This window comes from Chiloscyllium plagiosum, unplaced genomic scaffold (assembly GCF_037043375.1).
Source record: "Chiloscyllium plagiosum isolate Xiang-an unplaced genomic scaffold, Cpla_swu_hap1 HiC_scaffold_14, whole genome shotgun sequence".
NCBI lineage: Eukaryota > Metazoa > Chordata > Chondrichthyes > Orectolobiformes > Hemiscylliidae > Chiloscyllium > Chiloscyllium plagiosum.
The window spans coordinates 27,444,552-27,516,640 of record NW_028270152.1 but is presented as its reverse complement, the minus strand read 5'-3'; the positions used below and the strand labels follow the sequence as shown (position 1 = coordinate 27,516,640).

Sequence of the window (72,089 nt, the reverse complement as noted above, 5' to 3'; positions counted from 1 at the left end):
TTCATGGGTTGGCCAAAGGTGATAACTGCTTTATTTATCTCCATTTTCAGTCTGGATTGATCACAGAATCAGCCATCTTACTCAGTAGCAGGCACATTCCTTCCAAACCTTTATGGAAGGCAAAGGCCAGAAACATGGATAATGAAGTATCAAACACAACACTTGAAAGTAAAGCAAAAGTGACTACATATTGATATCATTACTAAGATGCAGAGTAGAGTTTTAGCAGTTGCTCAAAGTTTGATAGCATCTTGAATTCATCTCTGCTCCACTCAGATCAAGATTAGATTTCTGTTTTGAACTTAAGACTAGTCACTGCATGGTACAACAGGCTAGAATGCAATATCACTTCAATTAAATTTTGTTTCCTTTTATTTTGACATTACGTTACATTCATTATTTCCCCAGCTTAATATATGGATCAACATTAAATAGTGGATATACTAAGCCATTGATTAACAAATGGTTTCAGACACCATAATTGTCACATGAAGATCAACATCTATAGTGCTTGAATTTACCAAGTATCGATTGGTGCAGTTTAACTCAATTTTGGATCTACTTAGATTACCAACATAGAGTCATAGGGTCATAGAGATGTACAGCTTGGGAACAGACCCTTCAGTCGAACCTGTCCATACTGACCAGATATCCCAACCAATCTAGTCCCACCTGCCAGCACCCGGCCCATATCCCTCCAAACGCTTCCTATTCATATATCCATCCACCACTTCCTTTGGCAGCTCATTCCATACACATATCACCCTCTGTGTGAAAAAGTTGCCCCTTAGGTCTCTTTTATATCTTTCCCCTCTCACCCTAAATCTATGCCCTCTAGTTCTGGACTCGCCCACCCCAGGGAAAAGACTTTGTCTATTTATCCTATCCATGCCCCTCATAATTTTGTAAACCTCTATAAGGTCACCTCTCAGCCTTCGATGCTCCAGGGAAAACAGCCCCAGCCTGTTCAGCCTCTCCCCATATCTTAAAACCTCCAACCCTGGCAACATCCTTGTAAATCGTTTCTGAACCCTTTCAAGTTTCACAACATCTTTCCAATAGGAAGACCAGAATTGCACACAATATTCTAACAGTGGCCTAACCAATGTCCTGTACAGCCGCAACATGACCTCCCAACTCCTGTACTCAACACTCTGACCAATAAAGGAAAGCATACCAAATGCATTCTTCACTATCTTATCTACCTGCAACTCCACTTTCAAGGAGCTATGAACCTGCATTCCAAGGTCTCTTTGTTCAGCAACACTCCCTAGGACCTTATCATTAAGTGTATAAGTCCTGCTAAGATTTACTTTCCCAAAATGCAGCACCTCGCATTTATCTGAATTAAACTCCATCTGCCACTTCTCGGTTCACTGGCCCATCTGATCAAGATCCTATTGTAATCTGAGGTAACCTTCTTCGTTGTCCACTACACCTCCAAGTTTGGTGTCATCTGCAAACTTACTAGCTGTACCTCTTATGCTCGCATCCAAATCATTTATGTAAATGACAAAAAGTAGAGGACCCAGCACTGATCCTTGTGGCACTCCACTGGTCACAGGCCCCCAAGTCTGAAAAACCACCCTCCACCACCACCCTCTGTCTTCTACCTTTGAGCCAGTTCTGTATCGAAATGGCTAGTTCTCCCTTTATTTCATGACATCTAACCTTGCAAACCAGTCTCCCATGGGGAATCTTGTTGAACGCCTTATTGAAGTCCATATAGATCACATCTACCACTCTGCCCTCATCAATCCTCTTTGTTATTTTTCAAAAAACTCAATCAAGTTTGTAAGACATGATTTTCCACGCCCAAAGCCTTGTTGACTATCCCTAATCAGTCCTTGCCTTTCCAAATACATGTACATCCTGTCCCTCAGGATTCCCTCCAATAACTTGCTCACCACCGAGGTCAGGCACACTATAGTTCTCTGACTTGTCCTTACTACTCTTCTTCAAGAGTGGCCAACCTCCAGTCTTCCAGCACCTCACCTTTGACTACAGATGATACAAATATCTTAGCAAGAGGCCCAGCAATCGCTTCCCACAGAATTCTAGGGTAACACAATTTTGGATCTACTTAGATTACCAACATAGAGTCATAGGGTCATAGAGAGGTACAGCTTGGGAACAGACCCTTCTAGGGTACATCTGATCAGGTCCTGGGGATTTATCCACCTTTATGCATTTCAAGACATCCAGCACTTCCTCCTCTGTAATATGGACATTTTGCAAGATGTCACCATCTATTTTGCTACTTTCTATATCTTCCATATCCTTTTCCACAGTAAATACTGATGTAAAGTACTCATTTAGTAACCCCCCATTTTCTGCGGCTCCACACAAAGGCCGCCTTGCTGATCTTTAAGGGGCCCTATTCTCTCCCTAGTTTTCCTTTTGTCCTTAATGTATTTGTAAAAACACTTTGGATTCTCCTTAATTCTATTTGCCAAAGCTATCTCATATCTTCTTTTTACCCTCCTGATTTCCCTCTTAAGTATACTCCTACTGCCTTTATACTCTTCTAAGGATTCACTCGATCTCTTCTGTCCATACCTGACATATACTTCCTTCTTTTTCTTAACCAAACCCTCAATTTCTTTAGTCATCCAGCATTCCCTATACCTCCCAGCCTTTCCTTTCACCCTAACAGGAATATACTTTCTCTGGATTCTCGTTATCTCATTTCTGAAGGCTTCCCATTTTCCAGCCGCCCTTTACCTGCGAACATCTGCCCCCAATCAGCTTTTGAAAGTTTTTGCCTAATACTGTCAAAATTGGCCTTTCTCCAATTTAGAACTTCAACTTTTAGATCTGGTCTATCCTTTTTCATCACTATTTTAAATCTAATAGAATTATGGTCGCAGCACATATATTTTTGCAATGGCACCAAAGTAGGCTGAATGATGTGACACCAATACAACATGTTTATCTCGAATACCTAGCAAGTCAGTATTGTACAACCCCTGTATCATTTTGTATTTTATATTGTATTCATTGGAGCATTTTAACTATTGTCTATGAAGCTGCATCGGTTATAGTTGCTGTACACGAAGACAGAAGTGCTTCAGGGAAAGAACTTTTCTAGTCATGCATAAATCAGAGCACCACATTTCTTAACCTTTTTCTGAGAGGAGATTATGTCTTATCTGACTTGGAAATGAGAAGGATTAAAACCTTGGGAATATTTAACTACTTCCGGACTGTAATCCTTCTCGCTGCCACAGCTATTTGAAAACAAAGGGCAGGATCTTTCCAGACCCTAGGCAACATGAGCAATAACAATTGAGTTGGGAAAATGTGGTGAGATTGGAATATAAGATTCTCAACACTGAGTCCAATTTTCTACCCATGTTTTTAACAGTCAGTATGCTAGTTTTCATGTATTTACATCACTTTGTTATCTCTTCCTGCCTGATTTATATGCAGTTTGTTATTCTCCAACACAGCGAAGAGAAACAATATGGAGGCCATTCCTGAATGAGCCTCGAGTGGCTCCCTGGTGTGTCTCTGGCAGCTCCAGATCCAGATGGTGTGTGATGCCCATGCTGACTGTTCACATTACTGAGGACCTGTTCTATTTCGGATCTCCCCCTTCACACTGGAACCGTGACCAATGGACCCAGCCACAACTGGACAATGAAAATGCAGGGAAATTGTGGAGGAAGAAATACTTCAGCAAAGAAGGAGCAACAGCAAGTTCCAGCAGCTGCTGAACAGCTTCCACATTAAGTTGTCGCAACTTCAGTATGTACCGGTTGTACAAGAGGTCCTGAATCTGCTCTCTTCTCTGCATTTCCCCCAGATGAGTGAGACACAGACTGCGGATGTATCACAAAACTATGCCAACTGCTAGCACCTATAACCTGAAGATGTGGATATCAAGAAGATGGCTGCACTAAATTGGCATGTGACTGGCTGTTTCCCAGGATACACTGGGAATCTGTGTGGGATCTCCCAATCCTCAACTCACAAATGCATCAAGTAACCTGTGCTGGATCATACCACTTCATCTCGTTTCCACCTGACAAGACCAGTGCTGCCAACCAGGCAGGAGGCAATGCCAACAATCGCTGGCTTCCCCCAGCTGCTAGTTGCTGTGGACTATCCACACATCATGTGAGAGGACCATATCACATCATGACTAAGTTCATCAACAGAAAAAAATTCATTCCATCAATGCACAAGTCATCAATGATCATCAGTACCACAGTTTAGCAATCCATGCCAGCTTCCCTTGAAGCTGCCCATGATGCTTATATCCTTGAGAACTGCCATATTCCTACTTCAATACAAGATGGTCTCTGGGAGATAAGGATGATCTGCTTCGACCACAGCTCATGATTCTTACGTAACCCCCTGACTGAGGCTGAATGTAGATATAATGCTGCGTAATCCTTGCACTCTATACAACCAGAGCAGGCATGGAAGTGATCAGATGCACACTGCAGTGGTACAGTATCGGCTGCTACAAGCCAGATAGGACTTAACTGACTCTGAGTTCCAATGGATGTGAGTTGGATGAGATGATCATTCATTAACTGCAAATTTGTTGTTGCTTGAAAAGTAGCAGGTCCCTGTTTGTTCCCAGAAGCAAATGCAGCTTTCTTTTATTTGTGCAATCTTCACTTTTGCTGTTGTTCAAGAAAAGTGAACATTTACAACAGTATGAAGGGTTTCCAATAGGTGATATGTGCATACTGAACAATGACAAGATGTTACACACTGCTGGGTGTTAGGGACAGAGCAACTCTCCTTCAGACAGGGTTCTGGCATGGTGTGACATGAAGAATGGTAACTGGAGTAGCTTGATTCTTGACTCTGCAGTTACAGTGACAGTCAATAAGACAGGCAATAATTTAAAAAGGCAAAGCACTTATGAATGCGAGATTCTATTTGCAATGAAGAGTCAATGAATCATCCTCAGAGGGGTGTGTTTTCTCCTTTCTCTCCCATGACATGCCCTGTGAAGGCAATGACTGACTTGCTGCACAGCTGGATTTTAAACTGGCACCAGCAGCAGAAATCACAGATGGCCCTGACAGCAGGGAGTACCGCAGCCACTGGTGAATGCACAATGGCGGAAGGACTAGAGAGGAATGGTGCACACCTCATGTGGTGAGTAGCGGAGAAGTTCATGAGGCAACCTACTGGGGCTTATGGTGATAAATCCTCCATGAAACCCCCCCCCCCAACCAGCCCCGAATGATACTTAGCCGGTTTTTGGAGATTCAGCCCAAGTATCCTGTGCTTCCTATTCCAATGGTATAATCCATTGCTCCTATTTAATCTGACAATTTGCCATTTGGTTCATTTTAAACTTCTCCTCACGTTTTGTTTGATAATGCGCTTATGAAGTTCCCTGGATGTTAGGGACATTTAGGGATGTTAGAGTCATTAGGGACATTTAAGTGACTGGTGGACATGCACGTGGACAGCAGTGAATTGAGAAGTGCGTAGGTTAGGTTATTTAATTTTAGATTAGGAATTATCCTCAGCACAACATCGTGTCCGAAGGGCCTGTTCTTTGCTATACTTTTCTATGTTCTCTATTCTATGTTTTCTCACACTAAGAGCACTATATGAATACAAGTCACTTATTGGTGCTGACATTACTATTCTCTCCATACACAAACTGAAGAGCATTTTAACACAGGCAAGTCTCCTATTTCCTTTTTTATAATTAACAAACAACAGACACTGAAAGCATTCCCAAGTCACAAACCAAAACAGACTGAATCAAGAAATGAACATTGCTAGTTTCACTATCTCTTATGAGTTGCTAAGCTGTTAATATTGTAACATCATGATGACTTCTGCAACAACCAAAACATAAGACACTGACACAAATATATTAATGCTTTATTAAAAAGAAATAAAACAGAGCAGTGCTTTCTTATTAATATTTTAGCCAAACAGGGTATGGTGATAGAATTGGAATACATTACATTACTTATCAGCAGACCTTGGCCAGTACTTCAGTCAACATCACCAAAATTGTGTAACAACCTATTACTGTGTAACTTATCACCGGATGTGCCAAGTCTTATCTGCTGTGGAGCTTGTCCTTTTACACAATTTTCCATTTCAAAGCATATTGAGACAGGCTAAAGGTTTATCGGGGGATAACTCTATCTTGCTGTCTGCTGTGGAAATATTCTGACCTTGGAGAACTTTTCAGGCTGCAATTTTCCTTTTTTAAAAAAATTGTTTGCAGAGGATGTTAATAATTCACATCGATGGTGCACTTCTTTAATTTTACTTTTAAAAAAATCTATTTTGTTGTAATTACTCGTGCACCTATTATATTGTCAAAAACTATACCAACAAGGGAGGCTCAGTTTCTATGTAAAGTTGAAGATAGCAGTGCCTCAATAAAATAAGACATTGAATTAGATTTCACCAAACTCTGGGGAGTAGAAGGGAGGGCTAGGAGACAAATAATCCAAGATTACAAACACGCTACTATCATGAAAAGACTGGGAAATATACTGTCAAAAGTGTATAACTTTGTAGAAAAGAATGCTCAGTGTTGAATCAGGTTTTATAATTACAGATGTTAAAATGAAACAACACATTGAAATAAATGGCTTGCTTTTAAATAAAAAAGGAAGGCCAGCTTTAAAGAAATTAAGTTCAGTTATAACTTGGCTTGCCTTCCGGAAGATATGAAAAACTTTGACAGGCAACTGCTGCCAATTCTGAGAGGAAACAACTTTAGAAGGTCTCTATGTTCAACACGGAACAGACTGGATGCAAATAAATGGCTGGCTGTTGGTTTTGTACCCAGCCTGCTCCTCAGATCCCGCTAGATTTCCCTTGAAACCTTCTTGAATAAATACTCTTTTATAACTTAGTCGGCTGGAGTGTTTGAATAAGGCTTAAGAAATTCTGAAGATATTATGTTCCTAAACAAAGGATGTTATTAAAAAAAAGATAAATGATTAAAAAGATAAGATAGTTTGAATTGCTATCCTGGCTGTAGAATTATAAACGTTAGCAATGCAGGGTCAGTGTGAGAGCAAATGGGAGGCAAAGATCACGACATTACAGTCTTTGAAGCAGTCAATATTTATTCTTAATTTGCTTGATATACAAAATGTATTATAGGTTTGAACATCTTGCTAAAGGCAGTAAAGAATAAGCTGGGAGTGGACTGGGCTGGATTGCTATACTGGGAGGCAGGATGGACTTAATGTGACAAATGGTGTCATATATTAGAAAGTATTCAATCTAAGACCAGCTACAGACCAACCCTAAAAATCATAAGTTGCAATGAAGTTAGTGAGCATTAGATGAATATTGATTTTTCAAGCTCAGGCTGTATGGATTTGTTAAAAGCAGATCCTGTTTAATAAATTTAGTCTGAGTGAAGAAGTGACAGATTGTATATGCCAAAGGAAGACTGGGGTAGTAGATGGATTTTCAGGAGGCACTGGATAGCACATCTTACAACTTCAGGGACAAGAGAAACTACAGTGGCATGGATAGAATGCTGGGTGAGCCACAGGAGATGAAGAGCAAATGAATAATGTTCAGATTGGAGAAGTCAAGGATGTGGTGAACTCAAGGGTCAATTTTGGGTATGCTTTGGTTCATGATATATATAGGTGGTTTGAAATTGTGAATAGGGAATAATCCCTTGAAACCTATAGCTAGCACAAAAGTGGGACGTTTGGCAGAGACAGCAAGAACTATTAAGATTACTCAGTGGTAACATTCTCACCTCAGGCTAGAAAGATGGAAGAATATGGGTTCAAGATCCCTCCAACAAGGCACACAACCTAACCTGAAGCTTTAACACTGTAGTAAGGAACTGTGTACCATTAATATGATAAAGCCCATCGCTGTTGAACATAAAAGATCTACTGTCAATATTGAAAGAAGAAAGTCCTCCTGCTGTGCTGGTGAACATCACCAAGAAGGGATTGGTAGGCCATTTAGCTCATATTGTTTGTGTGACCTTGTTGTTTGCAAATTGATTGCAAACTATGTCTGAATAATAACAAGTACTTTTCAAAATTAATTCATTGACTGTGAAACATTTTGGGACATTATGAGGATGCTAAGATGCTTTATAACAGCAAATTCCTTTTATTCTTAAAATATGTCAGAAAGACTATTGGCTAGATGAGCAGGCAGACAAAAGCAATTTAATAGATACCGACAGGGGATCCATCTGTGATAGTGTCACTCATTTCTTATGCATTATACCAGGGAAAAAAAGCCTACATTCTAACAGGTCTTCAATGGCCTTTTACACTAGATTGAAGATCCCAAAGGACATGGCATTTCCAACTGCAAAATCCCCAGGTGAAGCCAGATAATGGAAAACAAATCAAGATTGTTTTCAAATATAGTGCAATTGGGTAGCTCTTTCAACAAACAAACCATTTTCAAAACTTGAAAGGTTTATTTGGATATTAGTATGTATCAGAATGCGAACAATTGTGAAACACTATTGATTGTACAATATACAAAGTCATGCAGTATTGCTACATTTTAATATTTGAATTCCTAACTCCTTATCTTGTGAATATTGCCAAACATTTCAGCATTGAGGCAACGCTTACCTTTCAGTATGTATTGCATAATCCATGCTTGTAAGCAGTTCTACATTGGCTACAGTCTTTCAAGCAATCAGGTAGCTCAGTTTAGTAGTGCTCTCAACAGCTGAAGCTGTATCTGTCCAGGTGTCAAGTCTACTTTCAGTCAATGCCATTCTTTTCTCTTGTCAAAACAGAATACCATTTCTTAAACATTTTAACAAAAACTCCTTAGCGTATAGAATAGAAGAAGCTTGACCTGATGATATTGCAAGAAACAGATGTTGCACCGCCTGGAAGCGCAGGCAATATATTCTCGATCTCCAATGGCACTACTCATGAATGAATCATAAAATCATAGAATCTCTAGCATGTGGAAGTGGACAATTTATCCAATCATGTCCACACCAACCCTCCAAAGAGCAGCCCACCCTGGCCCACCCCCCTACCCTATTACCCTGCAGTTCCCATGGCTAATCTACTTAGCCTTCGCATCCCTGGACAGTCTGGGCAATTTAGCATGGCCAATCCACCCACATCTTTGGACTGTGGGAGGAAACCCACGCAGACACAGAGAGAATGTGCAAACTCCACACAGACAGTCGCCCAGAATGGAATCAAATCCAGGTCCCTTGTGTTGTGAGGCAGCAATGCTGAACACTGGGCCACCATGCTGTCCTATGTAACAATAGTAGTGTGTCATGTGGGCAGAATGTCAATGTTGCTGTCTTACATTGGTTGATTAAGTGAAATTCCTTTCGAATGCTATTACTGGATTTTTTGCCAAGATTCCTGGGATCAAATTCTGCAACTCTGTCCAAATTTCTACAAAAACATTATTTTGTTTCGTGCAATCATTTCAAAATCTTCCAGTTGACATTTAATCATTTGCCTCCTTGACATTTGTCACTGTCTGTGCCTGTGCTCTAATTCTAAAGAGTTAGTTTTCATGGACTTACTTTACTCAGGAAGTGTCTGAGGTAGATAACAGAATAAAGCTTGGGAAATTTTGATTCTTATCTGCACAGCCCTCATCAGTGTTCTTCCCGAACCAAGAGCTGAGGGCTTGCTGTTAGACACTGGGAACTGGCTGGCAGGAGTGGGATATTGTGCAATACAGGGAGTCAGAATCAGGTCAAGACTGCAAGGCGCAAGAAGACCGCAAGATCAATGTGGATAAGGCCCATTCTCTTTTCTTCATTTCTGGCGTGCAGGTATTGCTGGCAATAGCAGCATTTATCGTGTATACTCGTGTAAAAATCGATCTCATGTCAAAGTTGACACCTTATTTTTGACCAGAATATCTTGTATTTTCCATCTATCTTACGTAAAAGTCAATCCTACTATATCGTATTATGAAACTCTTACAAAGGAAACTGCATGTTCCCATTCACCCACTTAAACAAAATCGCATTCATTCATATCGGTAACTCTACCCATTGCTCTTTGTTTACTATATTGCGTCTCTATTCACTTATTCATTCAATCATAACTCTATTGAGCACACTTGGTTTACTCAGCCCATTTTCATTCATTCAGTCCGGTTTTAAGGTTATCGGTACTTATCGCTCTTTATTCACTATACATACAAAAGGTAATATTGTTAAAACGTTAAGCATTTTAATTGTGCCATTATATCTGAATAAAAATGAGATATATTAGCTACATATATCTTTAATTCTTTAACATATTTGTTAATGTTGCTAAGATTCATAACATACAGGAGTAAATGGGAGGGAAACAGTGGATATTGGCGGGAAATTTCAAGATACTTACACATTCAGAATTTAATAAATATTTCATTTTAAGTGTACCATTATACCAGGCCATGACAATGTTGAACAGTGCGATTTTGCAGGATTTCAATGAATCTTTGCCATATTAAATTTTTGTACTGTTATGTAGAAATAAAATTTCCTACCAGTAATTCATTCTTGTTTCTCTTGCTTTCATCCAGTAATTACCTTTATCGTAATTCATTGTGTTTTACCTTGGGATTAGTTGTGTGATCGAATCAATTTCTGCCAATAATAGGGCATTTTGAACTGCAGCATGAATTTCAGTCCCTCAAAACTAGTACCTGCGCATTAGTTGACCCTATAAATTGAACCTTTAAAAGTAATCTAAAAAACTCGACTTTTACACAAGTATTTACAGTAACTTCCAGCATTGACTTCATTTGAGAGTTATTCTTGAAACAGTGTAGTCTGTATTGTATAGGTACACTCACAGAACCATTAAGACTGAAGTGTCAGGGTTTTCAATAAATATTAGTGAAACACGTCAAGACACTGAAAGAAATTTGCAATGCATCTGCTGCCCTTCTGTTGCCCTTCTAGAAGGTAGAGGTTACTGGTTTGGAAGATGCTGTAATAGGTGGTATGACCTGATGAGGAGAGGAACTCAGGTTGACTTAACTCCCTCTCGGTTGATTGCAACAATATTCTTTAGCATGCAGCCATCATATTTCAGTTAAACCATTGTTCTCTAGAAAGTGAAGGGGTCAATTACTAAATGTTATCTTGAGTCAGGAAAAGAGGAATCTTTCAGCTAGCAACCCAAAGAAAAAATTATTAAGTTACAACATCAAAAACATATATACAAATGCAGGTATTACATTTTAAAAGAAGGCAACTGGTGCAGATAGAGAGAATAAAAGCCATGCTGTTTTAATGTCCTTAGAGTCATTAAGATGTAAAAACCTGAGACTATAGTTGTTTAATTGCCTACCTCAACAGTGGTGAAACCTATAGGTATCTTTGAGTTCTAAGTGTATAGTTGTCTCACAGCATTTCTCCAGCGCAGAAGCAGATCATTCAACCCATCGAATCCACACCAACTCTCCAAAGAGCATCCCACCCAGACCCATCCCCTACTTTGTCCCTGTAACCCTGCATTTCCCATGGCTAATCCACCTAATCTGCATATCCCTAGACACTATGGGCAATTTAGCATGATCAATCCACATAACCTGTAAATCTTTATTCTGTGGGACAAAACCAGAGCACCTGCAGGAAACACACACAGATGTGGGAAGAATATGCAAACTCCACAGTCGCACAAGGGTGGAATCGAACTTGGGTCCCAATATGAGGCAGCAGTGCTAACCACTGAGCCGCCTTGCCTCCTGGGCTAGCTCAGTTTGCTTTTTCACTGGGCACCATATACCAAGTTGAAGGGAGAAACAGGCAGGAACAGGGAGTCTTCCAGTTTGCTTTAAAAACATTTTTCCTTCTTTTTGTTCTCCTGCTCAAAAGTAGCTGTTGAAATACAGTTCAATGTATGTTTCTAAATCTAGCTCCATTGTCTCTCCAAGCTGGTTAACTGACAGGTGAGTCTTCCATCTCTTAATATGTGACATTATCATATAAATATGAATTAAAACTGAAGGGATGAATTCCTTAAAGCTGACTTGGTTGCCTGGTTTCAATAATTCTAGATAAAATAAGAAATTCAGTGTAGACTGATTTCTTTATTTCAGATAGGTTGACCACTGTAGCCATTTTAAGTCCATGTTCTGACTTTCTAAAGACAACTTAGTCCACAAAAGGTCTCAGTTATAACAATCAAATGATAGAAGTCAAAATTTGCAGACATGGGACCTTGACAGGCTGCTACAATGCATCCTTGAAATATGGTGCAGAGAGATGGAGGAGTTACTATTTAATGTGTTGGATGACATTTCTATCAATGGGCTGTTTTCCCTAGATGGTGACCAAGCTTTGCCTGATGTGAGCACAAACTAATTCCCAACCCTGACTTCATGATGAAAGGAAGGTTGTTGATGAAGCAGTGAAGATGGTCGGACTCTGATGAGTGGCCGAAGTGAGGACTGCAGATGCTGGAAATCAGATTCTGGATCAGTAGTGCTGGAAGAGCACAGCAATTCAGGCAGCATCCGAGGACAGGCAAAATCGACGTTTCGGGCAAAAGCCCTTCATCAGGAATAAAGGCAGAGAGCCTGAAGTGTGGAGAGATAAGCTAGAGGAGGGTGGGGGTGGGGATAGGTAGCATAGAGTACAATAGGTCAGTGGGGGAGGAGATGAAGGTGATAGGTCAGGGAGGAGAGGGTGGAGTGGATAGGTGGAAAAGGAGCTGGGCAGGTCGGACAAGTCTGGTCAAGTCAAGGGGATCGTGTTGCTGGAGGTTAGAAACTAGGATGAGGTGGGGGAAGGGGAAATGAGGAAGCTGTTGAAATCCACATTGATGCCCTGGGGTTGAAGTGTTCCGAGGCGGAAGATGAGGCGTTCTTCTTCCATGCGTCTGGTGGTGAGGGAGCGGTGGTGGAGGAGGCCCAGCACCTCCATATCCTCGGCAGAGTGGGAGGGGGAGTTGAAATGTTGAGCCACGGGGCGGTTTGGTTGATTGGTGCGGGTGTCTCGGAGATGTTCCCTAAAGCGCTCTGCTAGGAGGTGCCCAGTCTCCCCAATGTAGAGGAGACTGCATCGGGAGCAACGGATACAATAAATAATATTAGTGGATGTGCAGGTAAAACTTTGATGGATGTGGAAGGCTCCTTTAGGGCCTTGGATGGAGGTGAGGGAGGAGGTGTGGGCACAGGTTTTACAGTTTCCCCTGCCACCGCAGGAACTGTAAAACCTGTGCCCACACCTCCTCCCTCACCTCCATCCAAGGCCCTAAAGGAGCCTTCCACATCCATCAAAGATGTGCAGGTCAGGTGAATTGGCTATGCTAAATTGCCTGTAGTGTTAGGTAAAGGGGTAAATGTACGGGAATGGGTGGGTTACGCTTTGGCGGGTCGGTGTGGACTTGTTGGGCCGAAGGGCCTGTTTCCACACTGTAAGTAATCTAATCTAATCTAATCTAATCTCCTCCCACACTGACCAATTGTACTCTATGCTACTCTATCCCCACCCCCACCCTCTTCTAGCTTATCTCTCCACGCTTCAGGCTCTCTGCCTTTATTCCTGATGAAGGGCTTTTGCCCGAAACGTCGATTTTGCCTGTCCTCGGATGCTGCCTGAATTGCTGTGCTCTTCCAGCACCACTGATCCAGAATCTGGTTTCCAGCATCTGCAGTCATTGTTTTTACCTGCTGGAAATCAGAGTCTAGATTAGACTGGTGCTGGAAAAGCACAATAGGTCAGGCAGCATAGTCCTCAAAAATGGCAGCCATCTTCCTGTGCGGTAAGCCTCATAGTGGGACCCAAGTTCAATTGCACCATCGGGCAACTGTGGAGTTTGCATATACTTTCCATGTCTGTGTGTGTTTGCCCCAGGTGCTCTGGTTTCATCCCACAAAATAAAGATTAACAGGTTATGTGGATTGACCATGCTAAATTGCCCATAGTGTCTAGGGATATGCAAATTAGGTGGATTCGCCATGGGAAATGGAGGGTCACAGGGACAAAGTAGGGGATGGGTCTGGGTGAGATGCTCTTTGAGAGTTGGTGTGAACTCGATGGGCTGAATGACCTGCTTCTGCGCTGGAGAAATGCTGTGAGACAACTATACACATTGAAGAGTTATTGCTAGTTGGGCTGTGTGGTACCACACTTGTTCAAATGCTGCCTTGCTGTCCAAACAATTTACTCTCACCTCACCTCTACAATTCAGCTCCTTTGACAAGGAATCTGGAGGCAAATGGTCCTGATGGTATCAAAACTGAGAATTAGAAGCACAAGAGTCATAGAGCAACAGAGTCAAATAGCATAGAAACAGACCCTTTGATCCAACTTGTCCACACCAACCATGTTCTCAAAGCAAACTAGTCCCACCTGCCCATGTTTGGCCTGTATCCCTCCAAACCTTTCCTATTTGTTGTACTTATCCAAATGTCTTTTAAATGTTATAACTGTATCTACATCCACCACTTCCTGTGGCAGTTCATTCCACACACAAACTACTGTCTGTGTAAAAAGGTTATTCCTTATATCGCTTTTAAAACTTTCTCCTCTCACCTTAAAAATATGCCCCCTAGTCTTGGTCTCCCCCACCCAAGGGAAAAGACCCTTATCTATGCCCATCATTATTTCATGAATCTATGGTGCAGACAGGAGGAAATGCTCCTGGGACTTTTTCAAATTGACTCCAGACATGGCAAAAATAGAGTTAAAATGTGTGGCTCTGGAAAAGCACAGCCGGTCAGGCAGCATCTGAGGAGCAGGAGAGTCAACATTTCAGGCATAAGCTCTTTTCATCAGAAATAAGAAACTGATGCTTGAATCGTCGACTCTCCTGCTCCTCAGATGCTGCCTGACCGGCTGTGCTTTTCCAGTGCCACACTCTTTGCCTCTGATATCCAGCATCTGCACTCCTCACTTTCCTCCATAGCCAAATATACAAACAATGAATGGGTTTACAAGGAAAAAGTAGGAGATTGACACCAAGTTAAAATACTCAGAGACCCAATGCAGATATAATGGGCTAAATGACCCCATCTGCCCTGCAACAATTATGTGGTTCTGTGATTTCTGTTGAACATGATTGACATGATTTAGGTGAGCACTTTGGGGACAGTGACCACAATTTGGTGACTTTTACTCTAGTGATGGAGAGGGATAAGTGTGCACTGCAGGGCAAGAGTTATAGCTGGGGGCAGGGAAATTATGATGCGGTGAGGCACAACTTAGGATGCGTGGCTTGGAAAAGTAGGCTTCAAGGCAAGGGCGTAATTGATATGTGGAGCTTGTTCAAGGAGCAACTATTGAGTGTCCTTGATAAGTATGTACCTGTCAGGCAGGGAGGAAAGGGTCGTGTGAGGGAGCCGTGGTTTAATAAGGAATTGGAATCCCTTGTTAAAGGGAAGAGGGTGGCCTATGTAAAGATGAGGCGTGAAGGTTCAATTGGGGCGATTGAGAGTTATAAGGTAGTCAGGAAGGATCTGAAGAGAGAGCTAAGAGCAGCAAGGAGGGGACATGAAAAGTCCTTAGTTGGTAGGATTAGGGAAAACCCAAAGGCTTTCTATAGGTATGTCAGGAATAAAAGAATGACTAGGGTAGGAATAGGTCCAGTCAAGGATAGTAGTGGGAAGTTGCATTTGGAGGCTGAAGAGATTGAGGAGACACTGAATGAATACTTTTCATCAGTATTCACTCAGGAACAGGACATTGTTGCCGATGTGAATACTGAGTCACAATTAATTAGATTGGATGGCTTTGAGGTATGTAGGGAAGAGGTGTTGGAAATTCTGGAAAGGGTGAAAATAGATAAGTCCCCTGGGCCTGATGGCATTTATCCTAGGATTCTCTGGGAAGCAAGGGAGGAGATTGCAGAGCCATTTTTATGTCCTCGTTGTCTACAGGAATAGTGCCAGAAGACTGGAGGGTGTTCAAGAAGGGGAGTAGGGATAACCCTAGTAACTATAGGCCGGTGAGTCTCACTTCTGTTGTGGGCAAAGTCTTAGAGAGAATTGTAAGGGATAGGATTTATGAACATCTGGATAGGAATAATGTGATCAAAGATAGTCAGCATGGTTTTGTGAAGGGCAGGTCGTGCCTCACAAACCTTATTGAATTCTTTGAGAAGGTGACTAAGGAGGTGGACGAGGGTAAAGCGGTAGATGTGGTGTATATGGATTTTAGTAAGGCATTTGATAAGGTTCCCCATGGTAGGCTACTGCAAAAAATACGGAGGTATGGCATTGAGGGTGAGTTGGAGGTGTGGATTAGGAATTGGCTGGCTGAAAGAAGACAGAGTGTAGTAGTTGATGGTAAAGGTTCATCTTGGAGTGCAGTTACTAGCGGTGTTCCGCAAGGATCTGTTTTGGGTCCATTGCTGTTTGTCATTTTTATAAATGACCTGGAGGAGGGGCTAGAAGGTTGGGTGAGCAAGTTTGCGGATGATACGAAAGTCGGTGGAGTTGTTGACAGTGAGGAAGGATGTGTCAGGTTACAGCGGGATATAGATAAGCTGCAGAGCTGGGCAGAAAGGTGGCAAATGGAGTTCAATGTAGGTAAGTGTGAGGTGATTCATTTTGGTAACAAAAAGATGGGGTACTGGGCTAATGGTTGGATACTTGGTAGTGTGGATGAGCAGAGGGATCTTGGTGTCCATGTACACAGATCTCTGAAAGTTGCCACCCAGGTAAATAGTGTGGTGAAGAAGGCATATGGCGTACTGGCTTTTATTGGTAGAGGAATTGAGTTCCGGAGTCCTGAGGTCATGTTGCAGTTGTATAAGACTCTGGTGCAGCCGCAGCTGTAGTTTTGGTCGCCATACTATAGGAAGGATGTGGAGGCACTGGAACGGGTGCAGAGGAGGTTTACCAGGATGTTGCCTGGTATGGTAGGAAGATCGTATGAGGAAAGGCTGAGGCACTTGGGGCTGTTTTCATTGGAGAAAAGAAGGTTTAGGGGTGACTTGATAGAGGTGTACAAGAAGATTAGGGGTTTAGATAGGATTGACCATGAGAACCTTTTTCCACATATGGAGTCAGCTATTACGAGGGGGCATAGCTTTAAATTAAGGGGTGGTAGGTATAGGACAGATGTTAGGAGTAGATTCTTTACTCAGCGAGTCGTGAGTTCATGTAATGCCCTGCCAGTAGCAGTGGTGGACTCACCCTCTTTATGGGCATTTAAACGGTCATTGGATAGGCATATGGAGGATAGTGGGCTAGTGTAGGTTAGGTGGGCTTGGATTGGCGCAACATCGAAAGCCAAAGGGCCTGTACTGCGCTGTATTTTTCTATGTTCTATGTTCTATGACTGGCCTCACTCATTTAATGAATCAATACTCCCCCATATCGAACACCAGCTGAATGAGAGATAGAGGGTACTAAAGGCACATAACGTGCTGTCGCTGGAGGAAGACCAATGTTCATCATCAGGTATGGCTTGGTAGCACCATTATTGACTGAGCTGGCCAAGTACTAACTATACCATAGTACTTACTGATTCTTAGTTTTGATTCCATCAGGACCAGACCTCATTGCATCCTGAAGGACTTGGCCACCAAACTAGGCTTGCATCGCATGTTGAGAGAACCAATGTGAAAAATTATCTACATGACTGAAGTATTTTGACAGGCTGCCCACTGCTCTCCTCCATTCACGATCTTCTACAATCCACCATTTTGTCTGAAGTTTTAGATATCCCTCCTAAACTGACTTGAGCATTATTCTGTTCTTCAACACACTTTGAGACATTTTGCTAGTTAAGGTATGAGTTGTTATTGGTGTTGTTTTATTTATAGTAAAGTACTGATATTCAGATGTCTTTAACCTCTATAAGCAGACATGCCCTAATGACCTTATATAAGGTTTGGTACACTGAAAGTCAAGATGGGTTTCACTTGGCTGAGCTTTCAAATTATTTCACTAATTTCCCAATACCTTTGGTATTAAAATACCAACAAGAACCAAATTCTAGAATCAACATATCTTACAATGAACAACTTCAGAATCCCATAATATTAGTTCAACATAACTTGTTTGTGCCCAGTTTTCAGCACTCTCGCCTTGCCAAAACTCTGCACAGTAATCATTTGATGATGTTTGGCTATCATCCAGCCTTTGAGCTTCAAACTAGAAAACAAAATCATCTTAAAATTTAGAAACTAGCATGTGCCAGATTTTTGTGGTCTGGACAGGCATCCTGGCATTTTTTTAAGTTATAGATTTCCTCACCCTTTTTGTACTGGTAACTGCCTATGTCAACTTATTGTGGTGTGTGCACAAGTTCTCCCCAAACCAGGTACTGCAGTGCCAACACTGGTGTTACCACTTACAACATGATTAGCTGACACAGGCATTTTCCATTATTAATGTGACTATGAGGATTTATAATGGAAATATTTAAAAAATGGACACAATGCTTAATTACTTTAAAATTGAAAGTATATTATATCTATACATCAGCCCCAATTATTTCCTGTCCTCTAATTCCTTCTCACCTGTTCTCCGCATTTGGGTGGAAATTTGAGACTTTGAAAAGTAATGTAAAATGCACAATATCAATTCACAATCCATTAAACATTGTTCCCCATTTGGAATATCAAAGTCAGGAGTAGTATTTACCAAGTGATGAATTATTACTTCATATTTGACACTAACTTCCAGAAATTAAATTGAGCAAATTATCTTCACTCACTGTATGCAAGACCAAAAGAGGTTGATAACACTTTATTTTATATGCATGCAATGTGCAAATTAGAACTACTTGCAGCATCTTATTTTTAATGATATTTCCCCAAACATTGCCATGATGTCATTCAAAAAGCATAAAATTGCAGCAATTAAAATACAATTCATGATCTTCATTATTATGATTTCAAATGCTATATTAAAGTTTTACGTAACCAAACAACACTTATTCCATCAAATCACATGATGAAGCATTTGCAAAGATTGCTGCATGCTATGTGCTTTAATTTTGTGGGCGGCACGGTGGCACAGTGATTAGCACTGCTGCCTCACAGCGCCAGAGACCTGGGTTCAATTCCCGCCTCAGGCGACTCTCTGGGTGGAGTTTGCACGTTCTCCCTGTGTCTGCGTGGGTTTCCTCCGGGTGCTCCAGTTTCCTCCCACAGTCCAAAAATGTGCAGGTTAGGTGAATTGGCCAAGTTAAATTGCCCGTAGTGTTAGGTGAAGGGGGGAATGGGTCTGGGTGGGTTGCGCTTCGGCGGGTCGGTGTGGACTTGTTGGGCCGAAGGGCCTGTTTCCACACTGTAAGTAATCTAATCTAAACTGGCTATATTTTCTATGTTTTGTTCTCTCAGCACCCTGGATTCAGCTCATCAAGGGATATGGTGATATTGGAGAAATGTAGTGTAGAGATAGATGATCTGCCATGATGTGATCGAATGGCAGAGCAGGCTCCTATTTCCAATGTCCCACATTCCTAACTTCACCTGACCCATTAACCATGTGTTTGTGACCTCAAGATTTCATACTTTGAATGCCATCATGACTATCTCAAACATCAGTCCACTCAAATTTTAAGTTGTGCAAAACTCAACCTGCTACTTGCCCTTTGCTGTTGATTTATTTTTGTCCAACATTTCTTTTATTTACCTCCTGAGGGTCTAAGATTTAATATCTAGGCAGCTGATTTTTAACATTATAAACCTCTCAAAATAGAGGTGGACCACATTTCAGGATGATGGCAATAAGCAACTTTTAAAAAAAATCTGTACACAGTATTAAACCTTACAGGCTCCAAACAGTGTTCATTATGCAATCAGCAATTTTTCTAAACTTACTAAATGAGAGTGCCAGTTGTTCCAGGACTTCTTCCCCGAGCACCTTTGTTGAGCGAGATCTTTGCAAGTTAATTGGCTCCTGCTCTTGTGAGGCTAATAGGCAAATATTTGTGGTGCCTCCTTCTGTATCTTGCTATTCCTATAAATTCTCTACCCTTTACATTCTGCATGAGAACAGAATGTTAATAACGTTCGGACACAGACCACTTTACTTCATGATTACTGGATGCCATTTCGTTTACAAAGCTTTCAGAGTGAAAATGGTCCTTCAAAGGAAATGCAATTTCCCATGAAGGAAGAATAGACTGCATTTGATTCACAGTTTACTATTGAAATTGCATGGTTAATATTGTTTGGAGGCTGTTTGTATTGTTATGGACCAGACCAGACCTCCTCAAACCATTTCAAAAAGGCAGACAAGACCCTAACATTTCTAGTCGTTTTCAGCAGGTGTACAGTGGATATGCCAGGAGGGATGCAGCTGGCCCAACCACTCAGTTTTAAACAAAACAGAATTTACTTGTACAAAAGAGAACTGAATTGAAAACCCAATTGACTCTATCGCAACTTAATGATGCTATTCCAAATATTTGAAATATACCATTATACACCCCTTGGCAAAACGGTAAAATCAAACATGAGTTCTTACAGGACAGTGTCAGAGAGAGAGAGAGAGAGAGAATCAGCATGGAGCTGTTTCTTGGGGTCCAGCAGCTCCTCTGGATTCCTAACTAAAACTTGACAAGTAGCTGCAAAATATCCAGATTGCTATAACCAAAACAAACCAGAGAAAAGCTGAGCTGGGAGAACTGGTTACTTCCCTTTCATTGTACAAGTGTTTTTTTAACTCAAAAAGCTGCTTCTAGTAAATAAACCCAGACATATCAGAACCTCCGCTTTTACAACCCTTCTGACAAAAAAGCCAAGGACACCATAACCTTGTTAAAGAAGCAACATTGTCACAACATAAAAATATGATGTGGAAGTGCTGGTGTTGGAGTGGGGTGGACAAAGTCAGAAATCATGCAACACCAGGTTATAGTACAATAGGTTTATTTGAAATCGCAAGCTTTCAGAGCATAGTCCCTTCGTCAGGTAAACCCAGAACATTACATGGGTCCATTTCACCTGACAAAGGGGCCACACTCCAAAAGCTTGCGATTTCAAATAATCATGTTGGACTATAACTTGGTGTCATGTGACTTCTGACTACATAAAAATAGTAGTTTATTTGCATCAGACTTTGTTAACTTAGTCAATCAGTGAGGAGAAAGATTTGTGCCCTTGTAATGACTTTCACAATATCCGGATGCCAAAGCATTTTAAGCCAATAGAGTATTTCTGAAATGTAGCATAATGGCAGAAGCAGTCAAGCTGAGAACGACATAATTCTACAAGTAACAATTACCAACAATCTTTCATCATTGATAGAAAGGAAGTACCATTCATTTCTGTTACAGGTGGGTCTGAAAGGGTTAATACTGAAGCATGCCATAAGGACCACCAAGAATAATGATGTCCTATGGACTTGTGGGGACAACAGTTTAGGATCTGAAAGGAATGTGAGTGTCCCATGGGCTTGGGAGAAAAACGTGGCAGAATCATGCAACAAGTCAGGCAAGGCTGTGACATCAGACCGATGCTAACAGCCACATCTAGCCCAGACAAAGTGAGGATGACAGTTCCTTTCCCTAAAAGGCATTAGCAAACCAGATGGGTTTTTTCTAACAATCAATAAAAGATGTTTGGATAAGTGCATGAACAAGAAATGTGTGGAAGGATATGGGCCAAGCAAGGCAGGTGGGCATAGTTTAGTTTGCGTTTATAGTTGACATGGACTGGTTGGACCAAAGGGTCTGTTTCCATGCTGTATGACTCATTGACAATGTATTCATGATCATCATTAGACTCTTAATTCCAGATTTTTAAAATTGAATTCAAATTCCATCATCTGCTATGGCACGAATCAAACCCAGAACATTACCTGGGTCCATCATTAATATGACTAAGCCATGTATTAGCATCTAATAACTCACATGACTCATCTTTGATCCACTTGAAGGATGGTTCTATACTTGAATGTTGCATCTCAGGATACCTATCATACGATGCTTCAGCAAGAACACCACACACCCAGCTCATGGCCAGGCTGATTGTTCATTTGCTGTGAAAGCAACCTCTCACTGTGCGCTTACCTGGATCATCACAAGATCATTGCTTTGCCCTGGCTTTTTTGCAGTTTTCCTCCTCAACCAGAGGTACAATGTTCATAGAGCTTCGATATTGTTGTGTCATTTAGTGCAAACACAAAACTCGAAGCTTGTCATGGCTATCAGCAGTCCTCAGTTAAGTCAAGTGAAATAACCATTGCTTGGGAAAGGGTCGAGATACTGTAAGTCAGCCTCCAATACCTGCCCAGAGACTTGAACATGGGGAATTGACCATTTTGAGGAGGCCAGAATCTAGATCCTCTCCTCATAAGGGATGAGGAGCCAAATGGTGGCAAGCCATCACTTGTCTTAATTCTTTTTGCCTTATTGTGGGTTGATTTTCTCCTTGAATGAGAGAGAGGCAGGTATTAGGAGATGTGCAAGTGGGTGAGACAGTTGGGGGCAAAGAGTCCTGAGTGAGTGAGTGCAGAGGGTATGCAGGATTAGTCGTGTTAGAGGTTGTGGGTGATGACAAGTGATGTTGCAGACAACAGTGAGAGTGGTAGGGCAGGATTCTTGGTGGGAGATGGGTGCAGTAGCACAGATAGAGTCTGTGGGAGGTAATAGAGAGAAGATGGTGGCACTTACGCTGGCCACATGTTTAATCACTGCAATGCCCTGCATTCCTCTGGAAGGCTGAAAGTGCACTGAGTTAGTTGGCAAAGTTGGTGCAAGCTGGCACGAACTGGTGTTGTGGCCTCCATTGCCGGCCCTGAGGGAAGAATACAAGAGCAGCAACTCACGTAGTGGAGAACTGGGAACCTTACAGCAACCATCTGGACCACTTCCATCCTCATGCTCCTGCCTCTTATGTCCGCAGGTTTCTGTGACCTGCTTCTATTATTCCATCGCATGTGTCAAATATCAGCCAGAACAACATTCTCAGCACTATTTGAGAAATTTACTGTCTTTTCTTATTTGTTCCTATTAGAACCTTACCTTCACTTTGATTTAGCTTGACCAGCAGTCCAGCATTAATATTTCAGTTATGCGTTCAGGAGTATTTGTTTCACCCACTCCACCTCCTCCCAAATACGTTTTTCAAGCCTCTCATGCACCAATTATTGGACCAAGTTTCTCAAGTGCTGGCCCGAGATGTTCTGGTCCAGAAGAGAAGGGAGTTCAGGTTTTGGGGAGGCATGGGCAGCAGTCAGACTCTCCCGACAGCTTTCACAACTCAGAACTTTAGGGGTTTTATCTTTACTTTCAATCAATTCTATATTTGATTCCATCATACTGGATGCGTGCATTACCCTGAATTTCAATCAGCCTTGCCTCAGTTCCGATTTGAGTGCAATGCATCATACTTTAATCAGCTCTGCTCCCTCCTCCAGCATGGAGCTTGCCTGTTGAGGCCTAATTGATGAAGTAGCAAAGATAATCGGTTTAAAATTATATTTGCTGATAATGAAATGTATGCTTTCCTCCTCCAAAATAAGCACAGTGCAGTTTTTTTATTGTATTCAAAGTCTTTTTCAATTAATCAAAAACAAACTGATTAAGCACAATTAGGCTTGTGCTGACCAGTAAATAGTGGAATTTGTATTTATATTTACATTTGTCTCACTGTCTTCCTGCTGCCGAATTTAATTTTACTGTTGCATCAATGTTGAATGGTGCAAGTTTAAACATCATGCAAAACTCTAGCTGCAAGAAAAACCCTCAAACAACGCAACTTGCTGCTGTTTTAAAAATATAAATAGAGGCATCGTGGACTGCGTTGCATGCTGAATGGAAAGTCTAAGCAAATAGCTGACAAAAACACACTAGCTGCATGTGATACTTTCCTAGATGACCACTCCTGATCCCTTGTGGTATTTAATACCTCTATCAGTGTGGACGAGGATTGTCTGAGGCACTTTGCTGCCACTATTCCTTCTTTGTCGTGAGCCTATCTAGTGGTTCATGGTAGAGGATACACCATCACAAAGAGCTGATAGCAATAAATACAAATTGTTTGGTCAGGTAATAGTTACTAGGACCTGAGGGTGCTGGTGTGGGTATGTCTCCTCCTTCTAAAAGCTACAGTAGAATTTCTTGTCTTCATCCACAGACTGTGTGTGACATCAGTAGAATGAGCTGAGCTAATGTAACATGAACATTAATTCCTTCAGAAACATTACCTCATCAATGTATGTTACGTAAATAGAAAGACATTAAAGTCCGAAAACATAGTCAGAGGAGCCACACTTGTGTAAACTGAGGATGCTGCCTAATACCACGTTATTTTATTTTGAAACAGCATCTAGGATGTGATGAAAAGGTGTTGAAATGGTAGTTTGTTGCAACGTTTGTTACGATACTGTAGCAAAAGTAATGGCTTTGCATTAGGAAAACATTGACTGTCAGAACGTACACATATAAATGGTGGTCACTTTAATAAAGCACAGTGCTTATTGATGGTACCAGACTAAGAATTCAATGATTCTCATGAAAAGTTTCAATGAGCCTCACTTCATACAACAAACACACTTGTACCGGCTACAATAAACTTTCTTATGGCATAACGGGAGTGAATATCATTTCAATCATTCCCAACAAAATCATATCCTTGTTTTATATTATTATATTGTTTGGCCTTGTGATTCAGACATGAAGCTGTATAGAAATATTACTGAATGTCAAAGATATCAATCTATTAGAGTTAATGAATTTATAAATGCAATTATTAATCTTATCAGTGGCATACTCAACTCCAAGGACACCCATAGTCAATAACACCATTCAGGATAAAGTGAACAAAACCCTACTGGTACAGATGTCAAAGAGAACACAGTAACTTTGAATTACCTGCAAGATCACCTTGTTTCAATTTTCAATAATCTTTCAGTATATATTTTATTTTAATTTATTAATTAATTTAACTTAATTATTTAATTCAAAGTGGACTACTTTTGGCCTGATATAAACCAATAAATGCCTATTCAAGATTACATGAATTATAAAAAAAGCAACTGAAAATCCACAAAATGAGTGTTATGCCAACAATTGTAGAAAATGAGATCTGAACTGACAACTTTGAGTTGCTAATGCTCTGGGTATTCCCTGACATTTCCTAGTACTTCACAGTGCCGCAAAAATGTGTGGCTGAATAATGTGAAAAATCAGTGCACTTATAACGAATGCAACACCAGATTGTCCTTAGTCATATTAGACGGTGCAGCGACCACCTAACCTACTTGTACATTTAAATTCTTTTCCTATAGCGTAAACAACATATGCAGAACAATGCAGTTAGTAAATAGACCACAAATTAGATGTTGCACTCCTACACAGCAGAGTTTCTGTGCTTTCCCCATATTCTCAATAGCTATTAATGCTGCAAGCTCTGAAAATTCTTTGCACTTTGATAATCATGGAATAATCCCTATGTTGTAATGTATTACTATATTCATACAACAAATGCATATATCATTCAAGCAGCTACTTGCAATATATACACGCTTACTTTTTCTGCACTTAAAATGCGCGGAAGCTTTGCAAACATTAAATAGTGTCTTAGTTGTGGATACGACATTGCTTAAGTGTTATTTCAGATCCTCTGTGTGTTCACAAAGGATTCATCACACCATGTTATCCATTATTTTTACAGCACTAAGTAACTTCAGCTGTAAGCAAAACAGCTCTCTGCGGATCGTCTTTTTAAAAATTCCACCCACTTATCATTCATTGCTTCTCTGGAAAGCACTGACTCTTACTCAGTTATAATTCCAGAGATGTTGGAAATCTGGAAACCTCATTCAAGTGACCATTCTTTTCTTGTAAGCTGGCCCAGTAATAGAGAGCTGCATAGCAGGGTGAGATTGTATTCACAGCCAAAGTCCATATCTATCCAGGACACAGCAATGGAGAATGGGAATCATCAGTTTTTTCCCTTATTCAACAGTGGCTGCTTGTAGCACTCTCCAATTCTACTCCAACAGAAAGGGAAACACAACTGATGTGAGCTTGTCCTCGAGAACCTCTACTCTAGAAAGAAAAGCATTATCTCAGGCATTAATATGGGCTCTTTCAAAGGCCAGTATTTAAAATGGGACGGGACTGTTATGAAGGCAAAACAACAACTTTCAAACAATACAAATTATTCTGTAATATAAATGCATAGTTTGCATTTTACATTTTTTAAATCAGGACTGCTGCACTCCCATATATATGTAAATTGTGATGTGATGATGATGGGTTGCTGAGTCAACATCATTGAGGTCTCTGATAATGCAGGCATGGAGTGGTCACTGAAATGAGGAGCCCACCTTCATTTTTTTAAACTACTGAATAAGCTGTTAAAACTTATATTTTCCGTCGTCCTTGACATTTTTCAGTGGGAGCACATGAAAAAAAACTATGAGGAGCTCACATCGGACGCAGATGGTTTGCAAAGGTACACATTCAGCTTCAAAACAAGGATCTAGCTACAATCAGCAATGGATCATCATGTTGAAAGTGAGAGACTTTCGCCATAGCTTAACTTTGGTATTTCATGATTGAAAATGTTAGAAGATATTATTAAAGATGTTATAGATAAGTTAGATAAGTTCAAGATAATCAGGTAGAATCAACATGGTTTTATCAAAAGGAAGTCATGTTTAACTGATTAATTGGTGTTCTTCTAAGTAGTAACGTGTGCTGTGGATAAAAAGGGACCAGTGGATGCATTGTGCGCAGATTTCCAGAAGACTTTCAGGAAGGAGCTGTATCAACAACTATTGTGGAAAGTTAAAGCTCACGGTGTTGGGGTAACATATTGGCATGAATAGAAGATTGGTTGGCTGACAGGAAGCAGACGGTATAAATTCATGGATCTTTTGCAAGCTGTAAGGATGTCACAGGGTCTCAATTCTTTATAATTTACATAATGGCTTGGGTGGACAGATTAGAAGCATGGCAGCTAAATTTGTTGATGACACAAAGGTAGGTAGAAAGGTGAGTGGGGCAGAGGATATAAGGAATTCACGACAAGCTATACATAGGCTACATGAGAGGGCTAAGATTTGGGAAATAAAGTATATGGTGGGAAAGTGTGAAGTTGTCTATTTTGGCAGATAGATCAAAAATTAAGCATTTTATTGAAATGGTGAGAGGTCACAGAGCTCTGAGATATAGACATATCTAAGGATTCTAGTGCGTGGATCACAGAAGGTTAGTATACAGCACAGCAAGTAATCATGAAAGCAAATAGAATGCTATGTTTGAGGTTAGGAGGGGAGGAGAGAGGAGAGAGGAGAGAGGAGAGAGGAGAGAGGAGAGAGGAGAGAGGAGAGAGGAGAGAGGAGAGAGGAGAGAGGAGAGAGGAGAGAGGAGAGAGGAGAGAGGAGAGAGGAGATCACACTGCTGGGAGTGTTTTTATTAAATTGGCTTCCGCAAAGTTCCAGGGATGTAGAGGAGAGGATTAGCAAAACAATTCTGGGTAGGAGTAAAAGGAACAGGGTAATCATTATGGGGGACTTTAACTTGCCCAACATTGACTGGAAATGCTTTCATTCTAGTACGTTGGATGGATCAGCTTTTTTCCAATGTGTGCAGGAGAGTTTCCTGGCACAGTTTGTTGAAGGGCCGACAAGAGGGGAGGCCACACTGGATCTGGTACTTGGTAATGAACCAGGCCAGGTGTTTTATTTAGTGGTAGGTGAGTACTTTGGAGAGAGTGACCATAATTCAGTTACACTTAGTTTAGAATTGGAAAGGGATAGTTAGATGTCACAGGGCAAGAGTTATAGATAGGAGAAGGGCAATTATAATGCGATTAGGCAAGACTTAGGAGGCGTAGAATGGGGCAGCAAAATGCAGGGGATGGGGACAATCAAAATGTGGAGCTGGTTTGAGAAACAGATATTGCGTGTCCTTGATAGCTATGTCCCTGTCAGGCAGGGAAGAAGTGATAAGGTAAGGGAACTGTGGTTTACTAAAAGAAATTGTATCTCTTGTTAAGCGGAAGAGGGAGGCATATGTGTCGCTGAGAGAGATGGTTCAGATGAGACAATGGAGACTTACAGATTAGCTAGGAAGGATTTAAAGAGAGAGTTAAGAAGAGCAAAGAGAGGACATGAGCAGTCTTTAGCAGATAGAATAAAGGAGAACCCTAAAGCTTTCTATAGGTATGTGAGGAATAAAAGGATGACTGAGATAGGAGTAGGCTCAGTCAAAGACAGAAGTGTGAAGTTGTGTGTGGACCCTGTGGAGATCGGAGAGGTGATAAACAAATATTTCTCATCGGTTTTCACTCAGGAAAAGGAGAATATTATAGAGAAGACTGAGATACACGTTATTACACCTGAAAGGATAGAGGTTTGTAAGGAGGAGGTGTTATCAATTCTAGAAGAAGTGAAAGTAGATAAGTCCACTGGGCCAGATGGGATTTATCCAAGGATTCTCTGGGAAGCTAGAGAAGAGATGGCGGAGCCCTTGACCTTGATTGTTGAGTCATCATTGCCTACAGGTTTAGTACCAGAGGACTGGAGGATTGCAAATGTTGTGCCCTTGTTCAAAAAGGGCAGTGGAGATGACCAGTGAGCCTTGTGTCTATTGTAGGAAAAGTGTTGGGAAGGCTTATAAGAGATAGGATTTATAATCATCTAGCAAGCAACAATTTAATTGGAGATAGTCAACATGGCTTCGTCAAGGGTAGGTCGTATCTCACAAACCTCATTGAGCTTTTTGAGAAGGTGACCAAGCATTTGGATGAGGGTAGGGCAGTTGTTGTGATGTACATGGACTTTAGTAAAGCCTTTGATAAGGTTCCACATGGTAGGCTTTTGGAGAAAATGTGGAGGCATGAGATTGAGGATGATTTAGCAGTTTGGATTAGACACTAGCTTTCTGTAAGAAGGCAGCGAGTGGTGGTTGATGAAAAATATTCAGCCTAGATCTGTTTTGGGATCACTGCTGTTTGTCATTTATAAAAATGACTTGGATGCAGGCATAGGTGGATGGGCTAGTAAGTTTGCAGATGACACTAAATTCGGTGGAGTGGTGGACAGTATGGAAGAATGTTGCAGGTTGCAGAAGGGACTTGGATCAACTGCAGAATTGTGCTGGGAGGTGGCAAATGGAGTTCAATGCAGATAAATGTGAGGTAATTCACTTTGGGAAGAATAACAGGAAGGCAGAATACTGGGTCAATGGAAAGATTCTTGGTAGTGTGGATGTTCAGAGGGATTTGGTGTCCATGTACATAGATCCCTGAAAGTTGCCACACATATTGATAGTGCTGTTAAGTAGACATACGGTGTGTTAGGTTTTATTGGTAGAGGGATTGAGTTCCAGAGCAGTGATGTCATGCTGCAACTACACTAAATGCTAGTGCGGCCTCACTTGGAATATTGTATACAGTTCTGGTCGCCCCATTACAGGAAGGATGTGGAAGTATTGGAAAAGGTTCAGAGATTTACCAAGATCTTTCCTGGTCTGGAGGGAAAGTCTTATGAGGAAAGGCCGAGGGACTTGGGTCTGTTCTCATTGGAGAGAAGGCTAAGAGGGGATTTAATAGAGACATACAAGATGATCAGAGGATTAGATAGGGTAGACAGTGATAGCCTTTTTCCTCGGATGATGATGTCAGCTTGAGCAGGCATAGCTGAAAATTGAGGGGTGATAGATTTAAGACAGATGTCAGAGGCAGGTTCTTTACTCAAAGTGGTAACGGCATGGAATGCCCTGCCTGCCAATGTAGTTAACTCAGTCACATTAGGGGCATTTAAACAGTCTTGGATAAGCATATGGATGATGATGGGATAGTGTGGGAGGATGGGCTTAGATTAATTCATGGGTTGGCACAACATCAAGGGCCGAAGGGCCTGTTCTGCACTGTATTGTTCTATGTTTTATTGAGAGGGGAATTGAATGCAAGAGTAGATAGTTTATGCTTCCATTATACAGGACCACATCCGGAGTACTGTGTACAGTACAGGTCACAGCAAATACAGAAGGGTGTTAATGCATTGGAAGCAGCTCAGAAAAGGTTTCTTAGACTGATACCTAGAATGAGCAGATTGCTTTATGAAAATTAGCTAGACAGACAAGGCCTGTATCCTCTGACATTTAGAAGAGTCAGAGGTGACTTTATTGTAATATAAGATCCTGAGGGTACATAGCTGGGTGGATGTCAAAAGTATGTTGCTTCTTGCGAGAGAATCTAGAACTAGGTATCATTGTTTAAAAATAAGGGATTGCCCATTTAATTCAGAAATGAGGAAGCTTTTTTTTCCCCACAGGTTGAGAGAAGAGTTGAGAGTTTTGAAATTTCCCTCCACAAAAGGTGCAAGATCTTTAAATATTTTTAAGGCAGAGTAGATATTCTTGATGACCAAGTGGATGAAAGGTGATCCAGGAATGGAGAGTTGAGGTTAAATGTCCAATTAGCCACGATCTTAGTGAATAGCAAAGCAGACTCAAAGAGCTGAGTGGCCTATTTTTATTCCTTGTTCATATCTCTAAAAGAGGAAGGGGAATAGCAGTAGACAATGCAATTCTGGTTTGGACTCCCTCCTACTCCAAAACCCTAGCTGAGAACCAGAAAATTCTGCCAATATACTGCAATCTTGCCCATGTAACCATATAATTAGTTGAAATTTATAATATTCGCAGAATCAGTTCCAAACTTCAAACCTGATATTTTCTATTTGAATTTTAAAATGCTGTTGATATCCTTCTCTGTAAACATATGGTTTCTATTAATATACAGCAGCATTTATAAATTGACAATCTGACTCAAGGAAGTATGCACAATCAAACTGCTAACTCCAGCACAGCAGTACACTGTTGATTCAGGGCTGTGCAGGGACTCTGCTTAAAGCAATTATGTAAGCACAAAGTGAAATCACGTCGCAACAAAGCGAGCAGGAGAATACCGAAGATTGAGCTGGCCAACTTTAAAAATAGCAAAACTTATTTTAACAGAAACTGTGAATAGGGGGCTTTTTCCCACTTCTAATTAAATTTTAAAAGCTGCCTATTTCTGAGTGTAATTAACAGCTAATATTATTGCAGAAATGCATCGCTCTAAAATATTTGATGCCTGAAAATGTGATTTTAGAAGCAACCAAAATAAAAGTTTATATTATATTCTGCACAATGAGCTCAATAAACTAACAAGCTGATAATTGTAAGAATGCCAATATTTGTACAGCCAGCAATGGAAGGCTTTGTTTTATTGACACTTTCCTTCAGACGTGGGTAACTTCTGTTATTTAGAAAAATGAGCAGGTTGTTTTTGGATAAGAGAGATAACCAAAGATACATAATTGGCTTAACAGCAGGAGACAGAGTGTAATGGTGGAGGGCTGCTTTTCGGACTGGAGGCCTGTAACCAGCAACATTCCACAGGAATTGGTTCTGGGTTCTCTCTTGTTTGTCATTTACATAAATGATTTGGATGAAAAAATGGAAGGTATGATTAGTAACCTTGCAGACCACACCAAAATTGGTGATACTGTAGACAGTGAAAAAGGTTTTCTAAGATTACAAAGTGATCTTGATCAAGTGGGTCAATGCGCTGACAAATGGCAAATGGAGTTCAATCTGGATAAATGCAAGGTATTGCATTTTGGTGTAATAACCAAGGGTAGTACTAATGAAATTAATGTTAGGTCCTTGGGTAGAACAGAGGGACCTCAGGGTGCAGGTTGACAAATCTTTAAAGTTAAAGTTAAAAAGGCATTTGGCACAGTTGCCTTCATTGCTCAGTCCTTTGAGTATAGGAGTTAAGACATTATGTTGATGTGATGTAGGACATCGGTGAGACCTCTTCTGGAATACTGTGTCCAGTTTTGGTTACTCAGTTACACAAAGGATATTATCAAGCTGGAGAGGGTTCAGAAGAGGTTTACAGGATGTTGCCAGATATGGAAACATTGAGTTATAAAGGAAGGCTGGATAGGCTGGGACTTTGTTCACTGGAATGTAGGACATTGAGAGGTGGCCTGATAGAAGTTTATAAAATAATGAGAGGTATACATAGAGTTGTGTTTTTTTTTCTGAAGATGAGGGATTTCAACTCAAGGGGACACATTTTTAAGGTGAGAGGAGAGAGATTTTAAAAAGACAAGAGGCAAATATTTTACAGAGAGGATTGTTCGTATATGAATGAACATCCTGAGGAAGTGGTCGGTGCAGATACAATGACAACGGTTCAAAGACATTTGGATGGAGACATGAATAGGAAAGGTTTGGAGGGATATGGGCCAGGAGCAGGCAGATGGGTCTAGATTAGTTTGAGATTATGTTAGGCATGAACCGGTTGGACCGAAGAGTCATACAGCATGGAAACAGACCCTATGAGTCTGAAAGCATCAGGTTTAGCAGTAGGCCATTCCAAACATGAGCATAGTGTTAACTATTTGGATGATGTGACCAGTCTAGAAGCAACTGTATAATTCTAAAGAGTTGAAAGATACATGCAGTACATGACATTTACAAAGTGCAGCGAAAGGGAATTGCTGGCAATGAAAAATATTGACAAGGATGTAAAAAAATAAATGCATGGCTGGAGAAATATTCTAAGGGGAATGATTTCAGACTCATGCAGCTTTGGGACCAGTTCTGAGGCAGCTGTACAAGCTGGATACATTGCACCTGAAAAGGGCTAGGCCCTGTAGCCTCACAGGGAGGTTAACCAGTGCTGTGACATGGGGCTTAAGTCATTTGGCAGTGGAAGGGGAACCAAGCTGCAAAATTAGAGCTGTATAGAAAACAGAGCTGTATGAAAAAAAAAGACAAATTTTAATTGAATAAAGAATAAGAAAGAGCAAGAATTAGATGGAACAACAAAAGAAATGTATCTGTCTAAAACTCTTCAATTATTTCCTGCTTTAGGTGCCACATTTTAGGAAATACGTGCAGGTACTAGACAGAATGCAAAAAGATTCATAAAAATGGTTCTAGGGATGAGGAACTTCTTTCAGGAAGAAATATTGGAAATCTGGGGCTTTTTCTCTGGGAGAAGAAAAGGTTCCAAAGAGATTTAGTAAACCTACTCAAAATCATGAGCGTTCAGGACAGAATAGAACAGTAAAAACTGTTCCCATTGATAGAGGGATCAAGCATCAGAGGGCACAGAATTCCGGTAATCAGTTAAAAAAAAAATGCCATGATGACATGTAGTAAAACTTCTTCAAGCAAGGAATGGTTAGGATCTAGAATGCACTATATAAGGATGTTAGAGGTAGAGTCAACAAAGTTTTCAAGACAGATTTGTCTATCAGAAAAGAATGAATCTACATGACTAAGAGGGCAAAGTTAGGGAATAGTGACAGATGAATTGCTTCTTTAGAGATCTACAATAGATCAAATATGCTGCAACTATTGCGTGACTAACTTCACATTGGAATGCATGTGTGTAGTAGGAGAAGTGAAACAAGTCAAGTTAATGAGCTTCAAGTGCAAGTTGTCACATGGGGTTATGATATAGTGGCTCTATTGGGAGATTTGGATGAAACAAGAGGATAGTGAGAACTAAATATTTTTAGTTAAAATTATTCAGGAGGGTTGAGGAAGGAGAGAAGAAATGAGGAATTTGACCATATTGATTAAGAATAATATTGCAGATCTACAGAAGATAGTGTGCTAGGAAGTTCTAAGACTGAAACTTTTTAATTAAGAGTTGTAGAAAAGGATGGAACTATACTTTGTTGAACTTTTTCTACAGAATCCCAAATAGTGAGACAAAGTTCAAACGATTAGGAAAACTTTGGTAGAAATTAAAAGAACAGTAAATTTAGGACATTTCAATTATCCTTATACAGATTGAGGATAAGGAATTCCTAAATAGTGTGAAAGAGAGCTTTCTCAGGAAGAAAAGAGTGTTGGATCTAAGCCTGGTGAATGCAGTAGAGCAACTGTGTATCTTCCAGTTGAAGAGCAGCTGATAAAAGTGATCATAAGATAACTAGATAACTATATTGCACATGGACTACAGCAGTTCAAGGCGGCAGATTATCAATACCCTCTCAAGGGCAACTAGAGATGGGCAATAAAGGTTGGCCCAGCCAATGATGTCCATGTCCCAAGAATGACTAGAAAATATATAATTTTACAATTACTACAATTAAAGTAGTTAGAGAAATGATTTTTTTTTAAATCAAAAGGTGAAAATAACAAACTGGAAGAGAACTACTTTCAGTTATTTGAGAAGGGATTTTGTATGGATGAACTGGAAACAATGATTTGCAAAGAAAACACAGTCAATAGGAAATGATGGGTCTTCAATGCAGAGGTGGTTCAGGTACAAACCAAAAATATCCTCATTAGGGGAACAGATCATAGCATTAATAAAAGGCACTGTTAAGGAATGATTAATTATGATCAAAAAATAATATTTTGTCAAGGCAAAAGGAACACGTGAGGTGTTGAATGCTTACTTTTTCTCTATCTTTACAAAAGAAGATAACATTGATGTCAAAGACAAGACAATACAGAAATGAGATAAGGTTACATAGATAGGACAAGGGCAGGTTAGCATTGACCAAAGTTAATGAGAAACAATTACTTAGGATAGAATTAGCAATCACATGGAAAAAAGGTAAGATGTTTAAGAAGAGTCAGCATGGATTTCTAAGTGGAAAATCGTATTTAATTAACTTGCTGGAGTTTTTTTTGAACAAGTAACAGAAAGGTCAATAAGGGTAATGATGTTGATGTGATTTATATGAACTTGCAGAAGGAGCCAAATACAGAGCCACACAATAGGCCTGTGAGGAAAGTTATGGATTATGGTATAAATGAGATAGTAGCAATGTGGATGCAGAATTGATGAGTGATAGGAAGCAGAGATAATGGTCAATGGATAAAGTTTTGGGCTAAAATGAGATTTGCAGTGGAGTACCCCAGGGGTTGGTAGTGGGACCCTGGCCTTTGCTCATATATATTAATGATTTGGACCTTCATGTGCAGGGTTACTAAACTTGGAAAAATTATAATCCAGGAGGAGGATAGTGTGGAATTCCAAAAGACATTAACAAGTTGGTATGGTGGCTAGATAAATGACAGATGAAGTTCAATGTAGAGAAGTGTGAGGTGATACACTTTGGTCCTAATAAAATGGGTTCAGCAGCAATTGTTTCAAAGTAAGTGTTATTATTTACTATCTCTTACCACGGATGCTGAAAATTTAAAATCTCGCTTACTCATCTCATACACATTATCATACAAAATGCCAGTAAACAATTTGATTATAAGTTATAGTTTTTTTTCAGTCTCTTATGTGGCAGATCTAAACTTTTTTAGATGAGTTATGTTGTAGTTTAAGTGACAGTCTTGAAAAGAAAACGGCTCTCCATGAGCTGTAGGTCTTCTTATAGTCAAATTTCCAGGAAGCTAATTCTCAGTGAACACTAAATTAGAACAGGTTGGAGTAGTTCTCCCACTTTCATGGTATGGCTGGCTTTTTGCCATAATGACTTTATGACAGAACAGCTTCTTGCAGTTTTCAAAAGCATGCAGAAGAAAATTAACATATATTTGCAAAGGCCAGGATCCCACTACCAACCCCTGGAGTATTCCACTGCAAATTTCATTTTAGCCCAAAAATATCCATTGACCATTATTCTCTGCCTCCTATCACTCATCAATTCTGCATCCACATTGCTACTATCTCAATTATGCCTGTGTGATCATGGGATGTCAGAAATCCCATTCCTTTTTGTCTTAAATGAAGCAGATGATTAGGTTGATTATACATACCAAACTGAGGATTTCACACATTGAGAATTTGACAATCAGTGAATTTATATTCCAACTGACCCAGGCAATTATATACCTGTTCATAATATTATTACCCACCTTTGGAGCAGGTGAAACACAGGTCTCCTAGTTCAGGGAAAGGGACACTACCATTGCACCATAAGAACCTATCCCATTCAATTAGTTTCAGGAAAGGCATTGAGTCAACATTCGTCTGAGAAGGTTTATTTTGCACTGTCTTGAGGTACAGGAGTGGTTCCAATGCACAGAATAGACAAAACAGGTGACCCTCAAACCATTTTTGCAGCTTCTTTAGTCAGTTCTAAAATATATAAATTAGTTCAGAATATATCAGGACACAGCAATATAGTTTTTTTTAAAAAACAAGGCATCTGTTAAAGTATGATATAAGTATGGAACAAATAAAACCACAAGAGATTAAAAGACTGATGGTAATGCAATTGAATAAATGAGAATATTCAGACAATAGTGATCATTAGATGTTTTGTTTTTCTTACTGTGGAGAAGTATGCAGCAGGATCCCCCAAGGGTCAGCATTAAGACCAATGGTTTCCTTGTTTACTATACATAAGCTGGACTTGGAGCACAGGAAATAAAAGTTTGAAGCTTGTGGCTTATGTGACTTTGTAGACGTTCGTAAAATCATGAGAGATATGGATAGGGTGAACAGACAAGATCTTTTCCCCAGTATAGGGGAGTCCAAAACTAGAGGGCAGAGGCTTAAGGTGAGAGGGGAAAGATTTAAATCGGACCTAAGGGGTGGCTTTTTCAGGCAGAGGGTGGTGCATATATGGACTGAGCTGCCAGAGGAAGTGGTGGAGGCTGGTACAGTTATGGCATTTGAAAGGCATCTGGATGGGTACATGAAAAGAAAGGGTTTCGAGGATATGGGCCAAATGCTGGCAAATGAGACTAGATTAGATTGGGATATCTGGCTGGCATTGACGAGTTGGACCAAAGGGTCTGTTTCCACGCTGTACATCTCTACATCTGTATGTCACTTGGTAATATAGTAAATAGTGAAGAGAGTGATGAAGCTATTGGATCACAGACGGACTGGCAACATCAGCAGATTTTTGGCCGATACAAGTTAATGCAGAGGATCCTGAAGTGATGCATTTTGAGAGAAAACATCATGGAGTGACAACATAATTGTAATGGTGTCATTTTGAATGGGTGCAAAAAAAGAGAGACCAAGAGGTGCATATTCAGAATTCTTTTAATTGAGGTCAAGTTGATAAAGTAGTCAGAAAACAGCATGAGATACTATGGTTTTGTAAATAGGCACTGAAAATGAAAAGAAGGAAGTCATGCTAAATAGTTTACAAATTATTGGTCAGGCTGTAGTTGGGACATTGCATAAAATTTCAGGCATCACATTTCCGGAAACTTGTCAAGGCTTCAGAGAAAGTACAGAGGAGCATTGCCACAGATGAGAGTTTTATAGGGAGATTGGAGAAGTTACTTCTGAAGGTGGAGAAGATTAAAGGGAGGCCTACTTCTGGTATTCTGATAGAGGGAAGAAGGAGAACAGTTTTCCACTGGCAAATGTATCAGTAGCCAGAGGCAAATGATGAAAAATAATTGGAAATGCAAACCAATGAGGGGAAAATGAGTAGCAATCTTTTCACAAAAAGGATTCAAATTTTAAATGTACTGAAAAGAATGGACCAAGGAAATTCCATACGTGATTTTGAAAGACGAATGAACATGTACTTTAAAAAGTAAGCAATTTGCAGAATTATGAGGAGGAAGATTGGACGAAATTCAACAGGTCTTTCAAAAACATGGCATGGAATAATAAAGCAAGACCTCAAGTGTTTCTCTGCAGAAGAGGCTAAGTATTTGTGAGATACAAAACTGGGGTATTACAAAGCTACCACTGCCAGGAAGGTATACTTACATTTTGCTGAAGCTTTTAATCTTGTATTTATCAGGACAAATTGCAAGAAAACCAATTTAAGGGCAAAATTAATATGTCAGCTACATGACAGCAGAGTGCTGATAGATTGGAAAATGGCCTCTGATTGGTAGAGTTGTTGCTAGGGAGAATGCACTAATTAATGATGATGATTGACAATTAGCTAGCAGGCAGGTTGATTCTTCTATGCTCTGTTTGATTTAAGTATGCTAAATTTATATTGGAAGCATAATTTCTCAATTTGACACAGGAATTTAAAATGGACAAAGTTGACAATAGCAAGTAAGCCATTTTCCAGCAGAAAGAGAGAGTAGAGACAAGCTATTCAAATACTATTATATTCATGGACACATTATATCCCAGTCATAGATATATTTTGCAATTTGCACAATATGTTACATTACTTTCTCTACATACTGCCAGCACTATATTTAGAATGGTCTAAATATGAACCCTTGGATAGTTACTTCCAATTAGAGTTCACGATATACTAAAATTCCATGGCTGGACCATGAATCTAGAAGACAGTACAAATGATGTAGAAATGAGAATTAAAATTCCACCATGGTACTTGGGAAATTTAAAATACAATTAACATCTGCCCAAAATACTTGACACTTCAGAAACATGACTGCAAAGAGTCAATGAGAAGGGCTAAGATACATGACGCTGTATTGCATAATGATAAGCTCAGACATGGTGCACGTGCCAGCACTTTATGCAGCACACACACTCCAGGCTGACACCGCTAAAAAGGCCAAAGTGTTAATTTTGTCAAGTTTCATGGAGGCTCTCTCTCAGTAAGCTTGCAAGTTTTCTTCTGCTATCATCCCAAATTTACCTCATTAACTACATGCACCATCCCTATGGCAGTCCCTCCCATCCAAACCTAGTTTGATTCTACCACACACCATACCCCAATGAACTCGCCACTGTTGGGATAGACCAGCATCCCTGGTCCCTACACCATTTTTCAAAGACCACAGTGCAGCCGGACTAGCTGTTAGTCTGGAATCACCAGAGATGATTCTTGATATTTGTTCCGGATCTGATAAATAAGGAGAAAATATTTGCACTGCTTTGCAAACAGGTACCCAGAGGTCCTGGTGGACAGGGTGACACAGAGGAGGACAACACTACTCAAAGGGTCTGGCACAGAAGGCCACACCATCAGACCTTGCCAGCCTAATCAGAGTTTAATATCTGGGTCATTGAGGTCACCCGACTGGAAGAATGTTCCATCAGGATAAGTGTCAACATCTTCTCTCTGCAATGCATACTCACTGTCTCTCTGCTACTGTACCTACCTCACCAAGGCTTATGCTCTACCACTCTGACTATTACATACATCTTACCCACCTCAACACCCTCACCCTCCTAACCTTGTGAGGCCTTTGCGCTACCTACCCATGCTCTTAGGACACATCACCACCTCCCCCATTTGCCCACCCCCCCTACTAGCAGCAGGGCTAATAGATATTCAACAACTTTCATTTTACTCAATTGCTCCCTTGTTCTCATTCCAGGAGAATGCAGCTGACAAAAAAGGTGGAGAGAACAAGGCGTGTGCTGCATTGCCTGGCATTTTCCTCCACACCTTTTACTATTGAGATGATCCTAACTGGCCTGAATGACCAGCTGACAGTGGCCAAGCCTTGGGCTGATATCAGAAGCTACTGTTGCCTGTACCTAGACCCTCTGACTGAGGGCAGTCTCCCTTAACTTGACTGAAGACTGCTGACAACCAAGAGATGCTTCCTGGCCTTGTGTCTCAGCTCAACAGCAAAGCAAGTCAGAAATCTGTCAACCTGGTAGCTCTAGCTAGGAGAAGCATGAATAAGCAAAGCAGGAGATGCTGTGAGCTTTCAGGTAGGTTCTGGGTCGGTGATAACTAGGAGAGTAAGTGAGCAAATCTGAACAAGCAGCAAACTGAAGTCACCAAGTACCCACTCCGACTCAGTGAATAGCATAGAGCACTCTGCTGGATTGGGTCTCCAAGTTGTCACCACCGATTCCATGGTGGCAGCCAAGTGCTTATATGCTGGAGACAGCACAATGCAGAGATCATGGCTGTACTCCAGCCATTTTTCCAACTTACTAAGTGCCTCTGGCACACTTCCTGATGTAACTCTCTCTGTACCTTAGGCCTGTCAATAATGACTGAGCACAGGGGCGTTTCTACCATGTATTGGCTGAACAGGTGGCTGGTCTCTGGTACCTCAGTGACAGAAACATTGGTAGTTTCTACACCAACTGGCTGTGGGCATGTAGCAGTGATGTGATCACCAGATTGTGCTCTTGAATCTAACCAGAATAGAGTGCCCAATGAGGCGATTGCATCTGTGCAGGTAGAGAGCACAGGTGACAGTGCACCTTTGGACAGTGAGCAGAGGCAGTGCTGGTGCAGACGGATAGTCGCTGCAGCCTCTTCCACTCTGTGCAGAGTCTTGGACTGCACCAGTGCATGCAGAAGAGAAAACGAGATCTGGAAAATGAAGATACAGACTAGCTTCTACAGAACACATCTAGAAGAGCTGAAAGTAATGCCATACACTGGGCTGCTGGTCCATTGGCATCAAATGAGTCTTCATCAGACAGCTCAATGGCCCCATCAAAATGGGTGAGGATTTCTATTGCCAGAACCCCCACCTCAGCAGTCCTCTGTTGTAAAGAAATCCACAGATTTACTGTCCTCCATTAAGAAACCAGTTTTAAAAGTCTAATTCTTTATTCAGAGATTATACCCTCTGAATAGCTCTCCCAAAAGGGGAAAACGTCCTCCACACACCTATCCTGTCAAGCTCCTAAGAATTTGTATTTTTCAATCAGGTCACTTCTCATTCTTCTAAATTCCAAGTACAGGCCCAACCTACTACATGTCTCCTCAGAATGTAATCTCTCCATACCAGATAGCAGGCAAGTGAACCTTCTCTGGAGTGTCTCAAATACCAGTATATCTTTCCTTAGACAAAGAGCCCAAAACTTAGTGATTGTGAGGCATGCCAGTGATTAAGAAGCACAAGAAAGAGTTATATGTACATTAGACGTTGGATGCTGAAGCTTGCAGAATATAAGTGCAATGGAAGAGTTGATCAATGAGTGTATGAGGTAGCAAAGGGAAGATGGTGTCACTTGCATTATAGTGCAGGGGATCATTGACTTGTATCCTTTACTTTTGCATTGCCCTTTGACGCAGGTCAATGGAGTTGGTCTGTGTTGTAATCTCAGACCAGGCTACACAGGTCTAAGGAGATGAATTGCTGGTGCAGTCATCTGGGAACAGGATATCCCTTCTATCAGTGACTTTGTCCCACAAACACCTAGAAGGGAATAGTGATCGCGAGAGCCAACTTGCACTCTTAGGAAGCATTTTTGAGGCAGTCACTACAGACCGAGGGAAGGTCCCTAGTTTGTAGCATCTGAAATGGCTTTCAGTAGTTTGTAAATATAACGCTAGAATCTTCAGGCAGGACCTTCTACTTATGCACCAAATAGTTCACTGAACAACTTGCACAACATCTAGCTTGCAAAGATAATGAGCATGAGTAGGCGAGATATCTAACCCTGGGCATTGACAGGATGCCATACTTTAACTTCAAAATGAAAAATTGCAGCCATAGTTACCTTACTTTGATTATTACTGTCAGGAGAAAGAGTCATCATGCAATCATTTGTTTTTGGAAAAATTAGATATTTCATTGGTGCCCCTATTGCACAGCTTTCAGACATTAATTACTAAAGTAAGAGAGCTTGCACATTACACTTCCCTAACTTCAATTTGGTAACTTGCCCCCCATCCCACCCCACTCTAGACAAGAGCTTTCTAATGCATTTTAACCATACTTATAAAATAAGATGAATAATTTAGAGCAATTTACACAAACCAATGATATGAAAACTAATATTGATCATTTTTAAATTTAGTTAATAAACATATACATGATGGTCACAGATAGCCAAGACAGCTCAAATAAAAACAAGTTGCTTCCATCTGTGTGGTCAAGAAAATAGAACGAGTCATAATAAATTACCTGATGTATTTTTGATTAATTACTTAAGATATTACAAATGGTTGGTTTATTCTGCATCGATTAGACTCCACTCCCTGCTCCACTGAATATGTCCTTGTAAAATCAATTGTAAATTTTGTTGTGGGATAGATTTGATCAAATTCTACTTAGATTTTTTTTGTATTGCACAAGACAGCAATTCGGCTGGATTAATCAGGATGCAAGTAATTTGTATTTTCCATCAAAATGAATCACTTGATCCTTTTGCTCAGATACAAGTCTTCATAAAGTTTCTCTAATAGAATCTTTTAAAATATCAGATGTTTTTGGTGGGGAGTAGGGAAGAGTAGGAAATAACTAGTGCATTAGGCCAGGCAGAAATATTTTCGGTGAAAAGGACAGAAAACCATCTAAGTTTATTTACTTAATTTATATAAATGTTGTTGTATGAAAATAATTTTTTGCAGCTTCCTTAACATCTCTTGTTACAGAGATATTTCCCATTGCTAATCCACCTAACATAAACATCCCTGGACACTATGGACAATTTAACATGGCCAATCTACCTGGCCTGCACACCTTTGGAGGAACGTGGAGGAAACCAATGCAGACACAGGGAGGATGTGCAAATTCCACACATATAGTCACCAGAGGCTGGAATTGAAGCTGGATCCCTGGAGCTGTGAGGCAGCAGTGCTCACCACTATACCACCCCTTAAATACTTTCAGTTGACCTACAGTGGCCTTGAGATCGCAGAATTGAAACCACATTCATAAGCCTACTCTCCAGCTAAAAGATCAGCAATGGCCCTCCAACGTTCCTCAAGGTTTAATTTCAACCAGAAGAACAGAATAATGCACATCATTTTTTAAAAAATAAAATGCCAATTCACTATTTTAGCACATAGCTCATTTATTTTTGCCTTTTCTTAAGCAGTTTCACAGACTTTCTCAGATTTTTTAAACAAGTGTTTTATATTAAAAATAACATTCATATAGCAAAATGAAACATTTAGGGACTTCATAAGAACATTACAAAAGTATACAACCAAGCCCCACAAAGAGATCATAGATCAGATGATCAAAAACTCAATCAGAGAAGTGTTTTAAATGAAAGGAAGGGGTTTAGAGAGGTTTTTTTTTTTAAGATTAGATTCCCTAGTGTGGAAACAGGCCCTTCAGCCTAATAAGTCCGCACCGACCCTCCGAAGAGCAACCCACCCAGACCCATTCCCTTACATTTTCCCTTGACTAATGCACCTCACACTACAGGCAATTTAGCATGGCCAATTCACCTAACCTGCACATCTTTGGACTGTGGGAGGAAATGGGGAGCATGTGCAAACTCCACACAGACAGTCACCCAAGGCAGGAATTGAACCCAGGTCCCTGGCGTTGTGAGGCAGCAGTGTTAACCACTGAGCCACTGTGCCACCCCAAGGAGGGAATGCCAGAGCTTTGGTCTGGGTAACAAAAAGCACAGCCACCAACATTGAAGCAGTTATGGGGACATGCAAAGCTCAGAATGCAAGGAACATGGACATCATGAAGGGTTGTCAGGCTGACTGATTGGTTTATTGTTGCAAAATACCGTGAAGCATTATTTTGCATGCTGACTTTCCATGCAAGGTGCATCAGAGCAGCAGAACAATGTTACTGCCACAGAAAAGGTGCAGAAGAGATCAAAATTAACAGTTGAGAGGCCTATTCAAAAGTCTGATAACAGCAGAGAAGCAGCTGTTCTTGATCTATTCATACATATATTCAAACTTTTATATCTCATGCATGACAGAAGAAGTTGGAAGAGAGTATAACTGGAGTGGGAGTGGTCGTTGATTATGTGGATTGCTTTCCCGATGCAGCAGGAAGTACAGGTCGAATCAATAGATGGGAGGCTGGTTTGCATGATGGTCTGGGCTGTCTTCATGTCACTCTACAGTTTCTTGAGTTCTAGGGAAGAGCAGATGTCATACCATGCTGTGATGCATCCAGATAGAGCACTTTCTGTAGTGCATCGATACAAGAGTCTTGTGGACATGCTGCATTTCCTTAGCCTGCTGAGGAAGTAGATGCATCATTGTGCTTTCTTCACCATAGTGCCAACGTGGCTGGACCAGGACAAATTGTTGGTGATCATCTCTCTCAGGAACCTGACTCACTCAGCCATCTCCACCTAATCACCGTTGATGCAGACAGGGGCTTGCCCTCCACTCTGCTTCCTGAACTCAATGATCAACTCCTTCATTTTCCTGATGTTGGTATAAAGACCAATCTCTCCATCTTGCCACTAAGCACGCAACTCTCTCCTGCATTCAGTCTCATCCTTGTTTGAGATCTGGAAGACAATATTGGTATCATCAACAAACTTGTAAATTGAGCTGGGGTGGAATTTGACCACACATTCATGAGTGTATAAGGACTATAGTGGAGGTGTCATCACCTATTTTTACTGATTGTGGTCAATGGGTCAGGAAGTCAAGGATCCACTTACATTGGGCAAGGGGAAGCAGAGACCTAGGTTGGAGATGGGCTTGTTTGGAATGATGTCATCAATAATTCGTAGTCTGACAGGTATCCTTGTTATCCAGATGTTCCAAGGATGAATGTAGGGCCAGGGAGATGGCACCTGCTGTGGACCTATTGCACCGGTAAATGAATTGCAAAACATTCAAGAAGTGGTTGAGGAGGTCAGGCCTGCGAAAGACCAGAAGATATCTGGGCTTGCAGCTCCAGCACTGGCAAGTTAAATAGGTGCATTTGCACCTGGGCGCTAGGTATATTCACAATCACTGCAGGGGGTCTTGCAGTCAGTCTGGTCAGCCTCCTTGATGTTGGGCTCCATGGGGTCAGGTCTTGTCCCCACGCTGGTCAAGCCTCAGTTCTGGGTTTCCACTAGGAGGTCAGGCTTGCGGGAAGCTGGTAGGTCCTTAGTTTGCATTTCTGGCATCAGTAGGTAAGCCTCATTGGTCATAGACTCTTAAAACCTGAAAATAGATTTAAGAGAAGATTGTTAGTAATTCTGATAGACTTAGAATTGAGGTTTAGAAGAGCAGAACGATTATACGATATGTAAGAATAAGATCACAAAATGTTGCCATGCTCTGGCACCGTCTTGAAATATGGATAGATGAGATTGCAGAGACAGGGACATTTGAGACCATTTTTGAAAGTAATTTATTAATGTCAAATAATGACAAGATGCAAAGAAATTTTCCTAAATATGTCTTCATCCTGCATTTAATTTACATTGCATTGTAGGCTGAGCCAAAGCTAAAACTAAAAGTCAACATACCCTCTTGAATTCCCTTTAGATTTTTATCCAAATCTTGAAAATAACAAGAGTAATAAATGCTAATTCATCCCATATGGAAGCTTGTTCTGAGATCATTTGAGAGAATTTCCAAGAGGGCAAATATTCTGACGATAACACAGTAGTGTTCTGTTGAATCAGATTAGGTTATCTGGATCCAGCATATCCTGCTAAACAATTGCATTCGCATTCATTTGTGACCCTGTTTTACATACTTTCTTGGCAAATCTACCTGGCTTGTCAGTTTCATCAACCTTTGTAAACACTGCAGAACGTCCTTGCACGCAAGGTTTCTGCCTTCAGGGGTGGAATTTGCTGGTTGGCTGCTCAGCCCAAACTGATAATTGATGCCCGGTATAGATTGGAGTTTCTCCTCTGCCTCTCAGGTATGTTCTATAATCTCACAAAGCATGACTACACCCAAGGAAGGTATAATCCTTTTAAATTATAGAACCAGTTTGCCTAATCCAGGGTTCTGTCTAATAATTGACCAGAAGATGCTTACTTTCTTTGTTAGTTTGTCATCACTTATGCCTCTACAAGCTCTACTTATCCAGCAAACCAACCTCCTGATCTCTTGCCCCTTTTACTAATAAACAAATGATCACACAAATTCCTGCATGCCCCACCACTGACGTACACCCCCATCCCTCTACTCCAAACCAACCCATACACACATTGGCTGATTTTGTCTTTGATTTCTTTTCAAGGCTGTCACCTTTAAAAAAAACATAACTGACCACATCTCTGTTGACCAACTACAGCATCTATAACCTCTTGTTCCTCTCCAAATGGCTTCAACTTGCTCTTACCTTCCAAATCCTCAACCTCCTCAGTGACTGTAACTGTGGTATGTTAATGTAAGGGTATTGAGGAGGAGTAATCAACCTCAGCGTGCTCTTTCAATGTTATCCAGCTGAATGGGATTACTTTCATTTACTTTTTAGGGTAACTTTTTCTTGTTCCTTTCTAATGATATACAAAGTACATCCAGCAATAGTTTCTTTGTCCAACCCTACCATCTCTGGACTCTGCAGAGGATCTAACCTTGTGCTCTTCCTCTGTTGCATGCTGCTGTTTAGAGACACCATCAACAGGCAGAGTACCAGCTTACACAGAGATGGATAAAAATATCCAACCATCATTCCAACACCTCCTTCAGGCTTTCCACTGCCTCTGTAAAGTTGCCAAAGTCCTACCAAACCGTAGAACTGCTCTCTCATTAGAAAAACGACTGGCGGTGATTTAACCAGACAGTTACTACACCTCAAGAAAGTTGAGAAGGAGAGTCCTTCTTGGTAAACTCAGCCAGTGCCGGAATTGAACCAACTCTGTGGGCACCATTCTGTATTGTATACCAGTCATCCAGCAAATTGGTGTTAACCCGACCCCTTCTGCCTCTGTACTACCAGACTAGTTATTCAACATCCAATCTTGATTAACCATTACTTTCACCAGCTACGTGTTGGGAAGACTTACATCAGCTATTGTCTCTAGCACAAATATTGCAGCAACAGCTATGATTTTAACTACCTCCCTGAAATTCTTAGAGGAATTAAAAAGTTTAAAAAATGAATCACTTCAATGAGGTGCTTTTCAGGACAGTAAAAAGCAAACATTGCTCAGCATCTGCATCCTGCCCAAAAATGGAAGCGTTTGATACTGACAAAGTGTGAACAACTGTTGCATTCAACAACAGTCAACTTAGTGAACACAAGTCATCAAATTCTGTTTCAACAAGAAATCAAGTTTAAGTTTTCAACCTCTTTCCATTGCATTCTAATTTTTACTTGTGATTTGCAAACACAAGGTTGTCATTCATACAAACTATTGGCAACAAATCTTCAATAGCATCACTTCAGTTTAAAATCCTAAAAGGCAACCCTTAAAAAAGAACTTTATGAATCCAGAAAATATTTCAGCAATATCAAGCTTACATGTAGGCAAATCATAACAAAATTGAAGAGGGAGATACTAGTCTTCTACAAAGGAAGAACTAACTCAAGCACAATAGCTCAGCACTGCTACTGAAGAGAGAGCTAAGAGCAGCAAGGAGGGGACATGAAAGGTCCTTAGTCGGTAGGATTAGGGAAAACCCTAAGGCTTTCTATAGGTATGTTAGGAATAAAAGAATGACTAGGGTAGGAATAGGTCCAGTCAAGGATAGTAGTGGGAAGTTGCGTGTGGAGGCGGAAGAGATTGGGGAGACACTGAATGAATACTTTTCTTCAGTATTTACTCAGGAACAGGGCAGTGTCGTCGATGTGAATACTGAGTCACAAATAAGTAGAATGGATGGCTTTGAGGTATGTAGAGAAGAGGTGTTGGAAATCCTGGAAAAGGTGAAAATAGATAAGTCCCCTGGGCCTGATGGCATTTATCCTAGGATTCTCTGGGAAGGGAGGAGATTGCAGAGCCATTGGCCTTGATTTTTATGTCCTCTTTGTCTACTGGAGTAGTGCCAGAAGACTGGAGGATAGCAAATGTGGTTCCCTTGTTCAAAAAGGGGAGTAGGGATAACCCTAGTAACTATAGGCCGGTGAGTCTCACTTCTGTTGTGGGCAAAGTCTTAGAGAGAATTGTAAGGGATAGGATTTATGCACATCTGGATAGGAATAATGTGATCAAGGATAGTCAGCATGGTTTTGTGAAGGGCAGGTCGTGCCTCACAAACCTTATTGAATTCTTTGAAAAGGTGACGAAGGAGGTTGATGAGGGGAAAGCGGTAGATGTGGTATATATGGATTTTAGTAAGGCGTTTGATAAGGTTCCCCATGGTAAGCTACTGCAGAAAATATGGAGATATGGCATTGAGGGTGAGTTGGAGGTTTGGATTAGGAATTGGCTGGATGGAAGAAGACAGAGGGTAGTAGTTGATGGCAAAGTTTCTTCATGGAGTGCCGTCACTAGCGGTGTTCCGCAAGGATCTGTTTTGGGACCATTGCTGTTTGTCATTTTTATAAATGACCTGGAAGAGGGGTTAGAAGGTTGGGTGAGCAAGTTTGCGGATGATACGAAAGTCGGAGGAGTTGTTGACAGTGAGGAAGGATGTGGCAGGTTACAGCAGGATATAGAGAAGCTGCAGAGCTGGGCAGAAAGGTGGCAAATGGAATTCAATGTAGCTAAGTGTGAGGTGATTCACTTTGGGAAGAATAACAAAAAGATGGGGTACTGGGCTAATGGTCGGATACTTGGTAGTGTGGATGAGCAGAGGGATCTTGGTGTCCATGTACACAGATCTCTGAAAGTTGCCACCCAGGTAAATAGTGCAGTGAGGAAGGCATATGGCGTACTGGCTTTTATTGGTAGAGGAATTGAGTTCCGGAGTCCTGAGGTCATGATGCAGTTGTATAAGACTCTGGTGCGGCCGCATCTGGAATATTGTGTGCAGTTTTGGTCGCCATACTATAGGAAGGATGTGGAGGCACTGGAACGGGTGCAGAGGAGGTTTACCAGGATGTTGCCTGGTATGGAAGGAAGATCGTATGAGGAAAGACTGAGACACTTGGGGCTGTTTTCATTAGAGAAAAGAAGGTTTAGGGGTGACTTGATTGAGGTGTACAAGATGATTAGGGGGTTAGATAGGGTTGACAGTGTGAACCTTTTCCCGCGTATGGAGTCGGGTATTACAAGGGGGCATAGCTTTAAATTAAGGGGGGGTAGATATAGGACTGAAGTTAGGGGTAGGTTCTTCACTCAGCGAGTCGTAAGTTCATGGAATGCCCTGCCAGTAGCAGTGGTGGACTCTCCCTCTTTATGGGCATTTAAGCGGGCATTGGATAGGTATATGGAGGATAGTGGGTTAGTATAGGTTAGGTGGGCTTGGATCGGCGCAACATCGAGGGCCAAAGGGCCTGTACTGCGCTGTATTCTTCTATGTTCTATGTTCTATGTTCTAACTGCTGCGCATTTGTGACATTATCTCAATAAAGGTGATTCTCTGGCAGAAGCAGCTTGATTAAGTGTCTTCACAAGGATGTGTACTGAGCACTTCTTTCTTCCTCCTTCAAGACCCAAAATCTAGCTAGGTCTAAGCCGACTGTCACAAGTTACTGAGACTTACTCAGGGCATCCATTCCTTTTTGAAGGCAGGCTATTAATTTCAGGAGATAACAGACAATAACGATAGCCTAACAAACACTGACTTCTTTTCCTTTAAAAGAGGTTGAAATATCCTGTTGCGCAGATGTTTTAGTTTTAAAAAAAAGTTTGCATCCTGTGTAGATAAAGAGTGCCTAACTATTTCTTTTATTATTTTGATGTATATGTTTGTCAAGATCTTCTTGTTCTGTAGCATACTCACTAATTATAGGGTACAGTTAGATGTTCTAATTCTGCTGGATTATAATTATATTGCGCATTAAAGCCAAGTGCAGAGTTTCAGAGAGATTTAACAAGTCATCTATTCAGTACAAGAGCCCAATATGTCCAACCAAAAGTAGCCTACAGCACCCCCAGGCAGCTATAATTTCGTTTCACTCTTGAACAAGAATCAGTAGGGGAAGATTAAAATTCCATCAGCCTACCTAAATTTCCAGCTTAATTCAGCATAATAAATTCTACTCAGCATCTCAAAAGAATTTACTTGTTTCTGACATTTAATGCTTCTGCAGAGAAGTATTAATTGAATGAAGACCCACTGGGGAAAATGTTCATATCCCCCATTCTGCATTTTGCAATACCAAAATAATGTACAGAATGGAAGCATAATAAACTACTGAGGTTTTAGTCCATCCCAATTTTTGTGTGGACCTCAAACCCAGATCCTGGCTGAAATAGCTGGATGTCATAAACATAGATGTTAATCAGGACCCAAAGGCAGAATCAGGAACCGCACTACTCTCTGCATCTCTGTCCACATTGATTTTGCCCACCAACTGTCAGTGGCACAAGTTGGAAGGCAGCCATTATCATAATTTAAGGAGACCCAAAGTTATTGGCTGGGTAATCTTGGTGGATAACTGGAACACGCTTCTATAGTAGTTATTGTGGGTGTTGAGCCAGAAAAGATTTCCAAATGGAAGTACTTGCTGGCGTAGATGTCATACAAATCACTGTTAAATTAATGCAGTATTTGGCAAGTATAAATCAGAATGGTTAGTTTCTCTTGTATATTCAACTATTCCAACAATTTATAAAGTATATTGGTAAATTCAAAACATATCAAATGGTATTCTATTTAAAAAGAATTGTGTAGATAGTACAAAAATGATATGCAGACATTTTTATAAAGAATTGTTTTTGGTACAATGTGTTAATTCCTTGTCTTAATAGTGAGGGCTGTGGGCTTTCTTAAAAAATGCAGGCATGTTTAATTTCCCAGCTTGTTTGGTGAGTTCCTGATTGAGGAGTACAGTTCATACTTACAATTTGCTGACTGCATCTAAATAAAAATCCTGAAACAAAATCAAATCTCCCTGAAGTGGCCATCATACATTTGGCAGCTATAATCCTGTTAAGAACACCATGAAAAAAAAAGTGTTGCTGCCTTGTACTAACTTTCTGCAATTCTGTAATCTTTCTGCAATTCGAGGTGAGTGCTTTCCTGAACACCAATCCTTGTGATGAAAAGGTTTATCTTCACAATCCATTCTTTTGCAGGGTTGATTGGACAGAGATTATTCATCTCCAGGGTCTAGGTTCTTGCTGAATGAAGAAATGTATCAAACATCTGCAAGTTTCTTGCTATGATCGTCTTTTGCTGAATGACTTAGACCACTTGAGTTTACTTCTGATGGAACTCCAGGAAGTCTAGGCTGGGAAACAAACATTACCAGGGAAAGTGCAAATCCTGTGACTGCTGGGTGAACCAGACTACTATACAACTATACTCCAGTTCAATTACAAGAGTTAGTTTTCCATTCTATTGCCCCCTCAACATCCTCCCACTCCTTCCAATTTGAAAGACTAGATCTTCATTGTAACCTAACCATAAATGTTTAGGTTACTGAGAATCAAGCATTATCACATTTCAGTACTTATACACTTAACCAACTAAATCCATGAGTTCTGAAACACAACACAATAAAAGGATAGAATTAGGAACCAATCATTCCAAATGCAAACGATATTATAAATCATACAGGACTTAGTGTAAAGTACTAGGGGGAAGATAATGGTACTGTTACTGAATGTGTAGTCCAGAAATCCAATAAATAAATAAATAAATAAATATTCTAGAGACCTGGATTTTAATTCCACCACAGCAGCCCTTACCTGGTATGGCCTACATGTGACTCCAGATGCAGAGCAGAGCAATGTGGTTGACTCTTATCTGCCCTCAAGCCAATTGGATCAGCTGCTAAAATGACTTAAGAAATGAAAGTAGACATACCCACTTTACATTTGCTATGGCACCAGAAACGACAATGGAAAACTCAACCGTGTCAATCCTGCAAAGTCCTCCTTAGAAACCTCTGGATATAATACTAATTTTGGGAGAGTTGACTCACAATCTAATCAAGTGACAGCCTGGCAGTCATACACACCTACAAAACCCCTGAATACGTCTCTCCTAACAGCAGGACAGACCTAGCAGAGCTGGCGGCACAATATACACAGTGAGGAGAGAGTGGCCTTATCAGTCCTCAATATAGATGCTGGACCCCTTGAAGTCTCATGACTCCAGGTCAAACCTGAACAAGGAAATCTGCTGATTATCATACGTGATAATCAGCTGATGAATCAGTACCTCATGTTAAACACCACTTGGAGGAAGTACTGAGCGTGGCAAGGGTGCAGAATGTATTTTAAGAGCGGACTTCAATGCCTGTCTCCAACAGTGACTTGGCAGCACCAATACTGACAAAGCTGGTCGGGTCCTAAAAGGACAAGTTGTGTCCATGACAGTATTGCTATGGGTAATCACCAGACAGTCCTTGTGGAGGCAGAGTCCCATCTGCATTTGAGGATACCATCCATTGTCTTGTATGACAATATCACCATGTTAAATGGGATAGATTCAAACTGATCTCACAACTCCAGCATGGCTATCAGTAGCAGCAGAACTTTACTCCAACAGACTTTGCAACCTTATGGCATATCCTCCACTTGACCATTACCATCAAGCCAGGGGATCAACCCCAGTTCAATGGAGAGTGCAGGAGGGCACACCAGGAGCAGCACCAGGCATACCTGAAGTGAGGTGAGGTATCAACCTGGTGAAGCTACAAATCAGGGCTACTTGCATGCCAAACAACATAAACAGCACACTATAGACATGGCCAAGAGATCCCGTAATGAATTGATCAGATCTAAACTCTTGCAGTCCTGCCACATCCAGTCATGAATGGCTGTGGAAAATTCAACAACTTGCCGGAGGAGGAAGCTCAGCAAACATCCCTATTCTGAGTAATGGGAATGCTCGGCACATCATTGCAAAAAGATAAGGCTGAAGATTTTGCATTAATCTTTGGCTACAAGTGCCAAATGGATAATCCAGCTTGGTCTCCTGCAGAGATCCCAAGCACCACTAAGGAGCATTTTCAGCCAATTTATTCCACATGATATCGATAAATAGGTGGAGGCATTGGGCATTGAAAAGGCATTGGCCCTGACATCATTCCAGCAATAGTAACGAAGACTTGTGCCATAGAAATTGCTGCACCTTTGGTCAAGTGTTCCAATACAGTTAAAACACTGGCACCTGCCTGACCATATGGAAATTGCCCAAGTAAGTCCTACAGGAGAAAGTGAGGACTGCAGATGCTGGAGATCAGAGCTGAAAATGTGTTGCTGAAAAAGCGCAGGTCAGGCAGCATCCAAGAAACCACCTCCAAACAGACCCCACCACCAGGGATATATTCCCCTCCCCTCCCCTCTCAGCGTTCCGAAAAGACCACTCCCTCCGTGACTCCCTCGTCAGGTCCACACCCCCCCATCAACCCAACCTCCACTCCCGACACCTTCCCCTGCAACCGCAAGAAATGCAAAACTTGCGCCCACACCTCCCCCCTTACTTCCCTCCAAGGCCCCAAGGGACACTTCCATATCCGCCACAAATGTGGCCTCCTCTATATTAGGGAGACAGGCCGCCTACTTGCGGAATGTTTCAGAGAACACCTCTGGGACACCCGGACCAACCAACCCAACCACCCCGTGGCTCAACACTTCAACTCCCCCTCCCACCCCACCAAGGACATACAGGTCCTTGGACTCTTCCATCGCCAGACTATGGCAACACGACGGTTGGAGGAAGAGCACCTCATCTTCCGCCTGGGAACCCTCCAACCACAAGGGATGAACTCAGATTTCTCCAGTTTCCTCACTTCCCCTCCCCCAACCTTGTCTCAGTCAAATCCCTTGAACTCAGCACCGCCTTCCTAACCTGCAATCTTCTTCCTGACCTCTCCACCCCCACCCCACTCCGGCCTATCACCCTCACCTTGACCTCCCTCCACCTATCGCATTTCCAACGCCCCTCCCCCAAGTCCCTCCTCCCTACCTTTTATCTTAGCCTGCTGGACACACTTTCCTCATTCCTGAAGAAGGGCTTATGCCCGAAACGTCGATTCTCCGGTTCCTTGGATGCTGCCTGACCTGCTGCGCTTTTCCAGCAACACATTTTCAGCAAGTAAGTCCTATACCCAAAGTGCAGAACAAATCCAGCCCATTACTGTCCCAGTCCACTCTGTCAATAGCAAGGTGATGGAAGGTGTCAACAGTGCTATAAAGCACCAATTGCTCAGCAATAATCTGCTCATTGACATTCAGGTTGGATTCCATCAGGGCCTCATAGCACATTACCATATTGCAGCAGAGCTTCATAGACAAACACTGACAAAAGAGCCAGGTACCAGAAGGGAGGTGAGAGTGTGACTGCTCTTGACATCAAGTCTGCATTTGACAGAGTATGGTATCAAGGAGTCTGAGCAAAATGAGTCAATAGGAATTAGGGAAAATTCTCTGCTGGTTGTAGTGATACCTGGGTACAAAGGAACATGTTATGGTGGTTAGGAAGGCAGTCATCTCAGCAGTCATTCCTCAGGGTAATGCCCTAGGTTCAATCATCATCAGCTGCTTCATCAACAACCTTCCCTCATCGTAAGGTCAAAAGTCGGGACGTTTGCAGATGACTGCACAATGTCCAGCACCATTCACAACTCCTCAGATACTGAAGCAGTCTATGTTCAAATACAATAAGACTTGCACAAAATCCAGGTTTGGGCTGACAAGTGACATGTAACAGAGACCACACAAGTGCATGGCAATGATCATCTCCAACAAGAGACTAAGTCACCCCCAAATTCCCCAAAGTCTGTCCAGTTCCAAGAAGGCACAACTCAGGAGTGTGAAGGAATACTCCTCACACTCAAGGGGTTGACACCATCCAAGACAAAACAACCTGCTTGATTCATTCACAAACATCCATACCTTCCACTGCCAAGGCTCAGTAGCAGCAGTGCATATCTATAAGAAGCACTGCAGAAAGTCACCAAGTCTCCTTCAGCTGCACTCTCCAAATCCATGACCATTACCATATAGAAGGACAAGGACCAACAAATATGGATATGTGGGAAAAACACCACCTGCAAGTTCCCCTCCAAGACACTCACCATCATACCTTGGAAATATATTTCCATCCTTTCAGTTTCACTCAGTCAACATTCTGGAACTTCCTCCCTAAGAATATTTTGGATATACTTGCAGCAAACGGGGCAGCAGCAATCCATGAAGGCAACTCACCACCACCTTCTTAAAGATAGCTCGGGATGCGCAATAAATGTTGGGCCAGCCAATGATATCCACATCCCCTGAAGAAAATAAATCAGAAAGTCACCTTCCTGAACTTGACAAACATACAGGTTAGTGGTAAAAGTTGTATGCAGATTTAACAAATATTTGTAAGGAGATCTCAGTAACCTGTAAGAATAACAGGGTGGCTATGGTAGGGGATTTCAACTTTCCAAACATAGACTGGGACTGCCGTAGTGTTAAGGGTTTAGATGGAGAGGAATTTGTAAAGTATGTACAAGAAAAGTTTCTAATTTAATGTACCTACTAGAGAAGGTGCAAAACTTGACCTACTCTTGGGAAATAAGGCAGGGCAGGTGACTGAGGTGTCAGTGGGGGAGCACTTTGGGGCCAGCGACTATAATTCCATTAGATTTTAAAAAGTGATGGAAAAAGATAGACCAGATCTAAAAGTTGAAGTTTTAATTTGGAGGAAGGCTAATTTTGACAGTATTAGGCAAAAACTTTCAAAAGCTGACTGGGGGCAGATATTCACAGGTAAAGGGACGGCTGGAAAATGGAAAGCCTTCAGAAATGAGATAACGAGAATCCAGAGAAAGTATATTCCTGCCAGGGTGAAAGGAAAGACTGGTCGGTATAGGGAATGCTGGATGACGAGAGAAATTGAGGATCTGGTCAAGAAAAGGGAAGCATGCGTCAGGTATAGACAAGATAGATCAAATGAATCCTTAGAAGAGCATAAAGGCAGTTGGAGTATACTTAAGAGGGAAATCAGGAGGGCAAAAAGGGACATGAGATAGCTTTGGCAAATAGAGAATTCAAAGGGTTTTTGCAAATAAATGAAGGACAAAAGGGCAACTTGGGGGAGAATAGGGCCCCTCAAGGATCAGCAAGGCAGCCTTTGTGTGGAGCTGCAGAAAATGGGGGGGATACTAAACAAGTATTTTGCATCAGTACTTACTGTGGAAAAGGATATGGAAGATATAGAATGTAGAGAAATAGAAGGTGACATCTTGAAAAATGTCCATATTACAGAGGAGGAAGTGGTGGTTGTCTTGAAACACATAAAAGTGGATAAATCCCCAGGACCTGATCAGGTGTACCCTAGAACTCTGTGGGAAGCTAGGGAAGTGATTGCTGGGCCCCTGGCGGAGATATTTGCATAATCAATAGTACAGGTAAGCTGCCGGAAGACTGGAGGTTGGCTAACATGGCTTACTGTTTAAGAACGGTAAGGATAAGCCAGGGAACCATAGAACAGTGAGCCTGATGTTGGTGGTGAGCAAGTTGTTGGAGGGAATCCTGAGAGACAGGATGTACATGTATTTGGAAAGGCAAGGACTGATTAGGGATAGTCAACATTGCTTTGTGCATGGGAAGTCATGTCTCACAAACTTGATTGAGTTTTCTGAAGAAGTAACAAAGAGGATTGATGAGGGCAGAGTGGTAGACGTGATCTATATAGACTTCAGTAAGGTATTCGATAAAGGTTTCCCATGGAAGACTGGTTAGCAAGGTTAGATCTTTAGATCTCATGGAATACAGGGAGAACCAGCCATTTGGAAACAGAACTAGCTGAAAGGTAGACACAGAGGGTGGTTTTTCAGACTGAAGGCCTGTGACCAGTGATGTGCCACAAGGATCAGTACTGGGTCCATTACTTTTCATCGTTTATATAAATGATTTGGATGTGAGCATAAGAGGTATAGTTAGTAAGTTTGCAGATGATACCAAAATTGGAGGTCCAATTTGGTATCTAATTGGACACCAAAATTAGATAAATGCAAGGTACTGCATTTTGGGAAAGCAAATCTTAGCAGGACTTATACACTTAATGGTAAGGTCCGAGGGAGTGTTGCTGAACAAAGAGACCTTGGAGTGCAGGTTCATAGCTCCTTGAAAGTGGAGTCGCAGGTAGATAGGATAGTGAAGGCGGTGTTTGGTATGCTTTCCTTTATTGGTCAGAGTATGGAGGACAGGAGTTAGGAGGTCACGTTGCAGCTGTAGAGGGGGTTAGGCCACTTTTGGAACATTGCATGTATTTCTGGTCTCCTTCCTTTCGGAAAGATGTTGTGAAACTTGAAAGGGTTCAGAAAAGATTTAAAATGATGTTGCCGGGGTTGGAGGATTTGAGTATAGGGAGAGGTTGAATTCGCTGGGGCTGTTTTCCCTGGAGAGTCGGAACCTGAGGGGTGACCTTATAGCGGTTTATAAGGTCATAAGGGGCATGGATAGGATAAATAGACAAAGTCCCTTCCCTGGGGTGGGGGAGTCCAGAACTAGAGGGCATAGGTTTAGGGTGAAAGGGGAAAGATATAAAAGAGACCTAAGGGGCAACTTTTTCCCCACAGAGGGTGGTATGTGTGTGGAATGAGCTGCCAGAGGAAGAAGTGGTGGAGGCTGGTACAATTGCAACATTTAAAAAGCATCTGGATGGGTGTATGAGCAGGAAAGGTTTGGAGGGATATGGGCCAGATGCTGGTGGGTGGGACTAGATTGGGTTTGGATATTTCATCAGCATGGACAAGTTGGACTGAAGGGTCTGTTTCCGTGCTGTCCATCTCTATGACTCTAATTGCACAATTTTGCATCAAAGTCGAAGCCCACTGTCAGTAAAATGATTGATATATATTAATCATCAAATTTTCCTGTAAACCATTACAAGTTACTTCCTAAGTGAAGCATAGCAACTGCCTAGCTAGCGACTGCAATATCATAATCAGTTAGTAGCATTCTGGCCCAACAGAACAGTGGGTTGTGGGTTCAAATGGGTATTTGAGAATAAACTCCAGGCGGACAGTTCAGATACTTAGTGAGTGCATGTTACATTTATGTGGGTGGTGTCTTATAGTTGAACCAAGGTCAATCTAAACCTCTCGCACTTGGAACTGGGCCTTCCCTTCCTAACAGCATCCACACCCCAAGGACTGCAGGAGTTCAAGATGACAGCTCACCACCATCTTCTTGGAGAGTGATAAATACTGGCCCAGTCACAAAGCCCACATCCCATGAACGAGAAAAAGAAAATAAGATCAGAGAGTGTGTGTTATGGTCAACATTTACCTCGAAACAATCAAAACCATCCATGATCAATTATTAAGTCATTGGCATTTGTCACATCTTTCTGCATGTAAATTGGCTGCATTGTTGTTATTATGCCTCAGAATAATTAATTCGCTGTGAAAAGCTTTGCGAAAGCGTGAAAATGTAGTGGGCACCATATAAATGCAAGTACATTTTTTGAAAATAAATTGCTACAGACATTACTGAATAGGTGCAATGATTTTGATGTTAAATAAGGCTTTGGCAGTTCAGCAGTGTTAAAGATCCTTTGCAACTGTTGAACAAGTAGGATGTTCTCCAGATGTTCTGACCAACATCCTGCTTAAAATCAGTGACATCAAAATATGAATCAAGTGATTTTAATTGCCAAACCCATGTGGGATAATGCTAATGCATTTCGCTAGCTATCAGCACTGAGCACAATCCAAAAACATGAAGTGCACCATGTAAGAATAAATAGTATGCAAAACTAACTTCGATTTTATTTTTATTTAAATCCTTCATCATTGCAGTTGGGAAAAGAGTGACTTGTTTCAAATCAGCAATCTAATTTTAAGGTTGAGTCATGTCTTTGCAGTAACGTTATTCAAATCTGTAACAACACTTATCATTCACAATCCTTGCTTGTTCTATAACTGTCCAGGTGTGTTTTGAATAATATTTGACATGATAGTAAAAAAGGAATTATACCTCTATACTGAGCATGTGTGCAAGGAGCCTTTGGTTAGTAGCATCAGATTGCATGCAATTGGAGCTAGGGTCTGTAAGGTTCCAGAAACGTCCTTTCTTACCATCTTCAGCAAATAGTTGTGTTCAATAAAGCTGACTCCTGTTCATTCACAGAATTCAGATCTCATATTACGACATACAGAATAATTTGTACAAGACTAAATTAGAAACACTGATTTTGGCCAACATGATAATTAATGATTTTTTTTTCCCCACTGGATCATTTGCACTTGTGCAAACCAGTTAATTTATTGTTTAAAAGTTTCAGTATGCAAGTGGTGATGAAACTAGTGTTGCTTCATAAGCTGCATAGAGATCACAAGAGGCTAGTATTGTTTCACCAAGAATGTGGTACGAGATATTTATGCTTGGAGACATTGGGAGCAGTTTCAGTGTATATCACAAAGAGAGCCTGGAATCTATACTGTATAAATCTATACTGTAACTTGTGCAGTAAGATGAAAAAGGAGTTAGAATCAAAGATAGCTAATTAGAATATCACTTATATCCAAGGTGAATTTGTTTCACCTTGTCAAAGATAGCCATTTGTGAGATCAAGTTTCAGGCTTCACCTCAAATCAATGAGCATCACACGCAGGGAGCACTTTGTTTTGTTGAGTCCATTTGAGAGGCAGAGCAGAAGAGGCAGCTAGTCCTGCACCTGAAGCAGAGAAAATGCAGAATATTGTTCAACATGCAGGATGCAGGTGGGATTTTGCTTTCAAATGGAGGGGTCTGTTTGTGAGAGCTTGAACAAAGATTCACCAAGCTTCAGACAGAAGGAAAAAAAAATCTGCAGTTTAATCCTGACCAGTGGCTTCAGAATTTATCTGCCGAGAAAAGTGAAAAAGCAGCAAAGCACTGGAAGCCAAACAAGACCTTTGGACTGGATCTTGGAAGGTGAAGTATCCACTTAAGTGAGTGTAATTTCTTGTTGCACTAAATGCTGAATGATTAATCTCTTTTCAGTAATGTACAAGTATAGTATAAAAATAGTGTTTAGTGTTTTTTCCCCCTTTTACAGGGAATGATTCAAAACCTGAAATCTTGATGTCATTTTTTCTTAGTGCATTGATAGTTCAAATTTCTCATTAGAAGTTCAGTCTGAGATATTATTATTAATAATAAATAATCGTAATAGCTTATAAAATAGTTACTGAGATTTTATTTGGTAGCAATAGGAAATCTTGTTCACTCATTACTTGGCTATAAAATCTTCGTCAAATAATCAACTGCATCAAGTAGCAATTCAAATTGCATGGAAATTGAGAAAAATATTAATTATTCAATGTCTAACCTTTTAAAAGCAAGCCTGCAGTCGCAGAGTAGTTAACAAATTTCAATGAAGTAGTTAACTTTCCAGTTACTTCATCTTCTGGTAACCCAGAAGGTTATTGAATGAAGAATATTGGCTTGATTCTTAGTAGAAAAACAGAGGATGATTTTTCCCATTGCTAGAAGTTTTCTTTCCTAAGTGGGAGATAGAAGTGTCAGGTTATCACTTTAAATAAGTGGCCATGAGAACAATAACACTTTCTCTCCTCTACTGCTCAAATGCTAGAATAATGTTTGACAAATACCAGTCAATAATCAAAATATCTTGTCAAATTAGCCTACTATCACACGATGCCAGATAACGGGCGGCACGGTGGCACAGTGGTTAGCACTGCTGCCTCACAGCGCCAGAGACCCGGGTTCAATTCCCGCCTCAGGCGACTGACTGTGTGGAGTTTGCACATTCTCCCCGTGTCTGCGTGGGTTTCCTCCGGGTGCTCCAGTTTCCTCCCACAGTCCAAAGATGTGCAGGTCAGGTGAATTGGCCATGCTAAATTGTCCGTAGTGTTAGGGTAGGGGTAAATGTAGGGGTATGGGTGGGTTGCGCTTCGGTGGGTCGGTGTGGACTTGTTGGGTCGAAGGGCCTGTTTCCACACTGTAATCTAATCTAATCACACGTCAATAGACTTCTACTTAGTGGAGACAAAACAGTTGAAAATGTAGAACATAGAAAAGTACCAGGCCCTTTGACCCACGATATTGTGCCAAGATTTAATCCTAATGTAAAATATAGTAACTTAACTTATGCACCCCTCAACTCACTGCTATCTCATGTGCATGTCCAGCAGTCGCTTAAATGTCCCCAATGACTCTGCTTCCACCACCACAGCTGGCAATGCATTCACAACTCTCTGCATAACGAACCTACCTCTGACGTCTCCTTTATACCTTTCTCCTAATATCTTCAAACTATGACTCCTCGTACCAGTCAATCCTGCCCTGGGAAAAGATCTCTGGCTATTGACTCTATCCATACCACTCATTATTTTGTACACCTCGATCAGGTCTCCTCTCTTCCTCCTTCTCTCCAGAGAGAAAAATCCAAGCTTTTTCAACCTTTCTTCATAAGGCAAGCCATCCAGTCCAGGCAGCATCCTGGTAAACCTTCTTTACACACTCTTCAAAGCATCTGTATCCTTCCTATAGTAGGGCGACCAGAACTGGACACAATATTCAAAGTGTAGTCTCCCCAGGGACTTGTAGAGCTGCAGCAAAACCTCGTGGTTCTTAAACTCGATCCCCCTGTTAAGAAAGCATATGGTGTTTTGGCTTTCATTAACAACTCTATCCACTTGGGTGGCAACTTTCGAGGGATCTATGTACTTGCACACCCAGATCCCTCTGTTCCTCCACACTGCCAAGAATCCTGTCTTTCATCCTATATTCAGCATTCGAGTTCGACCTTGCAAAATGCATCACTTTGTATTTATCCAGGTTGAATTCCATCTGCCATTTCTCAGCCCAGCTCGGCATCCTGTCTATGTCACGCTGCAACTTACAGTAGCCCTCTATACTAATCAATGACACCTCCAACCTTTGTGTCATCTGCAAATTTACTAACCCACCCCTCAACCTCCTCATCCAAGTCATTTATAAAAACTACAAAGAGCAGACGCCCAAGAACAGAGCCCTATGGGACACCACTCAACACTGACCTCCAGGCAGAATACTTTCCATTTACAACCACTCTCTGCCTTCGGTTAGCCAGCAAGTTCTGAATCCAGATAGCCAAATCTCCCTGTACCCCATTACTCCCTGACTTTATTAATGAGCCTACCATGGGGATCCTTATCAAATGCCTTGTTGAAGTCCATATACACCATATCCACTGCTCGACTGTCATCGACCTGTCTTGATACCTCCTCAAAAGAACTCAATAAGATTTGTGAGGCATGACCTGCCTCTACAAAGCCATGGTGACTGCCTTTCATCATGCTATGCTTTACCAAATAGTCATAAATCCTATCCCTCAGAATTCTTTCCAAAACTTTGCTGACCACAGATGTAAGACTGACTGGTCTGTAATTGCCAGGGATTTCCCTATTACCCTTCTTGAAAAGAGGAACATTCGCCTCCTTCCAATCCTCTGATATGACTCCTGTGGAAGTTGAAACAGTTTCACTTTAGTAGATCAGAATTCACCAGAAAAGGTGAAAGTGTAAAGAATTGGAAAGTTCAAGCCTGATATTGTACATTATGGCTGGGGAAGCACCTACAGCCTGATGTTGATGTTGAAGTAAGTGGTTTCAGTAGACACAGTAAGAATGGTTGTGATACTTCAAGGTAGGAGATCAACAGGGTTTAGGTAACATTTTCATAGAATCCTTTAAGAGTGCAGAAACAGGCCATTCGGCCAGAGTCTTCATCAACTCTCCAAACAACATCCCATTCATAACCATGCTGCCTACCTTACATATCCCTGGACATGGGCAATTTAGATCAGTCAATTCACCTAACTTCACCGGTTTTGGCTTGGATGGCCATAGTAGCAATCGACTGTCCACACTTTCCAGTGGGCAGCACTGACAGCTGACAAAAGTAGGACCTGGGACTAGCTCAGGAAAATAAACCCATAATACCTCACCATTCCATTTGAAACTCAGTCACAGCATTGAATATGCATTTAACCATTGACCTTTCTTGTTTGCAGTTCTAAGCATATAACTACATTTACTCATTGAAACAATAGGAAATAATTTTTAACCACTTGAAATCAACATATGTATCAGGTTAATTTGTTATACCTGAATTAATTTTGTTTCTCCTTAGTTTTTCATTCCAAGAATTACTTAAAAATACAATGGGTAAGGGAAAAAGATACTTACCCAGTTTCGCAAAATTAGCCAAGGATGCTTTACGTTTAAAAAAAACTTGAGCACAGGAATCATAGTCAGATGTACAGCACGGAAACATACCCTTTGGTCCAACCTGTCCATGCCGACCAGATATCCCAACCCAATCTAGCTCCAACTACAAGCACCCAGATGTTTCCCTCCAAACCCTTCCTATTCATATACCCATCCAGATGCCTTTTAAATGTTGCAATTGTACTAACCGCCACAACTTCCTCTGGCAGCTCAACTTATACACGTACCACCCTCTGCGTGAAAACGTTGCCCCTTAGGTCTCTTTTATATCTTTCTCCTCTCACCCTAAACCTATGCTCTCTAGTTCTAGACTCTTTTACCTCAGGGAAATAAAAAAACTTTGTCTATTTATCCTATCCACGCCCCTCAATTTTATAAACCTCTAAGGTTACCAGATGCCCAGAGCGAGCCCAGATGGCAGCAGCAACAAAGTGGCGCTTGGGCCCAAAGCCTTGCAAGCAGAAAAGCCTGGTGTGCCCAATAGAAGTGAGCAGTGGTGGTTGATGGCAAAGGTGGCTGACTAGCACAGGTGGGTCTTAGGCCAGTGCAGGTGAAAGCATGCCATCTTGGAGGATAGATTTGTAGATGCTGGTGTTGGACTGGGGTGTACAAAGTTAAAAATCACAACACCAGGTTATAGTCCAACAGGGTTAATTGGAAGCACTAGCTTTTGGAGCGCTGCTCCTTCATCAGGTGGTTGTGACAAAAGAAAGTGCTTCCAATTAAACCTGTTGGACTATAACCTGGTGTTGTGGGATTTTTAACTCTTGGAGGAAGAGTGCAACCTGTCAGGCAGCATCCGAGGAGCACGAGAGTCAAGCATGAACTCTTCATTATTCTTGATGAAAAGCTCACACCTGAAACGTCAACTCTCCTGCTCTTTGGATGCTGCCTGACCGGCAGTGCTTTTCCAGCACCACACTCTGACTCTGATCGCCAGCATTTGCAGTGCTCACCTTCTCTTGGGGAAAGGCCAACTTGGAGCATATGCAGGCACATGGCTCAACAAAGAACTATAATGTTGGACTTTTTAACATCTTTTATACTAAGGTGGTGGTGCTGAACTTTTTAAAGCTTATATTTTTATTTTTCTACTTCTGTAAGGAAGATTTTGTACCTTGGTGTTTTGCACCTAAGATGGTGCACTGTGCGACACCATTGTACACTTGCACCCTGTGACTTGAGTACATGTGACAATAAAATCTAAATGTAAAAGGGATTCCCTGGCACTGGCAAGTACTTGAGCATATGGCAAGACGGCGATAGAGGCAAGTCACAGAATAGTGCAAGAAAACTCGCTCAGGCCTACGCAGAGAAACCCACCAAAAATGACAGATGAAAATCTAATTTCAGGTAAAATTCGACTCTGTTCCTAAATAGTTCGGTTGAGAACAGACTAAAATGGTCATAAATAAAAGGTTAGCACTCATTCAATAAGAAATTCAGGAGGAACTTTATCCAGATTTATTAGCATGTGGAATTAGCTTTATGGAGTAGTTCAGGAAAATAGCATGGGATGACTGGACACAGATAAAGAAATAACAGTAAGAAATGGAAGGTTATGCAGATTATATGGTTATCTGACATAGAATTTGGAGCATAAATAGAGCAGTTCTACTGGCCGGCCTGTTTGAGCTTTAAATACTTTTGTATTAAAATCACAACACACAAACTATCGCTCCCACAATGAAGGGCTTGGATTTCAGAGGCAAGTATTCTATCTATTTGAGCCAGGAAGAGAATTAGATGATTTTATGCCTCCTACATACCTGCACGCAATGTTCAAATTGCAAAAGTAGATCAACATTTTGTAGCAGTTCCCAAGTGCTACACTTTAAAAATTTGAAGGTTACAGTATCATTCTTCATATGTCCCGAATTAAGGAGATTAAAATTGTCAGTTTCACTTCTTTGGCAGAATAACCCAGAGAGGCACGAACCCAAAGTTCCAGGTTTTGCAATGCTGAATATTATGATGTAAAATTACTGCAAAATGTCTCTCAATCTCCTGCTGTATCTTCTGGGGAATATAGTGAAAACGTCTGTCTATTCTGTGGGCTTTTGATGATCCTACAATGCTACAGGTGAACCCAGTGAAAAACAAAGCAAACAATCCAAGCAAGGTGGACATGTATGTACGTATAAAAGGAACACAAGAGAAAACAGAAAATAAAACATTAATTTGGAATATTTCTAGCAGTATAGTCTAGTCTACAAAACAGCACACCAATTATAAACTGATAGCACATTCAGAGAGAAGAATAGAGCTGGGGCACACCTATTGTCCATTCCTGTTCATACCTCACTAGCTGATTAGTGTTGCCAGCAGTTCTGATGGAGTACATTGCTTACTAGATTTTCAATTAGGTCCTGTTTATTTAATGGTGTGGCAATGGCATAAATAACTCAAGACTGATAATTAATTTTACTTTTACAAATAACTGTTAAACATAGAAGAAAAACTACAAACTAGTGCAAAGTCTTATCACCTATTGTAAAAGTAATTTCAAATATTGCACGAGATTGCAAAATCTACCACTTTAATTATTGTTGTTCAAAAGATGGAATTCACACACAGAGGACTTGACAAAGACCTCCTTGACTAAAATCCTCAATGTGGGCCAATTTCTAAATTGGAATTTGCTATCTTACCTTCTGTAGCCCATCTGGCGAGCTCTATACAATTCAACAGTAGACCGAACCCTGGTCTGAACTAAAGTGCTAGTATCAGATTTTTCTGTAATAAATGCAATAGAAATTTTGAAGATCTGGACTTTGGAAAACTTCCTTTGGGGCACAATTTTTCTTTTAATTGCTAAAGCAGAAATAAGTACAACATGGTACATGGAGAAAAATCATGGATACTAATCATATGGGGTGACTCAGTGCTTTTGCCAAGCTCAGACACATTTAGGTGCAAAAGTATTACTTACACTAGATAAGCGCTGCCAATGCTAAATGCAGCTGCTGCATCAACAGGAGATAAAAATAATCCTCTCTATCTTGGTTGTTTTTGATTCTTAACATAATGCATCCCACACACTTAAATTCACATCACTCCTCCACCTTCCAATGGCAGCACACCACCAGCAGCATTTGATTTGCTTGCTGACCTCTGTTGGCTTCAAAGAAATGCATAGAAACATCCAGGAATGATCTTCTTGTTGACCTTTTCCCCCATCTCTATGGAAAGATGCTTCACCACAATTTTTGGATCCCCGGACAGTTAGGTTGAGTTCAGAAATTCAACATGAAAGACACTGGACATAGAACTAACAAGCTGCTCTGTTAACGAATCGAATTAGTACTTGGGTTAAGCGGGACAGAAACAAGTGACTAAATAATTTTTTTCCCCCCCACTGGGTTATCCAAATATCATTATTTTTCTGAATTCTATTATTATTCCAAGTTCTGCATATACCATGTTGGTAACACTATAAATATTCTTGAAAATCATGACAGCCAAAACAGCACAAAACACTAAAGCTTGTACAAAGCTAAGAATCATATCCTTTGTTGAGAGTGCAGTTTAGCTATACAAATGTATGAACCAATGTGGAATATATTCACCTTGTACATTGCTGTGAACAGAAAAAGCAATTTTGTTACAGACTCCCAGATGGATTTTAACACAGGTCACTTTTGCCAAAGTACTTTATCAAGATGTATCAATATAAATAGGGTACATGAGGAAAAATAAACCTAAAAATAAGAACAGTGTGAAATCTATTAGCAGTTCATTTGTAACAGGATTCAGAGGACTTTTTTTAAAAAACTGCTCTACTCTTACCCTTTTCCCCAACAACCAGTTATTTGAGAGGGGCTCAATTATCATGCCGTTCACACTTCTGGTGGTGAATCTATACCAAAGCACTGGTTCTTTGTTTTTCACTTTATAGATACTTTATAAGGCTTGTTTATTTCCTCAGTTTCCTCATCCCCATAAAAAAGGTATACTAACAGTTGGTCACAATTATACTGTGCAAAGTTAATTACTACAATATGGTACAGTTAACACAAGTTTAAGAAAAATTGATATGCCCGGCAAGTCCTGTTGAGAACTTTACAATTTTGTCAGCAACATCATCAAATCATCAACTGGATCTCCAAACATCTGAAATTAATTTTGATTAAAAGTTTTTACATACCTGCAAATCTCAACCATGGGCAAATTTTAGAATGGAAGAAAAATTAAATTTGAATGAAACAACAAAGCTAAACATAACATTAATTCCTACTACTGCAAATCAAGGCACTTTCAGATCCACGACTCCGTCAACAGGTTAAGGGGGTTAGTATTTGTTGGTACGTTAATTCAACATGCCCATTATCAATACTAAACACGATCACTGATTTGCAAAGCATTGGAATCCCCAAAACTTTTATCCCCTAATCATTGAAGAAGAGCTGAAGTCCTGAAGAAGGGCTTATGCCCGAAACGTCAATTCTCCTGCTCCTTGGATGCTGCCTGACCTGCTGCGCTTTTCCAGCAACACATTTTTCATCCCTTAAATCATTCACAGCTTCTAATTAAGCACACTATTTTCTACTTAAAATCTATGCCAGTTGCCTTAAAATTAATAGAGACCAAAAGAGAAAACACTGGAAAATTAGTAACTTGTCTGAAAGTCACGTATGAAGTTTCAATAAAAATTATTTTCAACATCACAAAAAGCTTCAAATATGGTCATTCACAAAATTATACAACTTTAGCATTCTTCAATTGATTTTTGTATTATCTTCCACAACCACTTTGCCAACGTACGGAATTACTTTGAAAACTGAAGAATATCCATGATTTAACAAAAAGATCTATCACATACATTCAAAACATTTCAACAAACACCACTTAAAAATCAAATCTTTGCTGGTTAATTTTGAAGAACTATACTCAAGTCATTATTCATTAATTGTCATTTTCTTATCAGCAGTCTCCTATTTATAACAAAGGATTATTTTGAGTATCCAAAGGCAGTAAGGAGTCATTCTGAAACAAAAAAAAGTCAGAATTTTTAAACACAAACAAATCCATGAGGATTGACAGGGGTACCTGTTTAGATGATCTGAATAGGCAATTCCTCTTTGAACCATGCATACACTACAGCTTCTCCTTGGTACAAGGGAGAATGAAGTTCTAAATAGCAAGCCAATTACAATTTAATTACAATTTAAATGTCAAGGAAAAAAAGCCAACAGAACAGTTCTCTGAATGTTTTTATGTCAGACCCAATTTATAAGGGGTCTACATAAAATTGTAACTGGCTCCAATGTCAGTCCTTAAAGCACAGTCATTGCTTAAGAGAGACTGGAACTCTAAAATATATTGAGCATGCCTACAGGCATTTGACCTCATTCTTAAAATATACTCAATATAAATAGGGAAAAGAAAACCCTCTGCAAAGTTTGGAGTTTGAGTACAGACAACTCCTGAAATATATATTTTAAATTTAACTGACAGTAAATTGGATTTGTAGCCTGTTTTACTTGGAAGCAATAATGTCTGGAGTTTCTGGGTAACAAGCCAGAAATTTTGTTTTAAGAGACTGAGTAGCCTGTTACGTTGATCAAGAATGGGAGCAGAAATAGCAGCCATCTGCAAAGATTTTATGAAATTCACAAATTTAAGGGAAGCTGTTTTACATTATTCATATGAGTAGGGAAGAGCAAGAGGAAAAGAGATAATTTCAGTGAACAAATGTTTCTACTACTACCACCATTGATCAAGATGCTGCAGTATGATCATTTAAAAGAATTCTAAATTATCTTGGCATTGCAACAAAGATCTCAATAAAAAAAAGGGGAGAGAATGGTTAATGCACAGAAGATATAGCTCACTATCAAGCTCAATGTAATCATGCTAATTGGTCAAAAAATCTCCAACAGCGCTGGTTGATTAAAATAACAGGTTTGTGAATTTATAAAAAGCTACCACATAAAAAAAGTGGAGTTCACAATTCATTCTGTATATTAAAAGGACAATGAAAAAAAAAACAGATGTGTAACACTGTCTCAGGAAATACAATTCATTGACGCGTGTTTACAATAGTAGTAACTAGAAGTTTTCACAGTACACTTATAGGACAACCCTTATCTGCACTGGTCATGACTCACTGACATTTTGAGGCTGAGAAAGGAAGGGAAACTTTAGTGGTGAGAAATATAGGAAGCATGCCAATCACATGATGCTGTACTTTGAAAACCACAAATGACACAGGAAGCAAAACAGCAATACAGCTGACCTTCAGGCACAGTCTCATTGCAGATAAAAGCCTCATATTTCAGAACCAAAAAGCATTCAGCACTCCAGGAGTTCTAGTTATCACCATTAGCTTTCTGAGTTAACATTTTAGAAAATGGCAGGTGTTCAACTTTAATGTTTGCTGTTTGGCAGCTTTAGCTTCAATAGCATACCTGTTTAATACTGTAAATTAATTTATTACTTTTTTTGGAAATGGTGGGATATATTATTGATTTAGTCATCAGAATGCTGACCATTTCCTTCTAACTATAAACTTCAATAGTTTTGCCGCTCCATGTCTCAGAGCTTCTATTCACAGCATTTTAGCTCTGGATATTAGTCAAAATAGATCATAAGACAGTGCTTAATTGTGGCTCTGAACAGAAATGTACAACTACAGGCTATTTACAAAATGGAGTTCAATTCCCTTATGTCATGGACAAGAAAAAAATTAAATCATATAGTCAATTCAGTCCACAGTGTCCCAGAAAACGTGAAGGTTAAAAATTACTTGTACAGTTGATATAGTGCATATTTAAGGCAATTATATGGCACATGAAATCAACAAGCCAAACTTCATCATGATAGCACATTATATCAAAATATAGGTCATGTCTTAAGGGATGATTTGCAAAATCCTCCAACAGTCAGGCCATGAACAGCTGGATTTACTTTCCGGCGATCAGATTATCGTGGCCACGATATTTTTATATAAAAATATGAAAACAAAAATCTTTGTTAATATAGGTATTCACTTGTATTCCAATCTTAGTTCCCGATCTTCCACTAAAAGGAATGAAGAGTTTAACATTTTATTGCTAAAGAAATGTATTTAAGGAAATCCCATTCTATTGGGGTGTTTATGGCAGATCTTCTTTTTCAGTTCATTGATCATTATTACCCATACAGTTAGAACTACTGTACCCTTGGTAATGCATATGTAAAACTTAAAACGCTTATTTAATCATAATTTCAAACTGAAAGCACTTGTGTACACCAATTTAACATGCTCATGCACAACAAATGAAATGCAACTGCTTTATATTGACATTAAAACATACAATAGAATTTCTGAAGTCTAACAGCATTTTTTTAAAAAGTGTGAATTTAGGATGCATTGAATATCAAATATTTGATATTTATTTTCTGCATGCAATTCTATCTTCCCTTCTTTTCACTCAACCAAATGGAGGGTCTGACAATAAGAGACATCATGGAGGCCAAACTCCTTGATAATAATCACAGGATTGTCAAATTTAAAAAAAAGAGACATCCCAGGGAGAATGGGATAGGTCCAATTTAGGCATGTGCAGCCCTCCAAAAAAAAAAACTTAACAATTACAGTACACTTTATTAAATGCCCAAGTGCCTAAAAGCAAGTATACATGGCATCAAAATTGTAAAGGAGCTTAAATGGTCAAAACCAAGCTTAGTGCCATTACAAAAAAAAGTCAGTAACAGATTCATTAAAGATAAAAGCCACATCTTACTAAGGACATCACTATTTATACCCTGAAAATGTGATAGCTACCATTTTCAATTGACTAACATCAGATGCTAATAAACAGTGCATATGCCAGAGTTTCAAAACAAAAGAAAGGAAATCCTGAAGAGAAACTTTAGTACAAGACATTAACTTAATTGACAGGAAGAGGCAGCAAAACCAAAAAAAAAACCCGACAAAAACAGGAACTACCAGAGAGAAAAAAAATTGTTAAAACAAAAGGATAGTAGTCTAGTGGTTGCAGTACCGTATTGACAACCCAGAGGTCATAAGCTGTGAAACTGAATTCAGTAAATGACTGTAAAAACAAAACTGATTTACTAATCTCTTTCAGAAACTGCTGTATGTACTTTTATTCCTAAAATATACAGTTAACTCTTCATACCCTCAAGAAAACCATGGAGAGGCAAAACATATCGCCTTACCAATGTAATTCATGTCCCAAAGAGTTTAAGAAATGAAGTGGACACAAATTTGACACAACTTTTAAAGAAAAAATAATTCAATATTTTATTTGCAGTATAAACATGTGTTGTATTGGTTCAGAATACTATACAATATAGAGTTTTTCCTTCATAAATCAGAAAGCAAAAACTACCCTCTACCAAGCTCATATTGAAATATGTATGCATCTCAACCATGTACAGCACAAAAGCTTTACAAAATCCACTCAGCTGTAACACGATAATTGATGCATTTTCATAATCCCTGAATGTCCTCAGTGAGGTAAGATGCAAAATGATCCATTTTGTAATGAACCGATTCCCCCTCCCCCAAATAATGCCTGTGTTCTTTGAACTGCTAAACCTTTTCTTTGTATCTTACACGATCACATTAACATTCCTCCACAAAAAAGGCCAAGAAAATTGGATTTCTCTTTTTTTATATATAAAAAGGAAACAGAATGCAAAAAATATTGCAGAAATTTGGACCCAAAAGCTTCGGTCATCAATACAAATTACCTCAAAGTCATTTTAATACCAAGCATCTCAGTGGATTTTCAATACATTAAACGAGAACATACAAAAAAAATGCTGAAATAGGTTACGAGGTCAGCCAAAGCTGAAGCCTTAGACAATTTTCCACCCAGGTATAACACTACAGTAACCTTGGTTCTGTTATTTGCAGCTCAATAATGTTTCTATCTCAACTCTCTGGGACCTCAAGAGTAGCAGCAACAGTAGAGGAAAAAAAAATCAGTATGTAATATGCAAGATAAGTGCTGGCATCTACAATTACTTCCCACTGACAGACTGACCTGGATCTGATTTAGCCCAGCTGTTTGGCATTAATCACAGCCTGTTGACTGCGCACAGCCAGGGCAACCTCAAGCATGCCGTAAAGGAATTGGTTTAGGGCTTCAACAAAAAGGCCCATTTTCTTCAGCTTTAAGTTTAAGGGAAACAAATTAAACTATCTTCTTGCACTGCTAACTCTCCTACAAAACTCAAGGCACGATCCAGGTCTGCTCCATTCACATTTGCTAGATGCCTACTACAACGAAGTGTCCGTTCTCTCTGTGGAGTACCAGTGAAGTGCCGTGACTTGAAGGCTTCACAACTGTGCAAACTGCATTAGGTCAACAAATAACATAGAAAACAATCATAAAAATGTGACTGAACAATAACTGCTGCTTGTACAACAGTCTGGTTACTTGAGGGAAAGAAACAGAAACCCTACATTTTGTAGAGTAAAACTAACTTAAAATGCAAATCAGAAGAGTACTGGGATGGCACCTTCATGAAGATGTCCAAGTGCCCAAGTCTTTCATCACATTTATCCAGCAAATTTGTAGTGGGTTTCATT

The 72,089-nt window shown here is 40.5% G+C and overlaps 1 protein-coding gene and 1 long non-coding RNA gene across 2 annotated transcripts in view; both read right to left on the bottom strand.

Moving 5' to 3' along the window:
• Positions 1-42,438: 42,438 nt before the first annotated feature.
• On the bottom strand, positions 42,439-60,145 carry LOC148147937 (uncharacterized). Its single transcript, XR_015759375.1, has 2 exons — positions 59,638-60,145; positions 42,439-44,529 (listed from the first exon to the last, which is right to left on the bottom strand). It is a non-coding gene; the product is annotated as an uncharacterized LOC148147937 (long non-coding RNA).
• Positions 60,146-70,767: 10,622 nt separating this feature from the next.
• The window catches only part of LOC122558945 (dual specificity protein phosphatase 7-like), a 5,369-nt gene continuing 4,047 nt past the window's right edge, over positions 70,768-72,089 (bottom strand). Inside the window, exon 3 of the mRNA XM_043707918.2 lies at positions 70,768-72,089. This exon is cut by the window's right edge and continues 580 nt beyond it. The gene's annotated coding sequence lies outside the window, so the exon portion shown is untranslated.